At 40.0% G+C, this 68,758-nt stretch overlaps 7 protein-coding genes and 1 non-coding gene across 14 annotated transcripts in view; 6 read left to right on the top strand and 2 right to left on the bottom strand.

The window, feature by feature from the left end:
- The window catches only part of LOC146388989 (interferon-induced very large GTPase 1-like), a 15,656-nt gene extending 9,861 nt beyond the window's left edge, over positions 1 to 5,795 (top strand). For both annotated transcript variants that reach the window (XM_084926595.1, XM_084926596.1), the window contains one exon: positions 1 to 5,795. This exon is cut by the window's left edge and continues 165 nt beyond it. In XM_084926595.1, the coding sequence (XP_084782721.1) occupies positions 1 to 4,614 (4,614 nt within the window). In that variant the 3' untranslated portion in view covers positions 4,615 to 5,795.
- A 1,509-nt stretch (positions 5,796 to 7,304) lies between these two features.
- Positions 7,305 to 10,285, bottom strand: LOC146388988 (galectin-2-like). 2 transcript variants are annotated; one of them, XM_084926599.1, is made up of 5 exons: positions 10,021 to 10,285; positions 8,876 to 8,936; positions 8,657 to 8,736; positions 8,262 to 8,433; positions 7,308 to 8,036 (listed from the first exon to the last, which is right to left on the bottom strand). In XM_084926599.1, exons 2-5 carry the CDS (start codon positions 8,882 to 8,884, stop codon positions 7,890 to 7,892), a joined length of 408 nt encoding a protein of 135 aa, XP_084782725.1. In that variant the 5' UTR covers positions 8,885 to 8,936; positions 10,021 to 10,285; the 3' UTR covers positions 7,308 to 7,889. The 2 variants fall into 2 exon arrangements, with proteins under 2 accessions (XP_084782726.1, XP_084782725.1); XM_084926600.1 differs by lacking the exon at positions 10,021 to 10,285 and having other exon boundaries at positions 7,305 to 8,036; positions 8,876 to 8,902.
- On the top strand, positions 9,594 to 16,004 carry pick1 (protein interacting with prkca 1). 2 transcript variants are annotated; one of them, XM_084926598.1, is made up of 13 exons: positions 9,594 to 9,686; positions 10,274 to 10,347; positions 10,550 to 10,661; positions 10,880 to 11,008; positions 12,074 to 12,140; positions 12,273 to 12,362; positions 12,433 to 12,486; positions 12,609 to 12,671; positions 12,973 to 13,106; positions 13,331 to 13,423; positions 13,513 to 13,563; positions 14,211 to 14,355; positions 14,480 to 16,004. In XM_084926598.1, exons 2-13 carry the CDS (start codon positions 10,307 to 10,309, stop codon positions 14,734 to 14,736), a joined length of 1,236 nt encoding a protein of 411 aa, XP_084782724.1. In that variant the 5' UTR covers positions 9,594 to 9,686; positions 10,274 to 10,306; the 3' UTR covers positions 14,737 to 16,004. The 2 variants fall into 2 exon arrangements, with proteins under 2 accessions (XP_084782724.1, XP_084782723.1); XM_084926597.1 differs by having other exon boundaries at positions 9,619 to 9,784.
- Positions 16,005 to 16,280: 276 nt separating this feature from the next.
- On the top strand, positions 16,281 to 16,353 carry trnar-ccu (transfer RNA arginine (anticodon CCU)). Its single transcript has one exon. It is a non-coding gene; the product is annotated as a tRNA-Arg (tRNA).
- Positions 16,354 to 16,617: 264 nt separating this feature from the next.
- Positions 16,618 to 25,711, top strand: LOC146388985 (lysosomal leucine aminopeptidase-like). Its single transcript, XM_084926594.1, has 11 exons — positions 16,618 to 16,705; positions 17,278 to 17,500; positions 17,599 to 17,682; positions 18,854 to 18,989; positions 19,466 to 19,600; positions 21,456 to 21,600; positions 23,470 to 23,670; positions 23,815 to 23,955; positions 24,049 to 24,234; positions 24,729 to 24,835; positions 24,955 to 25,711. The coding sequence occupies exons 1-11, from the start codon at positions 16,636 to 16,638 to the stop codon at positions 25,129 to 25,131; spliced, it is 1,605 nt and encodes a 534-aa protein (XP_084782720.1). The 5' UTR covers positions 16,618 to 16,635; the 3' UTR covers positions 25,132 to 25,711.
- Positions 25,712 to 31,172: 5,461 nt separating this feature from the next.
- LOC146388984 (lysosomal leucine aminopeptidase-like) lies at positions 31,173 to 37,503 on the top strand. Its single transcript, XM_084926589.1, has 11 exons — positions 31,173 to 31,530; positions 31,884 to 32,106; positions 32,211 to 32,294; positions 32,614 to 32,755; positions 33,210 to 33,350; positions 34,352 to 34,496; positions 35,038 to 35,238; positions 35,383 to 35,523; positions 35,617 to 35,802; positions 36,531 to 36,637; positions 36,757 to 37,503. The coding sequence occupies exons 1-11, from the start codon at positions 31,461 to 31,463 to the stop codon at positions 36,931 to 36,933; spliced, it is 1,617 nt and encodes a 538-aa protein (XP_084782715.1). The 5' UTR covers positions 31,173 to 31,460; the 3' UTR covers positions 36,934 to 37,503.
- A 102-nt stretch (positions 37,504 to 37,605) lies between these two features.
- Positions 37,606 to 44,586, top strand: LOC146388983 (uncharacterized). Of its 3 annotated transcripts, XM_084926593.1 has the most exons (4): positions 37,606 to 38,858; positions 39,670 to 39,780; positions 40,088 to 40,270; positions 43,743 to 44,585. In XM_084926593.1, exons 2-4 carry the CDS (start codon positions 39,678 to 39,680, stop codon positions 44,063 to 44,065), a joined length of 609 nt encoding a protein of 202 aa, XP_084782719.1. In that variant the 5' UTR covers positions 37,606 to 38,858; positions 39,670 to 39,677; the 3' UTR covers positions 44,066 to 44,585. The 3 variants fall into 3 exon arrangements, with proteins under 3 accessions (XP_084782719.1, XP_084782717.1, XP_084782716.1); XM_084926591.1 differs by having other exon boundaries at positions 37,606 to 39,780; positions 43,743 to 44,584; XM_084926590.1 differs by lacking the exons at positions 37,606 to 38,858; positions 39,670 to 39,780 and having other exon boundaries at positions 39,798 to 40,270; positions 43,743 to 44,586.
- Positions 44,573 to 62,725, bottom strand: gucy2ca (guanylate cyclase 2Ca). 2 transcript variants are annotated; one of them, XM_084926587.1, is made up of 27 exons: positions 62,503 to 62,725; positions 61,333 to 61,445; positions 59,802 to 59,869; positions 59,497 to 59,718; positions 59,282 to 59,400; positions 58,958 to 59,057; positions 58,742 to 58,847; positions 58,519 to 58,663; positions 56,567 to 56,652; positions 56,356 to 56,473; positions 56,167 to 56,248; positions 55,823 to 55,916; positions 55,223 to 55,285; positions 55,064 to 55,135; positions 54,870 to 54,974; positions 53,776 to 53,862; positions 53,384 to 53,516; positions 51,166 to 51,303; positions 50,883 to 50,971; positions 50,611 to 50,702; positions 50,239 to 50,397; positions 48,164 to 48,356; positions 47,819 to 47,993; positions 46,569 to 46,667; positions 46,346 to 46,440; positions 46,153 to 46,229; positions 44,573 to 45,271 (listed from the first exon to the last, which is right to left on the bottom strand). In XM_084926587.1, exons 1-27 carry the CDS (start codon positions 62,723 to 62,725, stop codon positions 45,070 to 45,072), a joined length of 3,255 nt encoding a protein of 1,084 aa, XP_084782713.1. In that variant the 3' UTR covers positions 44,573 to 45,069. The 2 variants fall into 2 exon arrangements, with proteins under 2 accessions (XP_084782713.1, XP_084782714.1); XM_084926588.1 differs by having other exon boundaries at positions 53,776 to 53,874; positions 62,503 to 62,704.
- Between the last annotated feature and the right edge of the window lie 6,033 nt (positions 62,726 to 68,758).

Genomic DNA, 68,758 nt, shown 5'->3' with positions numbered 1-68,758 from the left:
CTAGCTCATACATTTATTCAGAGGTTGATGATGTTAGACTACAGAGCCAGACATATTCAGGTAAAACAAGACAATCCTGATTTGAGTTGTTCACAGTCTGTTCCAGTGTCTGACAGTGAAGACTTTGATGATCTATTTAGTGACAGTGTAGACTCCGATGAGTCAAAACAGTCTCATGTGCATCCAATGGATGTTCAGATGGCAGTATTTCACTGTTCAGATAACTTTCTGAAGCAGAACCTGGTTACAAAGCTATCACAGTGTCAGTACGCCTTACCGTTGCTTGTCCCTGACCCAGTCACAAAGGATATTGAATGTCCTCTGTGGACATTCAGGCAAATAACAAAAACATGGAAGATAGCTAAAATCAAAGATAATTCAAATGTTGTCAACATGAAGAGTATGCCAATCTGCAAAGCTGAGACACCCATGGTGTTTTTCTTCCGCCTGGGTTCACTGCCAGTGTCAAAATCTCAGCTCATGAACACTTTGATCAATGACCGTCACAGCACCTTCTTCCACAGGAACTGTCCAGGTAGCACCAAATGTCGCCTGCTGATGGATGGTGTGGCAGAGATTACCTGGTACTATCCAGCCGGAAAACCCAATGACTCCTTCACTGACTGCATTGCCTTTTGTAATCTTCATGGTGATGCTCTGTCATTTGAAAAACAGCGTGAGATACTGATTGAAAAATCATCAGTCAATGTTGTTCTTGTGCCAACTCTGGAAAAAGGCCAGAAAGGTACTACAGTCATCCAAGACCTTTACAAGTTACCAAACCCTCTCATTATTCTCATTGCTGATAAGGACCGTGGTGCAGTTCAAGTCAAAGATGGAAAATACAAAATGGGTCTGAAAGACAGAAGTCAGTCAGATGTTTCTGAAGGACTGAGAGGAATTATCAGAAAGATTTTATCTGGACCTCCTAGATCCTTCCAGCTTGAATCCATGGCCAAAGTCCCTGGAGTCACAGTGGATGAAGATGATGAAGTCTGTCAAAGAGGGAAAGCTGCTGCATTGAAAACAGTTAATATGCTTCAAGGGATGGAAATTTCAAAGATCAAAGTTACATTTCTCCCTTGTCAAAGCGATCTGTGGCATGAGTGGTGCAGAATAAATAAAGAGCTGTATCACCTTAAAGGAAACACCGAGCAGGAAAAAAGTGAGAAACAACAGCAGCTGATGCAAATAAGACAAAATCAATGCAAAGCTTCATGTAGTGAACTGATGAAGTCATTCACAGAAAGCCTCTTGTCTTTGCCATCAAAACAGAAGGAGTACTTCCTGAAATGGACTCAGATCTTAATAGATGCCCTATCCACAGATGATCTCTCTTCAATTCTCCAAAGCTATGATGAAAAGTGGACTGAGGTCTTGACTCTGAAGAAGAAACACGACAAATCTGATCTGTTAACAAGCAAACAAACAGAGCTTGAAGAAATCTCCAAAACACTGCAGTCTGCAACCTTTGGCCTGGAGCACATCTTCAGAGAAATGGGACAGATCTATGAAGCCCACAGAGCAGTACAAGCAGGGAACAGAGCAGTAAAACCAAAACGCACAAACACTGACTGGTCTAAATACCCTGAACTGGCTGCAGATCTGATGATTTCAGGACACCCAGTGGAGCTGATGGATGGTGATGCAGGTCATGTGCCTCTAACATGGATCTCCAGTCTTATAAAGGAACTAATTAAAAAACTAGGTGACCAGAGAGTTTTTGTGTTGTCAGTTTTGGGCCTACAAAGCAGTGGAAAGTCAACAATGCTGAATGCCATGTTTGGACTGAAGTTTGCAGTGAGTGCAGGCAGGTGCACCAAAGGTGCCTTCATGCAGCTGCTCAAAGTGTCAGAGGAAATCAAGAAAGACTTCCAGTTTGACTATTTTCTAGTGGTGGACACTGAAGGACTGCGGGCTCTTGAGCTGGCAGGAAATGCTACTCTTCATCACGACAATGCACTAGCAACATTTGTTGTTGGCCTAGGAAGTTTGACACTGATCAACATCTTTGGTGAGAATCCAGCTGAGATGCAGGATGTCCTCCAGATTGTTGTTCAGGCTTTCATGAGGATGAAGAAAGTTAAACTTTCTCCGAGTTGTGTATTTGTTCATCAGAATGTGACAGATATCGCAGCTGCTGAGAAAAACATGGATGGGAAAAGACGCCTGCAAGAAAAACTGGACCAGATGGCTCAACTAGCTGCTAAAGAGGAATCATGTGATGCTGAGTGTTTTGGTGATGTCATTTCCTTTGATGTGCAAACAGATGTGAAATACTTTGCTCAGTTATGGGAGGGAAGTCCACCGATGGCTCCTCCAAATCGAGGCTACAGTGAGAGTGTCCAAGAGCTGAAAAACATCATCCTGTCTAAGGCTAAACAGTCCAATGGCGTAAAACTGTCCCATTTCAAAAGCAAAATTCATGACTTGTGGAAAGCCCTGATGAATGAGCACTTTGTTTTCAGCTTCAAAAACACATTGGAAATCGCAGTTTACAGAAAACTTGAGGTTGAATATGGAAACTGGACCTGGGCCCTGAGGAGCAACATGCTGACTATTGAAAACCAGCTTCACAACAAAATTGAAAATGGAGAACTTCACGAAATTAAGCGTAGTGATTTTTTTAAAGAAATGAGCAAAACATCTGAAAAAATCAAAAAAGATATGTCAAAGTACTTTGAGGATGACAAAGACAAAGAAATGTTGGTTCAGTGGAGAGGCCGATTTGAAAATAAAATAAAGGAGTTCCAAGAGGAGCTGGTGAGAGGAGTGGAACGAAAACTGGATGAAGTTATTCAGCAGAAGACAGCTTGTAAAAAGCTGGATGATAAGAAAAAAGACTTTGAGAACAAGCTGCTACAAAAGAGCAAAGAGCTCGCTCATCAGTTAAAAGACAAACCAAAAGATGACAGGGAACTTCAAAAACAGTTCGATGGTGTTTGGAGCGACTTGGTGAGAGAATTAACTAGAGATACACAACCCATTAAGGACATCAATCTTGAAGATGACCAGGCAAATATCCTTCATATCCTTGGTTTCGAATGGGGTCTTATAATTGATTCTAAAAAGAGCAGCAAATACAAAACAATATCCCAGGTCGGTGATTACACTGAATACGTAGTCCTTCGCAAGCACCAAAAAACAAGAGAACAGGGGTTTGCCAGCCAAATGTATGAAAAACTAAAATGTCAGTTTAAAGGACTTCTTGAGCATGGGGACCAGGAACTGATCATATCACTAATAACCAATGTTGAAAACCAGTCTCTTCATGGAATTATGAAGAAACCTGTAGCAACAAGAGGCTACAGTCCAACTTACTTACAAGAAGTGGCCAAAAATGTTCTGGAGAAAGTGACAGAGTTTGAACAAAACAAGAAGTATGCTTTCAAGAAGGAGTTCACAGTTGATCTCCTACTGTATGTATTTGACAGGGCAGCGACTTGGCTTTCAGAGTCTCACAAAACATTCACAGTGAAAAATGATGCACACACTTACTTGGAGAGTAAAAAACCACAATACTACAACATTTTTAGAAGCTTCTGCAAAGGAAACTCATCTGCTGTTGTGTTTGGAGAAATGATCTGTGAAAAACTGAAGGTTTCCATTGTTGAGGCTGTTTGTAACATGACTGCCATTGATCTCGCTGGAAAGATGAAGTGCAGCTACCCAGCATTTAGTGAGAACAGACTGAACTTAGAGAAACATTTGTTAAAGTCACTTGCAGAGAACGAGGACTTTGATGCTTTCATCACCTACATCAGAAATCCAAGGAAGCAAGTCAAGGCTTTTATCAAAGAGAGAGTAAACACGTACATGTCCGGAGAATCAAAAGATGCAGCATTGGATATACTCAGGAAAAATGTGGATGACATCAACAAACTTGTCAGTCAAGCTTTATTTGATGCAACAAATAAAGTCACAACACAGAACGGAGACATTTACATGTGGGTTAAGGAGTTTTCCAGGTTCCTTAAAGTTAAACTGACTCTTGAATCTATCTCTTGTCAAAACTTCAGGGACATAAACAATTTCGAATTTCTTAAAGAAGAGATTGAGAAAGGTCTTGTATCCATCACAGAGGAGATGAATCAGCTTTCCCTGGATAAGATAAAGGAATTCAGAGTGAGACCTGATCAAATCCTCATTGATCAGCTGTGTGACTGCTGCTGGGAAACCTGCCCGTTCTGTAGAGCTGTTTGTACCAACACTATGGAAGATCATGTGATTAAGGACAAAATTGATCACAGCTGCCCCTTTCATCGATCTCAAGCAGTCAATGGTGTTCATTACAGAAACACTAAGGAAATGTGTGTTAAGTTCTGCACAACAGAAGTTGCAAGTGATGGAAAATTTTACCCAGATCAAGTTTCAGAGGAGCTTTTTCTTTATAAAGAGTACAGAAAAGCTGGGCCGAGGTTTGCTAACTGGAGCATTACTCCTGATGAGTATACATCGAAGTACTGGATATGGTTTGTTTGCAAATTTAAGAAGAGGCTAGAAGAGCACTATGGTTTAAGTTTCACAGGACATGGTGCGATTCCCCCTAAATGGACAGAATTCACTAAAGAAGAGGCTGTTCAAAGTCTGGATGAAATGTACCGTACACGCTGAATGAGTCAGAACATTTTCAACTCTGCTGAAAATCACAACAGCTGTTCTCAGTTGATTATTCACAAAATAGATAATGATTACATATAATACTGATTTAAACATTTAATGTGAAGAATCAATAAGTGATTAAACTGGTAAAAAGAAAACTGCTTCATAGACATAAACACACAGGCAAGAATATAGGAACAATAATCATTTTGAGAATGCAGTGAGAAATATGTCAGTGTTAATATTAAATCACTGTGTCATCAACAAAGTTTGTGATTAGGAAATTTTTCTCATGTAGGAAAAGCAGAAGAATTTTTTTATTTATTTTTGAAGAAAAACACAAAGAGCACCAATGAAATTATTGTATGTAAGGATGGTTTAAAATTGTATTTAATCATATCTGAAAAATGTTAACTTTAGCTCTTGCAGAATGCATGAATAGTTTTCTTCACACCCTATTTTTTTGATATTGTATGGAAGTTATATTAGTTTGCTAACCGGCTTATGTAATTTGAAATCACACCAATATTATCTTGAGTGTTTCAGTACTGAAAATCCTATATTGTCTATATGCTTGAATGTTTTATTATTTGCATTTTAAATGGGTATGATTTTAAAAAAAATTAACACGAACAGGGAGATATTATATGCTTCTGATACATTAAAGCTATTTTTCTGCTGCTCCTGTGTCACAAGGGTTCACTGCACCAAATAGCTCCTCATGCTTGATTTTGGTTGAGGTTTAAGCCAGATGCCTTTCCTTGTGCAACCCCGAAAGGGTCTGTAGCTGGAAATGAACCAACAATACTTTTGCTTGTCAAACAAATGTGTAGATCAATACACAATGGAAATATTTTCTCTCAATTTAACATAGCTGAACATTACACTGAAATTGAGATTATTTACCTGGTGGTACATCCGTAATAAATGTGCACTGAGAAAAACTGAAGTGCCTCAGCATCTGCCAGACCCCACAGCCAGTGATCTATCTGTGCAGCATCTATCCATTTTCTTAACTGCTGGTCTGATTCAAGGTCATGTGTTGCACCATACATACAGAATATTAGAATATTTGTTGGAAAGCATACCTTTAATGACATGTTTTGGCAAAACGTTTGGAGATTTTTCTTTGGCTATAACTGCAATGTAATTATCAGACTGATAATAAACAGAGATTATGTTCTATTCCTCAAGTCACTGATCGTCTGTGTCTTTTATCTATTATGTACAAAGCTATCACAGTTTACCTACAACTATAAATACATGATCTTAGTCACAGATGATAACTGTGGTGGAAGATTTATTTTCTGATGTCTTGATCACATATTTTAACCATATCACTTTAGTAATTGTAGAATCACTATGCCACCAGTTGTATGCATGTGCACTACAAATGGGCCTTATGCTCTATCCAACATACACAATGGGCTCGCTCGGGCCCCTTCGGGGGTGGGGTGCCCTCGGCCTCTCGGCCTGGGGCTCGGTCACTCTGGCACAGCTGGCTGCCGGCGGAGCTCACGGGCTCGTCACTGCAACCCCCCCTGGCTTCTGCTCCGCAGCTGCTGAGTGACCCCTCATCTGGGGCTCTCCTCAGCTCTTTCTGGGATAGTGGCGCGGCTGCCCCTCCGTTGGTCTTCCTTGGTCTCTTGTGTTCTGAGGGCCTCTGGATGTCTGGAGTCTTGATCTCCTCCATACCTGCTTCATGCCCTGGTGGATGGGGCTGTGGCTCCCCACACCCTCTAGCAGATCATTACATGAAGGAACCTTTTAAATACAAGCGCGTCCATGCTCACAGGTGTACACACGGGTGATCACACACACAAACTACACCCTTTTTGGCTCCTACCTCAAAGTACACTGTGCGCTGTCGATCTTACGTGCTGCACAATAATATTTAGTATTTACTGTTACATTCCCATAGATCATCGTGATGTTGTTTATTGTATTGCTCTCGTTTTCTTCTGCTTGTTCTCTCTTTTTTCTTTCTCAACAGGTGATCCAGGTGATTGATATATGTATTTTTGTCTGCTTATTTTGTTGGTTTTTGTTTTTTGCCCTTAAACCGCTCTTCCCCGCTGTTTTTCTTTCCCTTTCTTTTCCCCAGTCAAGTCTGTCCCGTATTTAGCAAGTGAAAGTAAAATAAAATAAACAATAAAAGGTGAATCAAATAAACCATTACGGCAAGGCTGGGATGGTCCATTTGGTGAAGTAAATCCGTTGGGCATCTTTCTTCACCTTTAGACAATAATTCTGATGGCAGAAGAACCAAACGGGACAGGCAAAAAAGAAAAAAAAAACATACACAATGGGGCCATTGTAAGTTCATGGGAGACGTTAAGCAGATAGTGGGGCTCCTTCTGCTTATCAGGGATGTAGATCTCTAGGTGACGGCTAAGCAGAAAACAAGGTTGTAATTCTCTCTCTCTGAAGAAAAGGGTTTCAAGGATCAGCTGAGCTGAAGGTATAGACTCACCTGATGTGTTGAGGAATTTTCTTTGTCTCTGAGTTTGGTCAATCACCTAAGCAGTCTCTGAAAATGGGCGCGGTTGCTCATGTCTTATGTGCTTTGACCAGAGTCTCTCCATATTGCAAAATGTTATTAAACTCACTTCAAATCATGCTCACTGAGGTGTTTGCAGGTTTTATTTAAAATTTCCACAACATAATTCAGCAGGATTCCAATGCTAGATGGCTTTATTGATTTGACTGATATATGATATATTTCAGGGGTGGCCAACTCCAGGACTACTTTTTTGTTTGGAACTTAAAAGGCCCACCAGTTAACCTAACATGCATTTCAAAAGAAGTTGGAAACCTATGGAGGCACAAGGACTACATACAAACTCCACATAGAAAAGTGTTAACTAGGAACCCTCGTGCCCCACATGCATTTTGTGTCATTTGGAGCCATTTTTCTCTGCATGTTTTATCTGCATGTTTACATGACTATAAATAATCAGTTACTGGATTTAGCAAAGAACTAATATATTTGCATTTTCTTCTATTGTTCCGTGTCATCATACTTTTACTCTTTCATGCTTTGACTTATACTGTGTTTGTGAGAGGCAAAACCTTAAAGATGACAAAACAGGATTATTTGACTGTAAACATTTTATATCATTTTGCACAACAGGACATTTTAATCCACTTAAATGTATTAATTTCTCTTTATCTCTTAATGATTCTTCAGTCAATAACTGACTGTTATTGTAAGAATAACATTCAGACAGTCAAACCTCATCTATAACTAAAGTGTTAAACACAGCATCTGTTTACAGTTGTATCTCTTAGCAGATCTTGAAGGATTTCAGTTTAAAGTCTCCTGTGACTCTGATGTAGCTGATGGTACCCATACCAGCACGATTTGGAAACTGGACTTCCTGTCCATCAGGAAGTTCCACTTCAAACGTGTCTTCAGCCAGTTTCAACACAATCTGAAACAGAAGAAAAGTTCATAAGCAAACATTTTTTCCAAAACACAATCAATTCCAACCCAACTTGCATCCCCCAGCTTAATATCTGCAAGAGTATTAGCGTGTTTTTTGTGTTTTATGTGGGTAAACCAAACATCCATTTGATCTAATCAAAAACCTTCTTGTGATATTTATAATACTCAGACACTCAGTACATCATCAATTACTTCGATCACATTCCCTCACCTTGACATCAGCACCCCTCTGTAGGGGGTTGTGAATTTCCCGTTTTTCATCGCCCCAGCAACCAGCAATCTTTGAGTTGCACACCAGCACAGCACCATCAGTGTCATCATGGAACCGAGGATTGAAGTGCAGTGCCAGGTCATCTGCATCACAGCCGAGATCGATCTGGAATCTGTTGATCAGAGGTTGTACAAACTAGGTTTTAATATCAATGGCTTGCAGAGCTTTGAACACATGATCACACAGTGGAGTAAAAGATATAATATAATTTGTAAAAGTCCACTTTGTGCTAGATTAGATTTTCCTACTGCAGGATTAACAGCATATGTAGCTTTCATTCAATTTATATGGTTACCGTACTGAAAAAATAAATGTTATGAGTTTTGTTAGCTTACCTCTCTGCATCATGCAGAATTACCCCTTTTATTTTCAGCTCATCTCCGGCTCTCAAATCCACATTCTTCAGTTCAAGTTCCTGAACACATGATTAGAATATAATCTGAAGAAGTCTTGAGAATGAAATAACTTTGCATTTTCAGTTTTGCAAATAATTTATTAAAGGGTAAAATGTAGTTAATTTGTTGACATGTTGGCATACACAAACCTAAGCTTACCATACTCATACTGGTTGCTGGTGAACAGTCCTGGATGATGGAGTTTCAACAGAGGTACAGTCTACCGTGCCGGGAGAAAAAAAGGTAAATTGGGTAACTGTGAATTCTAGTTTATTTATGATGCAAGACATGAGTTTTAGTAAGATTCTCTTTTTACACTGACTCATTCAACATCATACTATATTCAGTACAAGCACCACTCTGTTTAATCACCTGCAACAGCAAATTAGTATAAGAACAAATTAGTGTGATTTTTGTATTTTTCATTGGAATTCATTTTGCATATTAATGAGTGCCTTCAATATACTGCAGATGACTCTAGAACAAAATAATCTATACTAGTGCACCATACACATGCAATAAGTCTATTTCGCAACAATTGTTTTTGTATGCTTGACATTTAAAATGATCTACAAACAAGATCATTAGTGAAATGTTCACTTTTTCCATCAAAACAAATCTGTAATAATATTATATTTGACAAATTTCATGCAGGTGCAGGTTGACACTCTAACCACTGGATGGCAGTAAAACGCGTAGTCTAAATTAGAAACAAGCGACTCATGGAAGGACTTTGATTAAATCTGCTAAAATACAATTACAGTGTTTTCATATGAGCTGATGAGAAGTTTAAAAGAAATAATCTGTATCATTTACACTGAGGAATATGGAATTATAGACTGTAAGAAAAAACTAGAAAATGATCATCCAGTCCTTCCTTTTGTAATACGTTTTAACAACAACTTCCGTCATCCTGCCGGAAGTGACAAAATAAAGTAAATAGAAGCTGTCTTTAGATCGAGAAGTTGAGGTAATTGCGAATAAAAAGGGGGATTCAACAAAAGATATTTTGATTTCATGCACACTGAATAATATCTTTATGACGACTCTGTGCGACGTCTAAGAAAGGTAAATTGTTAATGGCCTGCTGACATTTCAGGGGACAACATTAGCTAAATGCACCTGCTATTAGCCTACAGGCTAGCAGCTAATAATCCAACTTCCTTACTGACCTCGGTCGCTGTAATGAAATCTGACAGTGACTGGTTTGGGTGTGCATGCAGATATATTAAGTGCAACAGTTACATTAATTAAAACGTATTTAAATGGTTGTTGTTAGGATGTTAGCATGCACTGCGGGTTACCAGCTGTTTGCTCTGCTCCAGCGTTTCCTCACTGACTCCACAGCGATTAAATTTGCCGCATCAGGAAAGCAAAGCTGCCAATTTTGGTGATTTTCCGATAGTCCATCTGACTATAAACTACTTTTAAATTCACCGGTAGCTCAAACTCTTAAACGTGTTCTGATTGTCACTCTTTTAATGAGCGTTTCTTTGGTTTCTGATCACTAGATCCAGTTAAAACCTTTGATTTCTGTTTTATTGTACTCTCTCGCAGGTTTCACAGGGACAGGAGTGACGCTGTCCTACAATGTTCACAGATATGGACTATGAATTGGAAGAGGACAAACTGTGAGTGATTAATGAGCTTTCTCTACCCATTCCGAATCACATATGATTGCCATACATTATTAAACATCTACAACGGTAACTGATGGGGTGAATGCCTTGATATAAACTGTGATATAGTTCCCTCATCACAGAATGTCCCAGAATAAGCTGAACAAAATGCTTCAAAGCTCAATTAGTGTGTTTTTTTTCTCTGTCTTAACAGGGGGATACCAACAGTGCCTGGGACTGTGACTCTAAAGAAAGATGCTAATAATCTTATAGGCATCAGCATTGGTGGTGGGGCTCAGTACTGTCCTTGCCTCTACATTGTTCAGGTGCACACAGAATAATTTATTATGACTTTATTTATTAACATGTCATCGATCACCAGAAGTTTCCATCATGCTTTAAATGTTATAAGACTGTAAACTGTCTCAGTTTGCTGCTGTTTAGCATACGGGTCATTAAATGCAGCTTATCGCCTCTTTTTCAGGAAAAATAACTGTACTTTGTCACGGTACATTTTTAAAATGCGGTTGCTGTTGCTTTGCAGGTCTTTGATAACACACCAGCAGCTTTGGATGGGACGCTGGCAGCAGGTGATGAAATCACAGGTGTGAACGGGAAAGCAGTCAAGGGCAAAACTAAGGTGGAGGTGGCCAAGATGATTCAAGCTGTGCAGGTACACCGACTCTGAAAGTGGTTATTAAACACTCAGCATTACTCTACTGACCATAACTGCTATTTAACATTGAATATTACCAGTGTGACAAAAATGCACACAGTTTAGAATAATAATACAGTCATTTGTGCTTCTGTAGCTACAAAAACTCTCACCATCTCCATACACACTGAAGAAAAAGATGCATTTGACTGATAGCTTTATTAGCCTTTTCAGATTTTTGGTAGTTGTTGTGATGTGATGATTATTTCCATGGATTATTTTGAATAAAGTAATAGTGTCATTGCAGTGAAAATCTTACGACAGCCTTGTTGAAATAATGATGTTAACATGAGCCCTATTATTAAACTCTTGTTTTTAACTTTTTAAACCTAAAGACAGCGACTCTTCATACTCACCCTCACCTCTGATGACCAGTGCCCCATAATGAAGAAAAAAAAAGAACCAAACCACAGCTTTACTTGCATGTTGAAACACTGTGTGTCATTTAAAAGAAATTTTGAAAAGAATTCAAAGATGACTCACTTTTTTATGTCCAGCACAGTCCAACAGTTAGTGAGATATGAGTGTAAGCCCACCTTCCCACTGTAGACAGGACACTGTAGGAGTGACTTCACTGGTTTGCTAAGCTGTGCTGAAGAGGTCGGGACAATAGCCCGTAGCATGTGGCGTACCATCACCGGTGAATAGTGGCGCTGTTGTTTTTGGCATCTTTTGTTCACAACCCAAAAAATTCCATGACTTCCTGCGTGGTGGGATAAAGATGGGGTTCAGTGTGGGATTAAAAGGATTAGGTGGTGTTGCTGCTGCCCGTCACTGAAAATACATTTCACACTTAGCACTATAAATGTTGCACATTATTAATTTTAACTTATCTACTAAGGTGAAATGTTACTTTCTTTGAAGCATGCATAGCAGTGCTTTGTACTGCATTCTTGCATAATCTCAACAAAAGCTAAAACAGTTCTATTTCTTATATTTAGTACTGCTGCAATAGATGCTCTTCCTTTCACCATCCTATATTTATTTATTTGGTTCATTTAACTGTTGATCCTATTTTCACAGGGAGAGGCAGTGATCCACTACAATAAGCTGCAGGCTGACCCAAAACAGGGGAAGTCTCTGGACATAGGTATTTATGTTTATGTTACTTCCTTTGAAGCGTGCACTGCAGTGCTGTGTACTGCATTCTTGCAGAATCTCAACAAATCTTTTTCACTGCTGCATTAGTTTGTATTAAACATTGATATTTTATATGTTTCAGTGCTGAAAAAAGTCAAACATCGACTCGTAGAGAATTTGAGCTCAGGAACAGCGGATGCTCTTGGACTCAGTCGAGCTATTCTATGCAATGGTAAGCCTGCTAGGATGGTAACTGCAGGTTTGTTCATATCTACTTAGATTTAACTCATTCTTCTTTACAGATGGACTTGTCAAAAGACTGGAAGAGCTGGAGAAAACGGCAGAGCTGTACAAAGGTAAAGAGTGATAAGATTCTTTTCCTAAACAAGTTAATCATGTAGTGTGAAAACTCCATAATCACAGATATGAGAGAGCTTTTAATCCACAGAGACGCTGTTGTTCTCTGTTTGCGTTGCAGGGCTGATGGAGCACACGAAAAGACTACTGAGGGCGTTTTTTGAGCTTTCTCAAACCCACAGAGGTCAGTCACTATATCCAAAATCACAAACGATAAAAACAGTATTACACCAGTGGAATAATCCACTCTCACCCCCAAGCGAAAGTTTGCTGTTGTTTTTTTTGTTTTGTTTTTTTCCCCAATAAAGGCTAAAACCTGGTGGAGCTTTTAGTTGAAACGTGACCATAAAATGAAGAAAAATGTCATGTTTTCATACAATGTCTGCTTGCTGGTGGAGTTGTATTTAATACTTTTTGTTTTCTAACTTTAGCAGATCTTTGCTCGTAGCTATATCTGAGCGGTTTCTGGTTTTGTCCCTTTGCAGCATTTGGAGATGTGTTTTCTGTCATCGGGGTACGAGAGCCCCAGGCTGCTGCCAGCGAGGCTTTTGTGAAGTTTGCTGATGCTCACCGCAACATTGAGAAATACGGCATTCAGCTACTAAAGACCATCAAACCTGTAAGCACAGATTTAATTTATGCTTTGAGTCATTCATTGTACTAAAAGTGCACACATCAGTTAAAAACATTCATTTTAAAGAAAGCTTTGGAAAAAAAAGTCAGGCTTATACTGTCTGTGTATACTTTATATTGTGTTCTTTAAATCTGTCAGAGTGAAATTTATTATGTAAGATGTCAGTTTTCCAGTGGATGTTAGATTTTAAAGTCTCTCTCGTTTTGCAGATGCTCCATGATCTGAACACGTACCTTAATAAGGCCATACCAGACACCAAGCTCACCATCCGCAAGTACCTGGATGTGAAGTTTGAATATCTGGTGAGACCTGCGGTGCTGTCACTCCTTTTACTGAAGTTCACTGTCAGCCTGTAGGTTGAATAACAGGACGGGTTTTTTGTGTCTTTCAGTCATACTGCTTGAAGGTGAAGGAAATGGATGATGAAGAATACAGCAGCATTGTGAGTCACAATTTTTACTGATTTAATTATATCAGTATGATATTGACAGTTGATGTAAAACTGACATTTTGATTGCAACATTTTCTTCCTGTTCAGTGTGTCGGATTATTCTTCTATGAGGAAAAATTTGACCCCAGGAAAAATGTAACCAAAACCTGCTACTTTTTGAACGTTCTAAAGCAGAAAGATGAAAACATTAGAAAAACTGACTGTAAGAAGATGGAACATCACATTTGTATCTGCAGACTCTAATATAGATGCCCATCTTTAATTATCATGATGTTCATTATGTTTCTCTCTCTAGTTATAGGGATGGTACCTTGAAATATGAAGCTGCTTGAGATGACTGCGTTTAATCATGTTCTGTTTTGTACACAGTTGTTAGATTAGAGTCAGACTCGGTGATAACAGGTGTTCTTTTTAAAAGGTGTAGATATTTACCATCTCAGCATGACTGCCTCTATATCCTTCATACTCACAGTCAAACTTTAGTTCACCACACTGATGCAGACTTAGCAAGTGCAAGTTTTTTTCTCTCATTTTCCCATAAGCACTCTGGGGAAGAACTGGCTATAAGCTTTCCTTGGATTTCCGCAGCTGAAAACATGTTTAATATGAACCAGTAAATCCTATTTTCCTTCTCACAGGCCATGGGGGAGCCTCTGTACCGCGTCAGCACTGGTAACTATGAGTACCGTTTGGTGCTTCGGTGTCGGCAGGAAGCCCGTGCCCGCTTTGCCAAAATGAGGAAAGACGTCCTGGAGAAGATAGAGCTGCTGGATCAGAAACACGGTCTGTTCTTGCTGTTTTTCACCTTTAGCTATTCCCTCCTCTGTCCTCCGTGGCCTGTAAACAGATGCTGAGGATTTAGTAGCTTCAACATGTTGCTTTTGTTTTCTTTCTTTCTCGTCTCCAGTTCAGGACATCGTGTTCCAGCTGCAGCGCTTCGTGTCGGGAATGTCACATTACTACAATGACTGCTACGCCATCCTGAAGGAGGCAGATGTGTTCCCCATCGAGGTGGACCTCTCCCGCACAATGATCAACTACAGCAGCCAGCCGTTCTCCTACACAGACGAAGACGAGGAGGAAGAGGGAGGCGGAGAGGGAGGAGGAAGCAGTGCTGGCAGACAAGCAGAAAACGGAGCGGAGAAGCTGATTGATGACGAATGAGAATGCCTGCATGCGTTTGTGTTTACCATCAGTTACATTTAATGTCTACACACTCAGCAGGCAGTGATCCTTGCAGCAGAAAGCAGCTGCAGGAACGGTTAACACTGTTCACACAGAGAGGAATACTGATTAGAAATGCTGCTATGATACTGTATGTGGGCGTTTTTACAGTTGTTTCTGTGGATTGTTAAAAATTCTATAGCTTTACGGTTACTTTATGATATTATTTACATTTGCAAATTTTCACTTAAAAAAAATCATTTATGGTGTCTCATAAGGTCATCACTGAAGGAGTGTGAGGGACACAATCAATTGAATGAAGCTTTATTTTGTTGTGAGTGTTGTGTTTGGGCTTTAATGTTTCAGACTGGGATCTGTAAGCATATGAGGTGTGCCTTCTTTGCTCTCTGTACAGTGAAGTGTACTGGGTCTGAGCTGTTTCAGTGTGGATAATATTTATTTTCTTTGCTGCAGAACCTGCTGCATCTTTGACGTTTATTTGTTTACCTGCTTGAAATGATATCACACTCTAAATGTTTGTCACTGCAGAGAGAAATTCTCAGTGCAACAAACCACTGGATAATTTTACAACATGTCAGGGTGTTTGTTACATTCAGCCTTTTTCCTCCATCTTTGCACATTTTAAGTTGTCCGACCGAGGTTCTTTTTTTTCTTTGTCTAAGGTGTCTGTTTTATCTTCTCGGGCAGCATGCTTCAGGTGGAGTGTTCACATTCCCCTCACTACATTTGCATTCCAGCTGTGCCCTCACAGTATGATGAAGAAACTAAATGGATGCACAGCTTCACCGTGTTGTAAAAAGGAGTTTTAAAAAAACACTAGAAGTGTGTAGAAAAAGAAAAGAGGTGTAAAAGCTCTTGTACTTACTGTTTTATTTATTGTGTTTATCAAATTATATCTGAAAATTTATTAAGGAAAAGTTAATCTGATAGTTTATTAAACTGTTCCAAAACCTATCACTAGGGGGCAGTGTCGCATCAGCTCTTAAATGTTTCTTTTTGTTTCTCTGAATGCAAAAAAAGGGACCCATTGTTTGTGTTTCTTGATTTTCTTGGTTGGTTGCTTCGTACTACGTCATAATGACTTTTCGGAACTTGACTAAATATATGATCATTTTAATGAATATGCTGTCAGTTTATTTTCTATTTTAACTTTCTTTTACCTCGATAGGGTCTGTTGCCACATGAATTGCGCAGATGCACTGTCCGTGACATTGTAATATATCAAATAAAGTAAATCCAAATATAAAGGAGGGTTGTGTGTTAAATATAAGAATGTAATCTCGAAGCCTCCAATGGACATGAATATGGGGCTTTTGCTTTCAGTTGTAAAACGGAACGGAAACATGCCAGCTGCGCAGAAAGAATTCTCTTCGCTGTAGACGCGTCATGTTACTCTGAACTAAACCTTCGAAAAGCCCAAACACGACTCCGGACTCAGGCTCCGGTACCTGCGATATGAAATCGTCGCAGGGTGATTGTTATGATCTCTAAACAGTTTCCTGTGAGAGTCACAAAGCCATACAGCCCCAGTGGCCTAATGGATAAGGCACTGGCCTCCTAAGCCAGGGATTGTGGGTTCGAGTCCCATCTGGGGTGAAAAGTTATTTTCTTTCTTTCCTTGTCTCAAAACTAAAAACCATGTGCTCTTGTTTACCAACTATCTTAGTTGTTCCAGCAGCTTGTCTCGAAGTGTTTTCACGTGTGCGTACTGTTCCCTTTTTCCGCTCTTGGCCGCAGCCAATCAGGAAACTGAGCTCGCGTCACCTTTGGACTTTCTTTGCATAGAAAAGACAGATTTCCTCTTTACCCGTGCCACTTCTGTTCGAACCATTTCTATGTCCCGCAGCAGTTTTAGTTTTTAGCTCCATTCTCGCAGACATGTCTCCACTAAATTGGTTACATGTCTGTCTTTTATTCATCGTGGCTGCGACCTTCGCCTCTGCTGACAGTAAGTAGGACATGTACATGAGAAGTCACTGGTGATTGTTTAAGGATCTGAAGAATCAGAATCAGAATGTCTTTATTGTCATTGTCGCAGGTACATCCAAAATAAAAGTGGTATCCGATCAGTGCATCATCCATAGAAATATAAAAATCTAAATTAAAACAATAACATTTAATTAAATCACTAAATAAAATAAATAAAGTGCTAATAAGAATAGTATGAGCAAACATTCCCACACACATGCTTCAGTCAGTGCATAGATCATTTCAAGATTGGCGTGATGGACATTTTTTAGTAGCAGCATTCAGACATGTTATTGCGGTTGGGTAAAAGCTGTGTTTGACTCTATTTGTCCTTAAACTAATTGCTCTGAACTGTTGCCCTCGGGCACACAGTACAAACAGGGAGTGTCCAGGGTGTGAGGTGATACAGTGATCCTTTGGTCGGTATTAAACTTTCATTTTTGTTTGCACCCATTAATTCATCAGAACAATATAGAGGAAAAGATTTCATAAGTAAAGGAGCTGGGATCTGTGCTTTTTGTTTATATTTTCATTGTGTTGATGTCTTCTCAGAGCTGACAGCAGCCACTGTGTACTGGGACCCCGATCACAAGCTTGTCAAGTTAAAGGAGGGGGTGATGGAGGTCGAGGGGGATGCTTACGGGTTCCTGAATGACACCCTATCCAGTACAGGCTGGAGTGTCCTTGAGATCCGAGCAGGGTATGGAGAGACTCCTGAAACGGATGAGATCACTTTCTTCCTGGCTGGCTACCTCGAAGGCTTCCTGACCGCCCAGTAAGTGCTGCCAGTTCTTATTCTTTCACTCAAATTCTGAGTCTGGGCATTTTGTATTCATTCTTATACTTGTACTCATTCTTCCTTTTCTTCCCGAGGCAGATGATGGACCACTACACCAACATGTACCCGCAGCTGATCACCGAACCAAAGATGCTCGACCCAGTTAAGAAATTTATGGAGTGAGTCTGTTCCCTTTTCCTTTTAGAGTTACAACCCGAGCAGCAGAAATGTCACATCTACTTCACAATCTGTCATCTTTCATATCCTCTTCTGAAAAAAGTTCAACCAAACATTTAAGCACTCTCAGCGTTGGCATTCAGCCACTCTTGACCACAACAGAGGTGTGGTCAAGAGGCAGGGGAGAAATATAGGAGGGGTGGAGAACGAACTTAACCTGTGTGTCTATTGTCTTGCGTAGTTTGGGAGATGATGATGGGTCGGGTGGGCTGCTCCGGGTTCTGTGGGCCCTGGTCCGGATGGGCCTGGGCCCCCTGGCCTTTGTGGATTCCAGAGAGCGGGGATGCCTCCTTGGGCTCGGTCCACTCTGGCGCAGCTGGCTGCTGGCAGAGCCCACGGACATGCTCCTGGATGTCCTTCATGCCCTGGGGGACGGGGGTATGGCTCCCCACACCCTCTAGCAGATCGTTTAATGGAGAAACCTTTTGAATACAAGTGTGCTCATCCACACAGGTCGCGGACAGGTGTACACACGGGGGTTCACAAACACAAACTACACCTTTCTTGGCAAAAGCACATTGTGCGCTGTCAGTCTTGCGTGCTCCACAATAACATTCAACATATACGGTTACTTACACTTAGCCAGATTATTGCGACGGTGTCGTATTTATTATATTTGCTCTCTTTTTTACTTGTTTTCTTTTTTTCTCTTTTTTTCCTTCTCTCAACAGGTGATCCAGATGATTTTTTTTAAGTGCCCTTTCTCACTTTCCCGCTTCACCTCTGTTTTTCGTTCCCTCCCTCGCTCACTCCCTCTCTTTCTTTCTTTTTTCCTTTCCTATCCCCCAGTCATGTCTGTCCCATCTGTAAAACTGAAAATAAAATAAAATAATGAATAATAATAATGAAGGTCATTAAAATGGACCAATACAGCAAGCCTGTGATGACCCACTTGGCAAAGTAAATCTGTTGGGCATCTTTCTTGGCCTTCAGACAGTAATTCTGACAGCTAAAGAACCAAACGGGATGGGCGGAAAAAAAGACCATGTTGCAGAGTTAAGAACATTTTTGATCAGGTTTTTCTACTGATGCAGTATTACGGTGGGGTTTTTGTAAAGTAGCATTTATCTGTTTAGTTAAATGTCAGTCTAAATATGATTCTTGTACGTTTAGGGAGCAGGACTCATGGGTCAGACAGAAGGTGAACAAGAGCGCCGATCCTCTGTGGAAACACGCCGGCTTCATCATGGCTCAGCTGGACGGATTGCAGGCAGGAGTGGCAGCGTGGGCCAAGAAGCAAGGTAAGAAGGTAGGATAGCCGTTTGGCTGGATTTTTGTCCCACAAAAACGCAACAAAACACAAGAATGTTAAAAAAAAAATGCTAACAAATAAATCTGCACTCTGAAATGCAGAAGCATCAACCAATAATTTCATATCAGGTTTTACAGGCTTAAGTCATGTTAAATATAAAAAGTAGAAGTAATAGTACTTAAGAAGATTTTCATAAATATGCTATAGAGCCAATAGTGATATTAATGGCAGTAAAAGTAATACTACATACCAGCAGTTACTACTTCAAATAATTTATTTGTTTAAAGAATCCACTTTGATTTGCTGTAAGATGTGAATTATTTTTAATATTTTATTTTCTCATAATTAATTATTTTGTAGCTTTTATTCTGTGTTTTGTTTTGTTTTTGATAAATGGCCGTCTCACATCAGGGGCAGCAGCAGTGTTTGTTTGCATTTGCTGACCAGCTGTTTATCTGTTGTCCTTCCCAAAGCCGCTGACGCTGTTTGACGTCCAGTTCCTGAACGCGGTGGGAGACCTGCTGGATCCAGCCCTGGTCCCCAGCTCCTACCCTTCACTCAGAGACTTCAAACTTCCAGGGATGGGTCACTGCTCTGCACTCATCAAGGTCAGAGGTCAAAACACAAGTTAATCACAGACTGTATATAAAAGATGGATATAGAGACCAAAAGTGAAGCTAGCGATTCCTAAAATCAACTCTCTCTTTCTTCTGGTTGCAAAAGGAAGTCTGACTTCCTATGAACAGTGTTGGGGAGTAACGGAATACATGTACCGGCGTTACGTATTTAAAATACAAAATATGAGTAACTGTATTCCATTACAGTTACCGTTTAAAAAGGTGGTATTCAGAATACAGTTACTTTGTTGAAATAAAGGGATTACACGGCGGTCTTTTCCCGTTTCATATGTTAGGCTATGCCCTTTCTATTTTTGGTAATTCCACGCTGGTGGAAATAAATAAAACACACATTAAGAGGCTCTAATACCTGTGTCTCCATCTCGCGGCCCATGTCACCTCTATTTGCGGCCCACATAATGACGTGATGAAATATTTTTAAAATTATTGTTCAACAAATTATTTAATATGAAGGCAAAAGGTAGAGTGTTACAGGTATAGCCCTAAAGAATGCCTTTCTCTGTCTCTCGTTAGCAAAGTTGACCCAGACAACAAAGTAAAGCTAGTTTTTGGCTACAAGCCCGACACGGAGCCCAACGCATTAGCCAGACGTCCCTTTACTACGGTTCGGAGCCGCGGACCTGTTTTATATATGTGCGGAATAATTTTATATACGAGATCGCTGCAGAGAGTGCAGCCTTACCTAATGTCCACCCTACTGTTACTCATTTTATATTAAGATTTAAAAATCTAGTTAGTATTTGTATGGCGAGTAGCCTTCAGTAATAGTAATAAATCACACAGCAATCGTACATTCATGTAGTTGTAAAAAGCTTGATAATATATTGAGTAATCCAAAGTATTCAGAATACGTTACTCTCATTGAGTAACGTAACGGAATACATTACGAAATACATTTTGGGGCATGTATTCTGTAATCTGTAGTGGAGTACATTATAAGAGTAACCTTCCCAACACTGTCTATGAACTCCGTAAACATCTTACTTTTCAGTTCCTTCTCTCAGTCGCTGGTTTCAAGTCTTGGTGAATACATCAAAATGTTCCGTTTCTGCAACATAAAACGAGCAGTTGATAAGTTCACTTTATGAAGATGTGGTGTCTCCTCTTGCTCATCAAGTTTGAGGGGGAAAAAATATGGCAACCGATAAAATGCCAAACCCGAGGATCTAAAACACAAGTCTGCGCACTGCTTACAGTGGCCATCTTTTATTTACAGTCTACGATCCTGATCAGGCTCTTATTCTTATTAGATATTATAAAAAATGCATACAACACGAAAAGCAGCTGATGTATATGAGTAGTTCTTCAAATTTTCTTCACAGCAAATTAGTAATGCTTCACTGACATCATAGGTGTGCAAAATAAGAAGAACAAGAAACTACCAGTGAAGAGCAAATTTCCTGTGTAATCGAATGTGCTGGTGCATTAGTGCAGTAACGCATTATTCATCTTTATTTCATATTTAAAGAAACTAAGTTTAACTTTCAGTGTCATAATTAAATCAGGGGACAGTTTTGTACACAGAGGTGCATATTCTAAAATCTGTAACTTCAAAGTGTTTTTTGCACGGCAGCTTTAACAAATGTATGTTTGTGCTAAATAACAGCCCAAATTTAAAAGTCCTATAACGTCACCTGTCCTGACTTTTGTTCTGTCTGTTTTGTTGCTTTTGTTGAATGGACATTCTTGAATTTAAGTTTATTATCTAACTAAACCAATGTTATTATGTTGGTTAAGCTACATAACTGTTGGACATGACGCAGCTACATAACTGTTGGACATGACGCAGGATTGTCTCATTACTGATTTCTGTCATCATCTTTAGATGCTGCCGGGGTACGAGAACCTCCTGTTCGCTCATTCCAGCTGGTACACGTACGCTGCTTCGATGCGGATTTACAAACACTGGGACTTTCACATCAGCGAGCCCCATACAGCCACTGGAAAACTATCCTTTAGCAGCTACCCTGGTATATAAGAAAGCAAGAGCATCAGTGAAATTTTTTTACAATCTTTTAAAACGATGTCCTATCCAAGACAGGCAGCATTACAATCAGTAACTGCACAGACTAGTACAACACAGATGAAAATACACAGCAAAAAAAAACTAAAACTATAGTCAAAGGAGCTTGCAAAGAAAAGCGTCTGGACTTCTTTAAGTTACTTGAAGACGTTTCACCTCTCATCCGAGAAGCTTCTTCAGTTCTAAGGTCACTGCGCACATTAACGCTGTGGATAAAAACATCAAGTTCACCAGGGAAGACACAAAGGACAACTGTTTGCCTTTCCTGGACTGCGCTGTGCACATTGAAGAGAACGGCAAACTCAACATCGAAGTTTACCGGAAGCCCACACACACGGACCAGTACCTCCTCTTTGACTCCCATCACCCTTTGGAACACAAACTTGGAGTAATTAGGACCCTACACCACCGGGCAGAACATGTTCCCTCTAAGCCTGAAGGAAAAAAGAAGGAACACACACATGTAAAGGAAGCACTCAAAACATGCGGCTATCCTAAATGGGCGTTCTTAAAGTCAGCAAAGAGGCACAGAAAAGAAGACCAGACACCAGCGAGGGAGGATAAGAAGGACAGACGCAACAACATTGTCATCCCCTATGTAGCCGGTGTATCAGAAAAACTTAGGAGAGTTTTCTCCAAGCATGACATCCCGGTGCATTTCAGACCCAGCAACACGCTCAGACAAAAACTGGTTCACCCGAAAGACAAAACGCCAAAACACAGACTTAACAATGTGGTGTATGCTGTACAGTGCAGCGAGGAATGCCCAGACCTCTACATTGGAGAGACCAAACAGCCACTTCACAAGCGCATGGCACAACACAGAAGAGCCACCTCCACAGGACAAGACTCAGCAGTCCATCTGCATCTTAAGGATAAAGGACACTCTTTCGAGGATGCCAATGTTTACATTTTGGACAGAGAGGACAGATGGTTCGAAAGAGGAGTGAAAGAAGCCATCTATGTCCACTGTGAGTGACCATCTTTGAACAGAGGCGGGGGTTTACGACACCAACTCTCTGCCATCTATAATCCAGTTTTGAGATCCCTTCCCAGACGCCTTAACGCCCACTCACATCCTGGGCCATCTGACCTCAGGAATTCGCATGATAAGGTGGGGCCAGGTTTCACAATGAACACACCCGAAACTCTGGCTGATTGGGACCCACACCCAGTTTCACACCTTGGCTCAGGCGATTAGAGGATCATCAGGGGGTCCTTTTGTCCCTCTGTGGGGGGATACTCCCACTAGGTTTATATCTGGGACTCTCCACCATTTGACCTTAGAACTGAAGAAGCTTCTCGGATGAGAGGTGAAACGTCTTCAAGTAACTTAAAGAAGTCCAGACGCTTTTCTTTGCAAGCTCCTTTGACTACGATGACCTGGATGACTGAGAACCTTCACAGACACACTAAAACTATAAGAATGTAAAAGCGATGGAGTAAAATACAAACAAAACCAACATTTATGAACTGCTGAAACAAACATAAATAAAAGTAAAAGTCACTGAGTTTATTGAATAGTACTGTGCTGTTAATATTCATGCAGTACATTTGTAGTAGCTGCCTCCAGGTCAGTTAAAGACGCCTTAAATGAAGTGCGCTTAAGTTTTAGATTTTTGCTGATGATTCCACTTCGTAATTCAGTCAGTGTCAGCCATCTCCAGAAGGCCAACCATTCATTCTGCTGTCTCTGTATAACAATTTTGGTTATCTCGCCCTCTTCACACATGGCACACATGCAAAAAGAACATCATTATGGAAGAAGATCATCCATAAAGCTCATGTTTGTAATGTGGCTTGTTTGTGGCTTCAGGGTTCCTGGTGTCGCTGGATGACTTCTACCTCTTGGGAAGTGGTCTGATGATGACGCAGACGACCAATGTTGTCTTCAACTCATCCCTTTTTGACACAATCACCCCAAATAGCCTACTGGCCTGGCAGAGGGTCAGGCTGGCTCACAGTTTGGCAAAAACCGGAGAAGAATGGGCCAAAACCTTTTCCATGTATAACTCTGGTGAGCATGTCTGCCTTATGTACATGGATCTTTATACACGAAGCACAGAAACTGTGCTGTGTTTTGATAGAAAATGCTAAATCATGCTCAGGCCTCTTTATTAAACTTTTTTCTCTTCCATAAATCCACCTGCAACTTTTACAGGAACCTACAACAATCAGTACATGGTGTTGGACAGAAGCAAAGTGAAGCTGGGCCACAGTCTCGACGATGGTGCGCTGACTGTGGTGGAGCAGATCCCCAGCTTGGTGGAGTACTCGGACCAGACACAGACTCTGCGCAGAGGCAGCTAATCATTTTCTACATTCAATTGTATTTTGTATTTTATTTCATTTTTAGACTTTTCTGTGATTTTGTCACCACATCCATTTCTTACAGGTTATTGGCCGTCCTACAACATTCCTTTCCATCGGAAGATCTACACAATGAGTGGTTACGTAGAAATGTGGGAGCAGTACGGAGAGGACTTCTCCTATGACCTCTGTCCCAGAGCCAAGATCTTTCGCCGTGACCAGTGTGGCGTTAAGGACCTGGAATCCTTGAAGCACATCATGAGATTCAATGGTGTGTGGCTCCATCTCAGCTTCTTAGTTTTAGCTCATTCTGCTGACTCTTTGTATGTTGCTGTTTCATAAGCTAGATTTTTGGCTGCAGTACACTTCATTAGTTACATCTTGTTAGAGGCACACATTCAACAAGCTGCTGGATTCAAATCACATCTAGTGGATAAAGTGACACTGGAGGCCACTTCAGTACTTTTTTGCTTGTTTGTGTAAATTGTCACTTTCAAAAAGGCAGTTTGAGATAATCTGAGCTTTGCGACATGGTGCGTTATCCTGCTGGAAGAAGCCATTACAAGATTGGTAGACCATGGTCAGTTTGAACTTTATTAGGTTGTCAAGTTACTGGTATTTTATTGTCTGATTAGATATTTTCATTAACAAGTAGTTGAACAAGTGTACCTAATTACGTGGCCTTTTTTTATTTAGCTATTCTGAAGCTCAATTCTCAAGCTTTAGCTTGAGCAAGCATGATATTTTTGGTTTGCTTGTTTTCAGACTACAAGAAAGATCCGTACTCCCAGGGTGACCCTTGCAAGTCCATCTGTTGCCGTAAAGACCTGCGAGGAGAGGATCCTTTACCAGGAGGCTGCTATGACACTAAGGTATTCCCAGAGCGCCACAATAGCCTTTTCATCAGTAGCAGTCATGCAGGTTTCATGAATTCAGATGCTTTTAAGCTCTACCCAGCTTTCTACTTGTTGGCGTCTTTTTCCCTGTGCAGGTGACGGATTTCCACTTGGCTGGGGATTTCCGTGCGGAGGCGGTGAACGGGCCGACAACGCAGGACGGACTCCCGCCGTTCTCTTGGGACAAATTCAGCAGCATCAGCCACCAGGGCCTGCCACAGTATTACAACTTCACTTTTGTCAAGATGCAGCCCATTCTTTTCAAACCATGAGCATCAGTGTGTGACTGTGTGCGCGCGATAGGGATTCTTTCAGGGTAATGAAGGTCCACAACCATCGGTTTTATCTGTCCTTTCCATTACCATCCTGCAGATGATTTTTTTTTCTACATGTTTACTATTGCATCCATGAGCAGACCTGCTTTTTTCTCCGCTGTCACTTTTTTTATAGGATTTCATTCAACGCTGGTAAACACAGATTTCCGATCTATTTCTAAACACATTTTTTTTTCCCAGGGTGTCCTGTGTGCAGCCATTGGTGCCTTTGACGCTCACAGTAGCTTTATGATATGATAAAATACCAAATCACAAAATCAGCAGATGTGCCACCTTAAAGTAAAATCTTTAGTTTTGATGCTTGAATGTCTTCATATATACAAACACTGTTACTGCAGGAGTAGAGGAAACAATCAGTGCAATGCCGTACTCAGGTGCTGATCATCTCTCATGATCTGATTTTTGTTTGCTGCTTTTTATTTGCTGCCTTTTGATTGTGCTGTGTGAAATTAAAAACCTCTTCTTGTATTTTTGTGTTTCTTTGCATGTCTACGTTATGCCTTTATTCCATTTTTGTTTTATACTTAAACTCTCACAGTCTAGACTTTCAGCTACTCTGGTTTAGTGGATTGTTCATGTGAGTTTGAAGTTTTCATAAATATTTAATGGAAAAGTAAGAAAGCAAGACAATTTGAAAACATGTCTTCATCTGTAGTTGTCATCCGAAAAAAGCGATTTTTGGTATTTGCCTGTAAACGCCTGGCTCTAATCGCCAAACAAGTGAAAATAACGCCATACCGCTTCATAACACTTCTCCCACGTTTTACTTCAAATGGACCAAAATAGTCCACTCCAACAAAGCTTAACAGGGATTTCTCAGGGGTCACTCTGCTTTCATGCAAGTCAGCCATCTGCAGCTGGCCTGCAGCTCCATGAAACCTTCTACAGGCCACACACCTCGACATAATGTTTTTAATTAAAAAAAAACAGCACCAGGAACCCAGTATTTTTGATGCAGCTTTGAGAGTATGTGGTTCTTTTCACCATGAACCACCTCTTTATGAATATGCTTCAGAATTAGATTAGAAATGTGAAGATCTTTGACCTTAAAATCTTATAAATAAAATTTTTTTTAAAGAAATATGAAGATCTTTAGCGATTATGACAGGATGCTTGGAATCTTCTGACATGACAGCTCTACTCAGACGTCCGACAGCCCGCAGCACATCATCCTCCAGAACAGGATTCACCTTATGTATGTGGCTGCTTCGTTTCAAAGTCTCTCCCCTTTGGAGGCAGGAATATCCTTTCGGGATATCTTTTCCTCTGACAGAACTTGATTATTTGCATCTCAGCATCCTCAACCTCTCCCAATGAAAGAAAGCCGTGGCAGAACTCAACCCTATGATGAGCACCTTCAGACTGAGTTGTATCAGATGGAGACTGGAAGTGTGTCTTGTTCTTCCTGCAGTGCAATAGCAAGGTCTTGAACCTCAAAATCCAACCCATCACCCTGATGAGACAAGTCCAGAATGAGGCACAATGGATTAAAAGGGTCAGAGGATGATCATCATCATGTGCTTGTGAGACGTCCATGGCAGCAGACACCTTAACTTCAGGATCTTCATGTTAAAGTTATTGCAAGTTCTAGGTTCACAGGCCAATTGTTCTCTGGCTGTGTAACAAAATGCAGGACCAGATATCCATTCAGTGTCACATAGAAAGGTCTCTGCCTTCTCTGTGTGTCTCGGTGTGTGAAGATGGCGAGTCTGCAGGGTTATGCGTTGTGTTTACATTCCTCCACTGGGAGGCACTAGAAGCCTTGAGGATCTCTGACACTTGGTCCACCACAAAAACACGGAACCTGGAAGTCTCATTATTGATATATTTCAACACTGCAGTGCTGTCTGTCCAAAATACTGACTTTAGAAGAGGTAGTCTCAACTCCCTCCTCCACATTTTATCCTCGCGAACTGCTACCACTGCTGGCATTTCCATGCGTAGGATTGTGACTGGTTTTAAAGGCACACTGGACTTTCCCATTATGAAGGAACTGTGTATCTGTGAGCGACTGGTGTGCAGCAGCAGGTAAGTAACAGCGCCACACCCCTTTCCACTCGCATCTGCAAAGTGATGCAACTGAGCAGTGGCCGTCTCTCCAAAATCAGGTTTTACATTTACAATGCATCTTAAATGCAACTTAAATGCATCTGACTGTAGGCACCACCACAGTCCCAATGCTCCCTCAACAGGTCACGATCCAGGTCTATGACCTTAACTTTCTTTGCTCTTTCCTCCTCAGGTATAACTGCCAGAATGCTGCAGCTATTACTCACTTTGTTAAGTGGAAGCCACCCCTGGCACAGATGTCTCTGAGATCTGAGTAAAGACTGATGGCTTCGTCTTCAGAGCCTATTGAAGCAAGGCAGTCGTCCACATAAAAACTATACAGAATGGTGTCAATCACCTGCTGGCTGAAGTATGCTTTGTTGTCCTCTGCGCATTTCCACAGGGCATAGTTGGCACAGCTTGGAGAGGATGTTGCCCCAAACAAATGAACACCCATCCTGTACTCTTGCATGCTCTAAAGTCATCACCAGGCCACCAGAGAAATATCAATAGGTCAGAATCTTCCTCTGGCACATGCACCTGGTGAAACATAACCTGGATGTCAGACATCAAAACAATAGGCTCTTTTCTGAACCTCGTCAGTACTTCAACCAAAGCATTTGTTAAGTCAGGCCCACTCAGGAGCTGCGCATTAAGAGAGACACCCTGGAATGATGCTGCACAGCCGAAGGCGACCCGCATCTTCTCCTTGGTAGGATGGTAAACCCCATGGTGAGGGATATACCAAAGCTTCCCATCACCAACTCCAGGAGTTTTGAGTCTTCCTTTGACAGACCATCTGCTCATCATGGCTGCTCTCAGGGAAGTCCATCTTGAACTGCTGTTTCCATAGCTTATCCAGTGTGACAGCAGAAACTCTGTTGGCAGTAACTGTTGCCAAACATCCTGTCCTTCCACAGCATTCTCAATTAAGTGGCCCATTCACTGTCCAACCAAGCACAGTCTTAACGGTGAAAGGTCCATCACCGACACTCCGGATGACCTCCAAAGGTTCCAGAGCTCTGGGCATATTCATGCCAATCAAAAGCTCCACACTGGCCTTCATTTCTGGCAAATGAACATGCTTCAAATGTGCAAGTCATCCAGGACCTGTTGATGTGGGACGTTACCAATATCTACAGGCATTTTGTGCTGAGTGAAGAGGTAAGGCATATCACAGTATATGTCACTGTCCGATCCAGCAACTTCAAGTTCAGGTACAATAAAACTGTCCACCACTTTCTCCTGTCCCATAGTGCGCAGGATAAATCTTTGTCTTCCTCCCAGCAATATTCAGCTTGTCCATAAGACCCACTGTACAAAAGGATGCTGAACTCCCTTGGTTCAGAAAGGCAGATGTTTCAACTATTCTTTGACCTCTCTTTGATTTTACTTGAACTGGCATGATGGCAAGCTTACAGTCTTGTTCACTGGTCCCAGTATGACCACTAATCTGGATTGTTATCTGCCTCATTATCAGGTTTGGCTTCATTCTTCTCCTTGTGGTGGATATGGAGTATACTGGCATGTCTGAAACCACACATTTTACATAAAAGACGTTTTCTGCGTTCTTTGCTGATGTGCCCAGTATACAAACAGCCAAAACAGATGCCATTCCTTTTAAGAAACAAAATCTTCTCATTATGAGGTATCTTATCAAGCAGAGCACATGACTGCAGTGTCTGTCCGCCTTTGCAGAACAAACAAGCCTTCACGGTACTGTGGCGATCTTGAGCTCCTGTTTGATTCTGTCTCTTAGCATCAGAGTTGTACCAAAGCTACTCCTTTTAGCTCTTGGATGTGGAGAACGTTTCCCTCCATTGCTGCCCTTGGCTGTTAGATGTGTTGCTGGAACATCACATAGATTTCCAAAGACGGGATCTGTAGCAATTTTAACTTGACACTCAAGGAAGGAAACAATGTCAACGAATCCAGCTCTGCGATGTTGCCTCTCCTGGATGTCACATGCTACTGTTCACCATTTGTCTTTTAACTTATATGTCAGTCTTCTAATCAAAGCAAGCATATTGGCAGGTGTATTTAACTCAGAGAGATCATTAATCTCTTCTATTGCATTGCAGCATCCACGTAGGAACAAACAGTATGCCTGAAGAGCCTTTCCATCTTCTGATCTAATCAGTGCCCATGAGTGAACTTTGATCAAATAAGCAGATGCAATCACATGTCCATTCCCAAAGTGCTCATAAAGCAGAGTCTTTGCCTTTACATATCCAGCACTATCAGACATATGTTGACAGTTTTTAACAAGTTCATTGAGCTGCTCCCGCTCATCAGCGCAAGATGATGCAGGCAGTTGCCAGCATCGCCAGTCGTTTCTTCAATGATCTGTTCAAACGAGCGCATAAAAGCCTGAAAATGTAAAGGATCGCCATCAAAGGTTTGAACCCCCCTTTTGGGCAGTGAAAAGAGACTTTGCTGATTGACCAACATACATTTTAATTTATTTTGTTTTTCCATAATGGACAACAGATTTTCATTGGATACTGGATGAGCAGCTTGTTGATTAGACAAAGATGGAATTGGTCTAAAAGTGTCAGAAGGCCCCATAAGAGCGGGTGCAGGCCTTTTCCTTTTCATATTCTGCTGCACTGTTTTTACTTGAAGCTCTGCATTCCCAGTGATCGCATTACCTTTTGTAAGCGTCTGTGGAACAAAAGTCTCTGCATCCACAATAAGGATTTCAAGCCTGTTTCCTTTCGTTTTAAAATATGATTCTATTCCATTAGATTTCCACAAAGCAACGATCCACATTGTGGAACCAGTTCTCAGCACATTCACTTTTGCAACAGTTGCAGCTATATCTGCTTCAAGCTGAAGTTGTTCTTTCTTTCTCCACACCTGCTCCTCCTGTTCTTAAAGAGAGTGTTTTTCTTTAAGTATATGTTGCTGTGCGAGCAAAGCAGCCATTTCAGCTTCTGCCCTGAGATGTGCAGATGAAGTAGATGATACTCTTGAGCTCGACCTACTGCCTTGATTTGACACAATACGTCATCCTGAACATCATTCTGGGGATTAAGACATAATTGAGGTTCTTTTCCCAATGTGCTCTTGCACCTCCACTTCTCCTCCCAGTGAAGTTTCCAGGCCATCATCTGACTATGCTTTGTCAGATGATGGCCTGCCTGAATGTTTTTCAGTTTCAGCAATCCATATCTTGACATCCTCCATAAACTCTTTATTGTATTTAGCAATGCTTGAGAACCATATATTTTGTGTATCTTTCTCGTTAAATGAGATTAAAGAAAACAGAGACTCATGCAATGCACTGGCATCCTTAAACAAGTGTGTTAACTAATCAAACTGTGATTTAACTTGTGAATAACTTTTATCATCTTTCATTAGCTCTTTAAGAGACATAATCACACTTTTCATTTTGTTTACATGCTTTTTCCGATCTGCTTGGGTGGTTTCAATTTTATTTGCAAAAGCTTTCTCAGTGAGAACAATTAATCTTTTATCCTTTTCAGGTTTTCCAACAACAGATGCAGCTTGCGTACCACTCATTTTAAGCATTCAACATACCACTGTCGCCTTCTCTTTCTCTGTCAGACAAGTCGTTTTTGTGGGTGTAGTGGCGGCGGTGGATGGGCTCGCGACGGCGTTAGAGTCGCCGAGCAGCTGAATAGGGGAATGATGTTGACGCGCCCGCTGTTAAAACGTAAGTCAAAATTCCAATTTAAAACTCATTTATTTGTTATCAAAAATCATTAAAATCCATGGAAAAACGGTGATCAGACATTCCAGACTTGAGCGGTCAGCAAAAGTCGTCTTCCCCCATCACCCGCTCATTCAGAAAGATTCCCTCGGGTGGAGAACAGGTGACATAGTAATCACTACTACTATTACCGACACCACGTGACCCAAAGTTACGCCTATCCAAAACACCAGGGATTGTGGGTTCAAGTCCCATCTGGGGTGGAAAGTTATTTTCTTTCTTTTCTTGTCCCCAAACTAAAAATCTCTTGTTTACCAATTATCTTAGTTGTTCCTGCAGCTTGTCTCGAAGTGTTTTCACGTGTACGTATTGTTCCCTTTTTTTCGGCTCCTGGCCGCAGCCAATCAGGAAACTCTGAGCTCGCGTGACTTGGACTTTCCCTGCGTAGAAAACGCAGATTTCCTCTTTACTTCTGCCACTTCTGCTCGAACCATTTCTATGTCCCACAGCAGTTTTAGTTTTTAGCTCCATTCTCGCAGACATGTCTTCGCTAAATTGGTTACATGTCTGTCTTTTGTTCAGCGTTGCTGCGACCTTCGGCTCTGCTGACAGTAAGTAGGACGAGTCCATGAGAAGTCACGGGTGATTGTTTAAGGATCTGTTGGTTTCATTCCTTCATGAATGAAGTGGTGGTTTATTTCCAGCGTCCGTGCTGCTTGTATGAATGTGCTGTACAGATGATTTTTGTCAGCGTTGAGTTTTAAGTTGTTTTGGAGACTGAGTGAAGTGTTTCATGCAGTGTGATCCCTAACCTGACATTTAACTTTCCTGGCATTTAACTTTCATTTTTGTTTGCATCCATTAATTCATCACAGCAAATATAGAAAAAAAATCCCTAAGTAAAGGAGCTGGGATCTGTGCCTTCCTTTTTGTTTATATTTTCATTATGTTGATGTGTTCTCAGAGCTGACAGCAGCCACTGTGTACTGGGACCCCGATCACAAGCTTGTCAAGCTAAAGGAAGGGGTGATGGAGGTCGAGGGGGATGCTTACGGGTTCCTGAATAACACCCTATCCAGTACAGGCTGGAGCGTCCTGGAGATCCGAGCAGGGTATGGAAAAACTCCTGAAACGGATGAGATCACTTTCTTCCTGGCTGGCTACCTCGAAGGTTTCCTGACCGCCCAGTAAGTGCTGTCAAGTCTCATTATAACCTTATGTATTTTACTCTATAGGCTATGGGCATTTTGTATTCATTCTTATACTTGTACTCATTCTTCCTCCTCCCGAGGCAGATGATGGACCACTACACCAACATGTACCCGCAGCTGATCACCGAACCAAAGATGCTCGACCCAGTTAAGAAATTTATGGAGTGAGTCTGTTCCCTTTTCCTTTTAGAGTTACAACCCGAGCAGCAGAAATGTCACATCTACTTCACAATCTGTCATCTTTCATATCCTCTTCTGAAAAAAAGTTCAACCAAACATTTAAGCACTCTCAGCGTTGGCATTCAGCCACTCTTGACCACAACAGAGCTTACAGAAGTTCACCCCTGACACTCATAATGTTGCAGAATAAAGAACAGTTTTGATCATGTTTTTCTGCTGATGCAGTATTACGGTGGGGGTTTTGTACAGTAGCAGTTATCTGTTTAGTTAAATGTCAGTCTAATATGATTCTTGTATATTCAGGAAGCAGGACTCATGGGTCAGACAGCAGGTGAAAGGGAACAAGAGCTCCGATCCTCTGTGGAAACACGCCAGCTTCATCATGGCTCAGCTGGACGGACTGCAGGCAGGAGTGGCAGCGTGGGCCAAGAAGCAAGGGAAGAAGGTAGGATAACCATGTGACCAAAAACAAGAACAGTGAAAAATTACTAACAAATAAATCTGCACTCTGAAATGCAGAAGCATCAACCAACAGTTTCATATCAGGTTTCACAGCCTTAAGTCATGTTAAATATAAAAAGTAGAAGTAATAGTACTTAAGAATATTTTTATAAATATGCTATAGAGCCAATAGTGTTACATTAATGGCAGTAAAAGTAATACTACATACCAGCAGTTACTAATTCAAATAATTATTTTATTTGCTTAATGGATCGACTTTTGTTTGCTGTAAGATGTGAGAGGACTTTTTATGTTTTCTTTTCTCATAATTAATTATTTTGTAGCTTTTATTCTGTATGTTTTTGGGGTTTTTGATAAATGGCCGTCTCACATCAGGGGCAGCAGCAGTGTTTGTTTGCATTTGCTGACCAGCTGTTTATCTGTTGTCCTTCCCAAAGCCGCTGACGCTGTTTGACGTCCAGTTCCTGAACTCTGTGGGAGACCTGCTGGATCTGATCCCAGCCCTGGTCCCCAGCTCCTACCCTTCACTCAGAGACTTCAAACTTCCAGGGATGGGCCACTGCTCTGCACTCATCAAGGTCAGAGGTCAAAACACAAGTTAATCACAGACTGTATATAAAAGATGGATATAGAGACCAAAAGTGACGCTAGCGATGCCTAAAATCAACTCACTCTTTCTTCTGGTTGCAAAAGGTAGTCTGACTTTGAAGAAGCATCTGATCTATGAACTCAGTAAACATCTTACTGTTCAATTCCTCCTCTCAGCTGCTGGTTTCAAGTCTTGGTGAATACATCAAAATGTTCAGTTTCTGCAACATAAAACGAGCAGTTGATAAGTTCACTTTATGACGATGTGGTGTCTCCTCTTGCTCATCAAGTTTGAGGGGGGGAAAAATATGGCACCAAATAAAATGCCAAACCCGAGGATCTAAAACACAAGTCTGTGTACTGCTTACAGTGGCCATCTTTTATATACAGTCTGCGATCCTGATCAGGCTCTTATTCTTATTAGATATTATAAAAAATACACATAACACAAAAAGCAGCTGATGTATATGAGTAGTTCCTCAAATTTTCTTCACAGCAAATTAGTAATGCTTCACTGACATCAGCTGTAACCTGATTTTCATAGGTGTGCAAAATAAGAAGAACAAGAAACTACCAGTGAAGAGCGAATTTCCTGTGTAATCGAATGTGCTGGTGCATTAGTGCAGTAACGCATTATCCATCTTTATTTAATATTTAAAGAAACTAAGTTTAATTTTCAGTGTCATAATTAAATCAGGGGACAGTTTTGTACACAGAGGTGCATATTCTAAAATCTGTAACTTCAAAGTGTTTTTTGCACGGCAGCTTTAACAAATGTATGTTTGTGCTAAATAACAGCCCAAATTTAAAAGTCCTATAACGTCACCTGTCCTGACTTTTGTTCTGTCTGTTTTGTGGCTTTTGTTGAAGGGACATTCTTGAATTTAAGTTAATTATCTAACTAAACCAATGCTATTATGCTGATTAAGCTACATAACTGTTGGACATGACGCAGGATTGTCTCATTACTGATTTCTGTCATCATCTTTAGATGCTGCCGGGGTACGAGAACCTCCTGTTCGCTCATTCCAGCTGGTACACGTACGCTGCTACGATGCGGATTTACAAACACTGGGACTTTTACATCAGCGAGCCCCATACAGCCACTGGAAAACTATCCTTTAGCAGCTACCCTGGTATATAAGAAAGCAAGAGCATCAGTGAAATTTTTTTACAATCTTTTAAAACGATGTCCTATCCAAGACAGGCAGCATTACAATCAGTAACTGCACAGACTAGTACAACACAGATGAAAATACACAGCAAAAACACACTAAAACTATAAGAATGTAAAAGCGATGGAGTAAAATACAAACAAAACCAACATTTATGAACTGCTGAAACAAACATAAATAAAAGTAAAAGTCACTGAGTTTATTGAATAGTACTGTGCTGTTAATATTCATGCAGTACATTTGTAGTAGCTGCCTCCAGGTCAGTTAAAGACGCCTTAAATGAAGTGCGCTTAAGTTTTAGATTTTTGCTGATGATTCCACTTCGTAATTCAGTCAGTGTCAGCCATCTCCAGAAGGCCAACCATTCATTCTGCTGTCTCTGTATAACAATTTTGGTTATCTCGCCCTCTTCACACATGGCACACATGCAAAAAGAACATCATTATGGAAGAAGATCATCCATAAAGCTCATGTTTGTAATGTGGCTTGTTTGTGGCTTCAGGGTTCCTGGTGTCGCTGGATGACTTCTACCTCTTGGGAAGTGGTCTGATGATGACGCAGACGACCAACAATGTCTTCAACTCCTCCCTTTTTGACACAATCACCCCAAATAGCCTACTGGCCTGGCAGAGGGTCAGGCTGGCTCACAGTTTGGCAAAAACCGGAGAAGAATGGGCCAAAACCTTTTCCATGTATAACTCTGGTGAGCATGTCTGCCTTATGTACATGGATCTTTATACACGAAGCACAGAAACTGTGCTGTGTTTTGATAGAAAAAGCTAACTCATGCTCAGGTCTCTTTATTAAACTTTTTTCTCTTCCATAAATCCACCTGTAACTCTTGCAGGAACCTACAACAATCAGTACATGGTGTTGGACAGAAGCAAAGTGAAGCTGGGCCACAGTCTCGACGACGGTGCGCTGACTGTGGTGGAGCAGATCCCCAGCTTGGTGGAGTACTCGGACCAGACACAGACTCTGCGCAGAGGCAGCTAATCATTTTCTACATTCAATTGTATTTTGTATTTTATTTCATTTTTAGACTTTTCTGTGATTTTGTCACCACATCCATTTCTTACAGGTTATTGGCCGTCCTACAACATTCCTTTCCATCGGAAGATCTACACAATGAGTGGTTACGTAGACATGTGGGAGCAGTACGGAGAGGACTTCTCCTATGACCTCTGTCCCAGAGCCAAGATCTTTCGCCGTGACCAGTGTGGCGTTAAGGACCTGGAATCCTTGAAGCACATCATGAGATTCAATGGTGTGTGGCTCCATCTCAGCTTCTTAGTTTTAGCTCATTCTGCTGACTCTTTGTATGTTGCTGTTTCATAAGCTAGATTTTTGGCTGCAGTACACTTCATTAGTTACATCTTGTTAGAGGCACACATTCAACAAGCTGCTGGATTCAAATCACATCTAGCAGTTTGAGATGATCTGAGCTTTGCGATGTGGTCCGTTGTCCTGCTGGAAGCAGCCATTAGAAGATTGGTAGAACATGGTCATAACAGTCATAACAATGCTGAAGTGGATTTGGGATTTAAATGATGCTCAGTTTGAACTTTAGCAGGTTGTCTTCACCATGTCTATGTGCATAAATCCACTGTGTTACTGCTGTTTTACTGTCTGATTAGATATTTGCATTAACAAGTAGTTGAACAACTGTACCTAATTAAGTGGCCTTTTCCTAGCTATTCTGATAGCTGTAGCTTGAGCTGATATAGTTTTATACATTTCTTTTAGGTACCTCTTCTGTTCAGACTTGTTGCACATCTGTTTAAACCAAAGATGCACAGGTAGAGCATTTCTTCCCAACCAGGACCACGAGTGTCCCAGGGTTTCTTCTGCAGTAGCCAGTGTGATAGCTGAACTGTGACACAGAATTAGGCTTAGTTGGATCTCTGTTTAATTTTTGAAATCGTTTCATTTCTTTTTCCAGTAGCCACCCATTTACATTCACAAGCATGATATTTTTGGTTTGCTTGTTTTCAGACTACAAGAAGGATCCATACTCAAAGGGTGACCCCTGCAAGTCCATCTGTTGCCGTAATGACCTGCAAAGAAAGAGGCCTTCACCAGGAGGCTGCTATGACACTAAGGTATTCCCAGAGCACCACAATAGCCTTTTCATCAGTAGCAGTCATGCAGGTTTCATGAATTCAGATGCTTTTAAGCTCTACCCAGCTTTCTTCTTGTTGGCGTCTTTTTCCTTGTGCAGGTGACAGATTTCCACTTGGCTGGGGATTTCCGTGCGGAGGCGGTGAACGGGCCGACAACACAGGATGGACTCCTGCCGTTCTTTTGGGACAAATTCGGCAGCATTAGCCACCAGGGCCTGCCACAGTATTACAACTTCACCTTTATCAAGATGCAGCCCATTCTTTTTGATCCATGAGCATCAGTGTGTGACTGTGTGCGCGTGACAGAGATTCTTTCAGGGTAATGGAGGTCCACGCCCATCAGTACAACCCAGTGAGTTTCTGGGAGGCGGGTTTTATCTGTCCTTTCAATGTCCATCCAGCAGATTATTTTTTTTCTGCATGTTTGCTATTGCATCCATGAGTAGATCTCCTTTCTTCTCAGCTGTCACTTTTTTTTTTTTTTTTTTTTTTTTTATATATATAGGATTTCATTCAGCACTGGTAAACACAGATTTCCGATCTATTTCTAAACACATTTTTTTTCCCAGGGTGTCCTGTGTGCAGCCATTGGTGCCTTTGACGCTCACAGTAGCTTTATGATATGATAAAATACCAAATCACAAAATCAGCAGATGTGCCACCTTAAAGTAAAATCTTTATTTTTGATGCTTGAATGTCTTCATATATACAAACACTATTACTGCAGGAGTAGAGGAAACAATCAGTGCAATGCCGTACTCAGGAGCTGATCATCTCTTGTGATCTGATTTTGTGTTTGCTGCTTTTTTTATTGTGCTGTGCAAAATTAAAAACCTCTTTTTGTATTTTTGTGTTTCTTTCTTTGCATGTCTACGATATGCCTTTTATTCCATTTTTGTTTTACACTTAAATTCTCACAGTCTGGACTTTCAGCTACTCGGGTTTAGATTTTTTTCTGGTGCGGGTCATTTGATGTGTGAGATTTTAAAACATATGTTTGAGTGATTAAGTTTAAACTTTACTCAGATTTCAGTTAGTTTTCCTCACAATCTAAACTCAGTTCTATTAAATCTACATCAAATTAAGTGAGCTCAAGTTTAGGCTTTAAATCAGATACCCACAAAAAGAAATCAAACCAGGACATTAGGATTGGAATCTCATCGAGCTCTGCGGTGGACTTCTCTAAATGAATGTGGCTCTAAGCCTCCATCAGTCACTTATCACCAGATTTAGCATTAGAGTTCTTAAGCCTTTGATCTTTTGTCACCAAAGTCAAATCTAGTGATCAAGTGGATTGTTCATGTGAGTTTGACGCTTTCATAAATATTTAATGGAAAAGTAACAAAGCACGACAATTTGAAAACGTCTTCATCTGTAGCTGTCGTCCGAAAAAAGTGATTTTTGGTATTTGCCCGTAAACCTATGTGAATTTAATTAAGCAGAAAAATGTTTATAATTTTATACGTACTTGTAATTGGCTGTAAAGTCTTATTTTACATCATACATATGACAGCTGGGATAGGCTTCAGGCGACCCTGAAAAGGATAAGCGGAAGCGAATGGATGGATGGTCTTATTTTACATTATTGCAATTGCAGCTACTAGTACACAGATTGGAAAACTGATCAGTTACATTTTTTGGTCACCAAGACCGACTAGCAATCAAAATGCATTTCACTTTGATCTGCCGACAAAATAAAGAGATTTCCACGTCCTTTATTGGCTGTGGGACAGAAACATTTAATGTTTAAATGTATCCAGATTACAGTTTCAGAGCTCTGATGCGCACTCTTCAAATTAGAAATAAACATAAACAAAATCCCAGATTTTCTGCAGCATTAATCTCTTGCCTTGTGTGCAAAGATATTGCATTTAACTGTTATGTTTAGTTTTATATTCTTTATACATTTAATCGTCATCATTTGTGAGTAAGTTGCACTCATAGGAGCCGCCTTTTTTTCTGCGGAAGAAGAGTCATATGACCCGAGAAATGCTCCTTTTTTTTTGTTTGTTTGTTTGTTTATGCGAACACAGATCCGGGGTGTACCGGAAGCAGAAAACCCGACTTATCAGAGAAAGTTGATAACCATCGTCGCGACAATCGTTATCTCCAGCTGAGGTTTCGGGGTTTTGTCGAACCAGCTAACGCAAAGAAAGCCTGGTTGTACTGAACTCCCATCGTAGTTTTCCCCTCAGAGAGGGTGAGCTGCTGTTTTCATCATTGCTATCGTAGCGAGCGCAATTTGAATTTGAAAGTTGTGGGTCCACTTTTAGATGGTGCCTGTTTTTATGTGTTTTTGTTTTTTCCTGATCACAGTGGGGTCACAGAAAGCATCTTTACCTGAGCTCACTGTGGTTTCTTTGCTTTAACTGTCTGTCCAGTGTGCTGAACCGCATCACTGGGTGCTGAAATTTACCCGGTGATGCGCTTTGAGCATTTTAGCGGTTTGTTTTGTTCTTTTTTTTTCTTATAGTACATTATTTCTTACATGTCACTACATCTCAGTATAAAACAGAGTTCTTATTCAGTGATATGTGTCTTTGCTCAAGGCTTGAGGACCAGCAGCATATAAGGTCAAATATCTGCATAATTCTTGGCCCCTCTGTGCAAAGGCTTCTGAAATCTGACCCCATGCACTGTGCATTCATTGCAAACAATATTTCCAGTGGTTGGGCGGAAAAAGACTGATAAAGCCGTCATGTTGAGATGTCTGCAGTGAAGAGTCTGTTTAATATAAACCTGCAAGCTTGAAAGTCAGGAATTCTTTGTTTTTGAAATAGAAACATGCTCTCTCTCTCTGTCACGCTGTCCCCAGGAGACACATGTAGTGATTCACTCTTTCCTATTAAACGGAGGAACTGAAACGTCTGTTGGGCCTTCTGCATTCATTTCACAAATCCTCCCGTCATAGCCCTCCTCTGTGGCTCACCGCTCTGTGTTTTTGTGTGTGTGCAACAAACACAGCATTAGACAAAGGCAACAGTCCACTTTACTTCTCATTACTCACGTAGCACCAGGAATGGATAAGAAGTCTTGTCCTGAGGGAGAAAAGTTTGACAACTTAGTCCACATGTGTGTGCCCAGCAAGTCACTAATGAGATCTAACCCTGATCCACCAAAAGGTGAGTTTCACTGAATTCTAATCATTTCTGCCTCTTGGACACAAGTTTGTTCTCTCAGTGTCCTGCCTCTGACTTGGAGTATGTCTCAGTTGTGGATTCAGCTTTATCATGTAGACTTGAATTTTACCTGACTACCTAATACATCAACATTATCGTCTTCTTTTTTCTTGTACAGCCGCTTATAAAATGAGTGAGCGAGTCAGACTTGAGTTCATCCTTTTTCTTTCTGAAACTTTTCTTACATGTCAGAATGCAAACTGTTTAACTGTTGAGGTAGTCAGCGTGTGGCTGTCCTCCCCCCTCACAGAGCCGCCCCTGACTGTCGTGAACCAGCTCAAAGCCATAAACACCACTGTCAAGCCCACCTCGATGGTGGTGCTGAGTCCGACTCTGTGGATTTCTGTGGTCGTGGTCGTGGTGGGGTCCATCTTGGCTTTGACTCTTTGGTTTATCATATACAAGCGACAGACCAGACGCAGCAGCACCTCGGGTAAGGACAACAAGCTTTTGATGGTTTGTGTCACTTAGAGTGTTACGGTTTATAAGTTTGCCTAACAAGTGAAAGATCCCTGGTTCGATCACAGAAGGAGACACAAATCCCTTTGGGGTAGTGTCAGGAAGGGCATTCGCTCTAAAAATCTACCAAAATCAAACACGCAGACCTCCCCACTGTGACGACCGCTTGTGAAAAAGGAGGAAGCTGAAAGCAGCTTTTATAGTTGTTTAAATTAGACTAAATAGCAAAATATACATCAGATGCTTTAATACATCTAGTGATCTAGTGAAGTTATAAGAGGTCTTTTCCTAAGATACATATTTTACGAGACAACATGGTTTTTGAAGCTGTGGAGAGAAGTCGGTTTACTTGAAAAGAGGAGATCTGACACGCAGAGCTGACAGTCGGGTGGAGGAAACAGGGCTGCAGAAGGGCAGGTGATGAACTGTGACGTTCAGCACAGTAGAAACTCCACAGTTTCTGTTCTCTTCTTCTCACTTGTCCCAAGGGTCAGTCCCGCTCCCTTACCATCTATTCTGGTTTCAGCACACATCCGCTGGTTGGGCAAGAAAACGTAGGCACCCCCCGCAAAACATTGAAAACACATAAACAGACTCTTCCATGCCAGAGTTTGTACAGGGCTGTGAAAAAGTATTTGGCCCCTTCCTTATTTTTTGTGTGTTTTTGCTTGGTTATATTTATATGTTTCAGGTCAACTAACAAATTTTAACATTATTAAATACAAAATGATGTTTTGAAATGATTATTTCCCTTCTTAAGGGGAAAAAGTTATCCAAACCATATGTGAAAAAAGTAATTGTTTGCTCAAAAAATTAAATAGAACCGGTATGACAAAGTGAAGTAGGCTGAAAGATCTCATACCAGCACAGCATGCCACCATCTAAAAAAAACTCTGAGAGACAAAGTCATTGATATCTATTTGTCTCAAAAATGGTTACAGATTCTGTTCAATTTTATTTATCCAGCGCCAAATCACAACAAAAGTTGCCTCAAGGCACTTTTTATTGTAAAGTAGACCCTACAATAATAGACGTAGAGAAAACCCCAACAATCATATGACCCCCTATGAGCAAGCACTTTGGTGACAGTGGGAAGGAAAAACTCCTGTTTAACAGGAAGAAACCTCCAGCAGAACCAGACTCAGGGAGGGGCGACAATCTGCCATGACCAATTGGGGAGAGAGAAGGAAGACAGAATAAAAGACATGCTGTGGAAGAGAGCCACAGATTAATAACAAGTATGATTCAATGCAGAGAGGTCTATCAACACAACAAAGCAATTTTGAAAACTTTGGAACTCCACTGAACCACGGTGAGAGCCATTACCCACAAATAGAGAAAACGTGGAGCAGTGGTGAACCTTCCCAGAATTGGCTGGCCCACCAAAATTACTCCAAGAGTGCATCCATCACTCATCCCGGAGGTCACAAAATAACCCAGAACAGCATCTAAAGAACTGCAGGCCTCACTTTCCTTAGTTAGGGGAAGTTCATGGTTCAACAATAAGAAAGATACTGGGCAAAAAATGGCATCCATGGAAGAGTTCCAAGATGAAAACCACTGCTGACCAAAAAGAACAAAAGGACTCGTCTCATATTTGCCAAAAACCATCTTGATGATCCCCAAGACTTGTGGGAAAATATTCTGTGGACTGATGAGACAAAAAATTATTATTTTTTTAAGATTTGAGTCCCGTTATGCCTGGCACTAACGAACGCAGAAGTTCATAAAGACAACATCATAACAACAGTCAATTATGGTGTTCGTAGTGTGACAGTCTGGGGCTGTTGCTGCTTCAGGACATGGATAACTTGCTGTAATCAATGGAACCATGGAATCTGCTGTCTAGCAGTAAATCCTGAAGGACAATGTCCGACCATCAGTTCATGGCCTGAAGCTCAAGTGCACTTGGGTTATGCAGCAGGACAATGATCCGAAACACACCAGCAAGTCCCCTCTGAATGACTCCAGAAATCGAAAATAAATGTTTTGGAGTGGCCTAGTCAAAGTCTGAGCTTAAATCCAATTGAGATCTTTTGGCATTCATGCCTGAAAACCCTCCAGTGTGTCTGAATTAAAACAAGTCTGCAAAGAAGAGTGGGCCAAAATTCCTCCACAGTGATGGGAAAGACTCATTGGCAGTTATCACAAACGCTTCATTGCAGTTGTAGCTGCCAAAGGTGGCACAGCCTGTTATTAGGTTTCGGGGAAATGACTTGTTCATACAGGGCCATGCATGTTTGGATAGATTTTTTCCCTTGATAAATGAATCCATTATAATAACAGCATTTTGTATTTACTCAGGTTTTCTCCGTCAAATACTAAAATGTGTTTGATAATCCGAAATACGCAGCTGTGACAAACATGCAAAAAAACTAAGAAATCAGAAAGGGGTGCAATTACTTTCTCACAGCACTGTATAGCCCGAGGCTGAACATTTGAATGCTACAGATTTACTTTGTGAAAACACAAAACCTGTGAAACTAAAACTGACAGTCTGACAGCCAACAGCAGCTGCTTTTAAAGGCCTCTGTGTCTGATGATGGCCTGAATCAGACACACGAGTTTTTGTGTTTCGTAAATACACCAACATGATTGTGGACATTTTTTTTCAATCTCCTGGAATGCAGCTCTTATTCAGCCTTAACTTAATTTTAAAAAAGAGGAAAAACAAAGAAAGGGCTGAGGAGAAGCTCAAGTCACTTGGGCATCCTTTGCGTCAGTAAATAATCTGTCGACTCACACCTCTTACCACAGGAAATATGGAATGTAAAAACATTACTAGCATTACTGCTTAGCTGCTTTTTGTTCTGCACACAATGCAGTGCAGTAGTTCAAACATTTTTGTTGCACGCCTACATTTTTCCCAATCTTTACTTTGATAACAGCTCGTACTGAGCTGTTTTTTTTTTTTAAAGTCACAGTAAAGTTTTCTCTAAGGGATGAAAAATGAGGATTTTAGCAAATAGGATGTAAATTAAAAATCATATATGCAAATTAATATTTAATTTAAATTGTCAGGAAGTTCACTGAACAATCAACTAAAAAAAACAATTTTGTGGCAATTTTTTTTAATGGTACAGCCTTTAAAGGGGCAATATATTCATCCCAGGCCCGCAGTTCTGCCTGTGAGAAGTCCCGCCCACTTTCTGTGCAAACCTTCTGTTTTTGAGGGGCAACCAGTCAGAAGAAGTCCTCTTTTTCATACAGAGGATTTATATACTCATCAATCTCATGACCTCGTTAACTGTTTTGATAGACATTTGTGTAATTATTTTAAAGCATGTTATGAACCTTTAATTTAAAGAAAAACATGATTACCTTTAATATATAAAAAGGACCTTATTGATCAATTGAGGAAATAAGGGGGGTATAATGTTGCGAATGGCTGAGGAGTCTTTCAGCGTGAACGTTCAGTGACAGTTTTTCTGTTGTTTGTGTCACAGAGCATGGCATGCCAAGACAGGAACTTCTTCAGAAAGCGCAGCCACCTGCCAAACTGCACCCTCTGCCCTCAGAAAGAAACGGTCAAGCGGAGATATTTCAGAGAGCGGCAGAGGCCCCATCACCCTGCTCTCACGTGCACTCTGGGAGCCAAACAGGCTCAGAGTGGGAGAATGGCTTCACAGCTTGCAGGGACCTCATGATGCGTGGTGGAGCAGAGGTGGGCGGAGACTCGCCTGCATGCAGCACAATGGCGGAGCACAGGATCCCACTTCCTGCCACAGAGCTGGGTGGCACTGCTTTAGTTACAACTAAAACCATGTAAGGCTGCGGGTGTGTGGTTGTACTGTTTAAGCAAGCTGTGGGGAAACACATTTGTTTGCTCACTAACATTGTGGCCACACCTCTCCCTTTTGTGGGCAAAAAGCAAGTTCATTAAACCTTAGAGTGAAGACTTGGCTTCAGGTTGGGGTACAGCTTTCATGAGTACTGAGAGGGGTCTCCATGAAATGTGAGGTCGAACTAAAGAGATGAAAACACAACTGTGTTCTTAAAAACGTATATTCACTGCATTTATACTGCACGTTGTACTCGGTATACTGAGATTTCTGTGTTTCTACCATGTTTTTATGGGTTTTTTAAAAAGTAAGATTACGATTTTCTACAGCTGTTTTTATTCCTCTGCACTGCTTGTGTGAAAAAAATAGTGTACCAGGTGACTGTATAGTTTGTTTTTGCCGTTGTACAGGAAAAGTACAGGAACTTCTTTAAATCTTGTGTCGTATTTCAAACATGTTTTAATAAAACAAACTAAAAATCAACACAAATATTTCTGATGCTGTGAAAACGGAAAGGTAGCATCATTACAGTGCAAAATAGTCTTGATGAGTACTGTTTGGATAGAGTTCCACTGTCTTTGAAGCAGAAAAAGATATTTACACGATAAATATATATTTTCTTTATCACGTGTTGCTCAATCAGTGAGCTTCCTGCAGGCAACATTGAAACATAAACAGAAGGATGGCTCAAAGTAAAGAAGAGTGCACTGGGTATCCTCGTCCACGTTATCTGGATCGCTTATGGAGAAACATTTGTATATAAATATGCCACTCTTTGTGCCACAACAGTAACTACTTAACATCTTTAAAAGATCAGTAAGGCGAGTTGATCTCAAGGCGTTAGGCTGTTGGGGATGAAGAGACGTGCTGCTGCGGCGTCGTCTCTCCAACCGATGAATGAACAAAGCTGTCCAAAGAAACCCAGCAGTCCTGAATCTAACTTGACAAACTTGTACAAAGTCTACGTCTTGTGCTGAAAGCTCTTCTATGATCACAGGTAGGTACTCGGGTTCTCAGTGACAGCTAGGTGGAAGTACTCTGGCAGGCTGTCGCTCTGCGTGCTGCTGTAGGTCTCCCTCCGGCGGATTTTGGTGGACAGGGTCTTCCTCTTTTTGAAGCTGTCCCCTCCACGCTTCTCCAGACTTAACACGATCATCTCTGCCAGATCCTTCTGAAGCGACTGGAAGTTCTCCCTGAGACAGTAACATTGTTTTAGATTATTGTGTAATGATGTAAAACTAAAATTAGGTATCACACTGATTCTGAAAAAAAAATGTGGAATGGTAAAATATAAATTGAAAACCAAATGCTAGCCTACAATATATTTTATCTAATATTCAATCTGTCTAAAAGAAAACTACATTAAAAGGGGGAAACTTAAAATATTGCTCTTTATGAACTCAGTGTGCATAACATTGGACAAGCTTTGAACCATCCCTTAGATCCATAGGTTTTTTGGATTGTGCCACAATTATGTAATTTTGTCAGATCAAATATTTTAAATGTGACTGAAGTGTAAACTTGCAGCTTTAATACAAGGGGTTTAACAAAAATTATTGCATTACTAAGGCTCAAAAGTCATTGGACAGCTGACTGACAAGCTAGTTATTTCACTACCTACGAAGCAGACGAATGATGAAAAATGTTTTCAACAATTTGGAGCCTTCTTTGTGATATTTTTTCTGTCATAATATGAAAAATACTTTCAGTGAGTGCCAGGTCTGAACTTCAGGCTGACCAGTTTGACTCTTTTACTGTAACATGTCCACAGGGTAGTCTGGAGTCTTGCTAAAACAAGCAAGGCTGGAAAAGCAGTTATCTGAGAGGCAGCATGTATTACGCCAACATCCGCGTAATTCATCCTCATGTAGTAACTTTTTAAAAAATTTACAGTTAATTAGTCTATTAATTAACAAATGAAGCACTTTAAAGTAAGTGGTAATCTAATAATATAACGAACATACATTATTTATTAAATCATAATACTGTTTATGTATTGTGTTCAGGGTATACCACAGTCCAGAGCTCTTCAACAGTTTGTGTAAAAATTCTTTATTGATAGGACTTTACTCACGCGCTCGGTGGCGTCGGCAGGTTGTAACTTCCCCCGGTCACGCCTGTTAACCAGTATGTCATCATTTTTCCTTTACCCTGTGGGTGAGGTGCAGACGCAGACAAACACTCACACACACTCGTGATCTCAGTTTGTGTGGTATGGCATTTAAAGTAAATAATTAAGTTAAAAAGCCCAACACCACCCAGCTTACCTTCAGATACGTCTCTCCTCGTTTTTCATACTCAAACTTGCAGTCCGTCCTCTGCAGGATGTTGATGGTAGACTGGCTGACATGAATTCTCAGAGCTGGAAAGATGATGTGAAAAGCAGCCATCGGACTCTGTGCTTGCATCTGCCCTCCCTTTGTGCCAACTCAAGCTAAGTGCCTAAGCTGCCAGTGTTGTGAGTGTGTAAAATGTGTGTGGTTGTCTTACGCAGGCCTGTGGACTCCATCCGTGAAGCCGTGTTAACCGTATCTCCAAAGAGACAGTAGCGAGGCATCTTGTTCCCCACCACTCCTGCTGCACATGGTCCTGGACACAATTACATAACAAGATTCAATTTATGCTTCCTTTAAAAAAATGTATTTAGTTTTTTATTAGCTTATAATTAACATTAACCTATACATATATTATTTGGCCACTAGATGTCAGCAGCTCCATGACAGACAAAGGAAAACCGAGTTTGAGGGCTACACACAGAGAGGTCTAAACTTAATGGTTTATAGAATGTTTAGGAGAACATAAACAAACATGAAATTATGCTGGACTTCTGGGATGTGCAAACTGATATTTCCACTAATGCACCCCCATACATCAGAGATAGACAATTATGAACTGAGTGCTTGCTGCTGAACAGCTGGACGATACCTACCCTCTTTAATCTGGAGGATGTGGCACATCCATGTTTGCAAAAAAAAAAAAAAAAAAGAAAGAATTTTTGGATTCATCTGACTACAAAAGACTTTTTCACTTTGTCTCAGTCCATGTTAAATGAGTTTTGGCTTAGCATAGACAGAAGTGTTCCTGCATCATGTTGACATTTGGCTTCCTTTTTACATGATAGAGTTTGTATTTGTAGATGGCACGGTCGGCTGTGCTCACAGACAATGATTTTTGGAAGTGTTGCTGAGCCCATGCAGTGACAGAATCATGTCTGTGTTTAGTGCAGCGCTGCCTGAGAGTCCAAAGATCAAAAGTATCTTTGTATTGATTTTCAGTCTTGGCCCTTGCACAGAGAGATTACTCCAGATATCTCAATCTGTGATCATATTATCTAGTGTAGACATGATCAGTTTGTCGAAGTCTTCACAATTTCACTTTGAGGACCATTATTATAAAATTGTTCCATAATTTTGAGACATAAAATCTTTGCAGATCTGTGAACCTCTGCCAATCTTTACTGGTAAGAAATTCTATATTTTCTCCTCTTTTTTCCAGCTTTTTGTTGTCCCATCACCTATGTTGCTGCTGTTCACGAGCAGTTGCCAGGAGTTTTCATAAAATGTTACATTTATTCAATTTAAACATTTGATGTATTTTTTATTCTCTGTTGTGAACATCATTTGTGGCTTTATGGAGTTTGTAGATCATTGAACTCTGTCTTTATTTAGATTTTACACAGCATCCCAACTTTTACAAAATTCAGATGATAACATAGTAAAATCATTGTGAATCTCTGGTACCTGAATGTACACCAATACGGATCCATAGAGGAATCCCAGGCAGGTGCTCCAGCTCAAACGTCCCCACAAATGATAGGATGTCCAGGGCCATGTGGGCAATGTCCAATGCATGCCTGTTGCCGTTACGTTTGGGCAAACCAGATGCAACCATGTAAGCATCTCCTATTGTTTCAACCTACGACACAATGGAAATGTAACTTATCTATAAAATCTTTGTCTTTATTCAAAAAGAAAATATTTATGTCTAACCCTAAGCACTTTCTTAGAAATTGTAGATTAATGCTTAAAGAAATTGTGACCTCCTTGATAGTAGAGGCCTGGGTTTCTGTTATCCTGCTAAGCTACCTTGTAGACATCATGGTGATCAAGAATGCTGTCAAAGTTCTTGTAGATTTCGTTGAGCATATCGACCACCTCCATGGGGGTGCTGTAGTAGCAGAGGGTGGTGAATCCCACAATATCACTGAAATAGATGGTGACCTCCTCAAACAGCTCTGGCTCCACACTTCCCGTTTCCTTCAGGGAACGCACCACTGGGCTATGGAGACGCAGAGAGAGTGGAAAATGTGATTACTGTCAGATATATTAATGTTACATGACTACAACATGTAAACATGCAAATACAGCATGATGGGGGTTTTCAGCCTCTACACAGAGTAAATGCTGGAGTGTAAATTCTGCGCTCAGTCATGACCAGAGATGGGTAATCTGATTACTTTTTGCAAGTAACGAGTAAAGTAAGGGATTACTATTGCAAAAACGGTAATTAGATTACCGTTACTTTCCCGTAGGAACGCTGCGTTACTGTGTTACTAAAACCGTGATTTTTTTGCAAGAATGTCTCATGACAATGACGTAAGCGAGTGCGACGTTCGTGGCAACAGCTGTGTGCAGATCAACAGTGGATCATATATCGAGTAAGGGAGAGAGTATGAGCGTGCAGCGTTTAAAGCGTGGAAGTACTGACCTTACTTTGAGTTTGATTCCATAAAAAGTGACAAAAACATTAGTGTCTGTTGTGCGTGGGAAAAAAACTTCTTTTTACAGCGAAAAAAAAAACCCCTAAACAAGCACCGAGTGCGCTACGACGTAATGGGAAATTCACAGAGAAACTCGCGGATTCTTCAACTGACCGCTGCGGCACACCTGCACCAGGGCAAACCACCCCACTCCTGCTTTACAGGTGAAAATAGAGCAACAGGACCGCTAGTCTTTGATTTTATTTATTTTCTGCTGTGTTTTACTTGCATCTATTTGAAAGACTGAGTGTAAACACAAAAAATATTTTATTTTATGTGCAGGAATGTGCAGAAAATAGGTTTAAATGTTAAACTAATTTCTTCCAGTCAGGGAATGGTGCATATAATTAAATTTTTGCTTGATGCATAAAGTTAAAAGATTAAAACTGTTAAAACAAGTTTAAAAAAAAAGAGACTTTTCCGTTTGATTACACTTTGTATGATGGATTATGCAGAAAAGTAGAATTGGGCTGAAAGATCTATCGCTTTATCACCTATTCAGGTTGTAAATCGTGTTTTTAAAAAGTAACTAAGTAACTAAGTAATTGATTACTTTTGAAAATAAGTAATCAGTAAAGTAACGGGATTACCTTTTTGGGGAAGTAATCAGTAATTAGTTACTGATTACTTTTTTTCAAGTAACTTGACCAACACTGGTCATGACTATGCAGTTATAAGGCTGCATAGTCAGATAGAATGCCCAGAAGAGACGCCGGTCATTACTTCAACAGTAAATGCACAGATGTACAATCAAATTCATGATTAGATTTGTGATGGCAAAGTCACTTTGAGGATGATAATCCATCTTGTTACAGAGCAACGAATGCTAAATCTTTTCTTGCTGAAAGGCAATCAAAGGAAAAGGTCTGTATCTCTATCCAAATAAAAATTAATGAACAACAAAAAATGGACAACAACAAGCCTGCTCCCTACAAAGCTGACCTAGCAACTTATTTCTGACCTCAAAAAGTTGGAAGCAGTTTGATGGAAAATATGATTTTTCAATAGTAAACCCCAGGCCTGATATAATTCTGACCATTATAAAAGCTGGATGCTGTGCAACAAAGTATTAAGTGTTTTTAATACTTCTTAATTTTTTATCCTCTGCAAAAACAAATAAAAGAATGAAGTGTGGTGATTCTATAGATTTTGCCAGGTATTGTATTACAAAATGCTCCAATTATCAATCACTGTCCCTAAACAGGTGGATATTTAGAGGGGTTTGCTTTTTTTAAACAAAACCACTGCCTGCTGCTGCTAAACCTGCTTATTTTTACATGTGTGGTATGCAACACTATAATCAGCACAACATATACAGAAACACTGTAATGAGGAGGAGAATGCAGACTTGAAAGTTCCTGGTGTCAGATGCCTCTGAGTCAGCTGAGTGTAAAAACCTACCCAGGAAGAAGCATAAAGTTGAGGCGATCCGCTCTGTCCCTCTCAGCTTTGTACAAAGCCGTTCTCTCCTCCACGAGCTTCTCCAAAGTCCTGGAGTACATCTGCAGACGACGGATCAGGTTGTCCATGTACGTCTCTGTGGCTTGGTTATGGAGGTTACTGCATCAGATCAAAAATGTTTTATATTACCATATCAGCTGTTACTGCTACTTACTGCTCTTCATTTAAGAGAATATGACAGAAAGATGTATTTTTGAGGATATCCTCCTCACTTGGGTCTTTGAGGTGAGGTGTTTGGCAGTTAGTTCGGAATGTGTCAAGTTATAAAAAATAATCGAAGCCACACTGAAGAAACACACAATGGGAATCTACCTGAAAATATTTCCAAGCGTTAACTCGATTCTTTTAAAATCTGGCCTCCGTTCTGGGTCTTCCTCCCAGCAATTCTTTATCAGTGTGTACAGCTGTATAGACACAGAGATACACACAAAACACGCATAAAAAACACAAGAAAAAAAGAAGAGGAAAGTGTTTTTTACCTACTTAATTTACTTGAATGGATCCAAATAACTTTATAAACTCTATAAGAATCAGGGTGTGTTGCTGTAACAGCTCCTTTGCGTTTGAAAGGCTTTTTTTTTTACCTCAATCTCTCTGTCTGACACACCCTCAAAGTTCAGGTCAGGTCTGAAGACATTGTGCCCGATAGGATGCTGCAATCTGTAGATCTTCTCTGTGGGTTTGCACAGCGGTCAGTTAAACAAGATAAGCATGGAACACACGTTACTCTGTGACCTCTGTGTTTCACAGTGTGCTGAATTTTGCATCTTGTATGTGTAAAATGGTCTTTAAATCAACAAAAACCGACTGACAAAGAAAGACACATTTTTCAGTTCTGCTGTTTCTGGCTGTATAATGGTGGCCTACCTCTAACATCAGTGCAGTACTCTGTGTAGAAAGGGGCTTGTCTCATAACAATCTCATGGGCAATGATGGCGTAGCTGTAGACATCGCCTTTTGGAGACACCCCAAATTTACGAAGATGCTCCGGGGCGGTCCACAAATCTGATTGGACAGAAAACCAGCAACATCAGTTTATCATCAGTTACTTTCACCAATCAGAATCACACCTTTCAATGTCAGACACATTTTTCAAATATATTCATTCTATTTTTAAATCTGCAGCTACCCTAACCCTGAACATAAGTTCAGCATTTACAAAGTCAGCCCCCTTCATCTGACTTCCCCTTGTAGCCAGTGCTCATCTTAGCCTGGCTTATTAGAATGTTCGTCAGACATATCTTCCTCCGCTGTCTTGCAATACTTTGAACAAAAAATAAGAAGACTTATCTGAAATTACACGTAACCCAGTGAGCTGCTGCTGGAGCAAAGAAAAAGGTTAGCTAGTCTTTGACAGCCAGACGGTGCAATATTTCCTCAGCCTGACAGAAACAGATAGTGACTCTCTATTGGAGATCCTTACTGTGTGTCTCTATGGGAGCTTTGTACAGGGACCTCCAGCTGCCCCTGAAGCCTATTACAGGTACAGTAGACAAAGCAACACCTCTGACTATTCATAGTTGATGTGTTTGAAAAGATAATAATAGTGATCCTTCAGCAATGATGGAAAGTCAGGCAAAGAGATTAACTGTTTACCTGCAGAATGAGTCCTGATTACATCTAACAGGACAAACAATCCTGACTTTATCCAGCAGCCTCTACAGAAGTTACTGAGACCTCACCCCAGTTTCCTGAGCCAGCCTGACTGCATTTTCTGCTTCCCTGCAGACCTCAGACCCACCACTGCTGTTACAAGGTACCCTTGAACACTAACAGAGCCGAGCATCCTGGGTTGTGGAGTAGAAGCTCTTCGGCAGTGTTACTGTTACAACCCTTACAAATGAGAGCAATCTCTTTTGTCTTTTAAAACAATTGTCCAAGTGTGGAGAATCCACTGGTGAAAAAAAGTCTATGTCTGGCTGGTCAAGGAGAACTTTAAAATAGCATCTATGCTACTCTGTGAAGTAACATGGACGCCATTTAAAACCAAGGTGTTTGCTGTTTATGATCGAGATGCTGCTGCTATGTGTCGCAGCCAAATAGCAAAATTCTACTATGTGGCTACGAAAGTCGATCAGACCCCGCCCCCTCCAAAACAGGAAGGAGTCTTACCCAAAGAAATTTTGCATTTTTTTTCTATTTCCTTCATTTGTGTCTCGGGAGGTTCTACAGCAATACAATAGTGTCGCATTGTTCTTCAGTTAAAAATTCTGTATTCTGATTTCATAAGCAGCCTATTTAACTCCTGAGAGTACTTTAAAATAACTCTCTGAATTAAAAGCAGTTTTTTTTTTCAGTTATACCTTTTATAATAACTGTTGTGTGTTTTATGTGTTGCTGCCAGAAAACTAATTTGTTTTTCCTTCCCAGTCACGAGCTATGTCATCAAAATCGGTTTTTTTTTTCCTCACACTGACTTCAGAAGTCAGAGAAAAACTAACAAGAAAAGCATGATTTAGTCATGCATTGCAGTCACCGTAAGGTAATGTCGGAGGCCAAACCAGTCATATCGTTGCTTAACTTAAGCTAATGTTTATGTTTGATTAACATAAATCCTGGACAGTTTATGAGGGGAGGATTATTATTCAAGGAAGTCAGAATACCAGGAGCAAACCCATGCAATCAGAGGGAGAAGAGGCAAACCCTGCACAGAATGGCCACAGCCAACAGGGAGGTTCAGACCCTGATGCTGTGATGTGACGGTGCTAACCACCACATCACTGTGCTCACCTGACCACAGACATGTCATCCCAAGCTCAACCAACAGGTAAAGCAAGAGCAAGGCAACAATGACCATTAGAGAGCCATCAGTCTAACCCATGCTGGCAACCCTCATTAGAGAAGGATGATACAACCCAAGCATATAAAACACAATTAACCTGGTTAAACTCTCTAAGTCAAGAAATTATATGATTAAATTAAAATCAAGAAATACACTCCAAAAGCTTCAAACACTCAAAACTCTCACACAAACACTCAGAACAGAGCAGGATTCTAACTCAGCGGGAGCTTTTAGAAGAAAACGATGATCTCAGAGCTTAGATCAATACTCAGCCACACTGATAACATTTTTTTTAAAGCTTACCTTTTCCTGTATTTAGCATGGTGTTGCAGCCAAAGTCAGTGATCTTGACCACCATGCGGTTGTCGACAACACAGTTGGAGGACTTGAGGCGGCCGTGGACTGCAATATTGCTTGAGTGGAGATATGACATGCCCTATCGAATATATACAGCAGAGCAGTGGTTATTATTTGCTATTTCAACAATTTTTTTATCATGTGTTCTGGTTGTTTTTTCTCTTAAGAAAATCCTGAAATTATATGTTGCTGAAACAAAATATGTGCTGGAGGTGCTTTAAATGTGGTATTTAAAAACAAACCAGTTACCCAAAAGAAAACAGGCAAAATAAAACTAAAAATAAAAGAAAGCATTTAATAAATCACATATTCAGAAAGGCAACTTAAAGAAACAATACCTTTGCTATGTCATACATGACTGATATTTTAAACTCCATATCCATGAATGTTTCATCTGGGTAAGAGATCCTGTCACTGAGAATGTACTGGGGGGAAAAAAACATGAGCAAATTCAGGTTTTAGCATTTTTGGAAACTGAAGCAAGTCTGTGTGTGAGAGAGTCTGAATCATATGCATTCATACACACTGTAAGTGTTCTTTAAACACTGTGTGTCCATAACTTATCAACAAGTGAACATCAAAGTCACTGTGATCTATGCGTGCCGCTGAGCACTGAAAAGTCAAATCAGCATAGGGTCAAAAATTGTGTTTTTCTGCATGCAGTGTGCAAATGTGGTCTTTAAACTGTTGCCATTGGAAACAGTAACTTTTCATTGCAGTCAGCGAAAGTGCTAAAAGAAGTTTTTGAATGATAACACAATATCTATTAAGTTATTGCTAAGTTTGACCATTATATTATATTAAGTGTTATTGAAATGTGATCATCTGCACCACAATGACAACATACACTCACTGGCCACTTCACCAGGTACACCAGTTTGACTGCTTGTTAATGCAAATACTGAATCAGCTAATCACATGGCAGTTACTCAGCGTGCAGATTTGGTGAAGAAGACCTGCTGAAGTTAAAACTGAGAATCGGAATAGGAAAGAAAAGTTGTTGATGTTGATGCCTGAGGAGAATGACCAGACTGCTTCAAGCTAACAGGAATGCAGCAATAACTCAAACAACCACTCATTACAACCAAGATATCTCTGAATGCACAACATTTTAAATCGGGATGTAGATGGCCTACAGCAAACACAAAGCTCAAATCATCTCAAACTGGTTCTTTGAACATTGTAATCAAACGGCCTCCACATCACCAAATCTCAATCCAGTCGAGCACCGTTGGGAGTGGGGGAACAGCAGGTGTGACTAATGAAGTGGCTGGTGAGTGTATTTCTGTGCTCATGGGTGTTTGTTTTTTTATTGTTATACAGATTAGAAAACAATCTAAACGATAAGATAAACTGATTTACGAACAGAAATGCCAGCAGCAGGACCTGATATGAAGGTAGAAACAGTGTGTGATTATTGGTCTGCTCTTACCCTGAGGGAGCCCCTCTGACACAGCTCAAACACACCGTACACACCATATTCAAACTTCACTGTGCCATAAAATTTGGTCAGATTGTAGTAGTCAATGCGCAGCAGCTGGAACATGAAGACAGTGGCAGGGAGAGTTAATTTTTTTTTTTATGTACTTTTATTAACCTCTAAGATAAAACGCAGAGATATCTTACAGTGTTGAGCTCAATCCTCTGGTCCTCGGTGAAGTCTCCCTCTGTGGTTTTCAGCTCTTTCATGATTACAGGCTGGAGAACACAGAGAAAAGGACCGACATGATCATTTCCCTTTTAATCTTTTTAAAATCAGATATCAATTTTTTGGATTGCTGATACCTTCTTGTCGTAGCGGCCTCGCTGCCTGAAGTATGTACTGTCCTTCCTCTTATCTTCATCAATCTGTTTCATAAACACACACATACACATTCTTATCTTGAACTGCCATAGATCTGAAAGCTTTTTGATCGTCAATGATAAAAACCTTGAGCTTTACATACATTTTAGGACATTTTAGTCATAAATCTGGTACGTGTAAAAAACAGGTTTCATTTTCAATAAGATAGCTGCAGATGTATGGTCCTGTTCTGACACAAGAATCACTGAGCAAACAGGTCCAAAACAGAGCAGGCATCCAGGACTTAACATTCACCTTCCTTCTAGGTGTATCATGTTCAACATGGGCTGCAAAGCAGCTTGCAGAGGCATTAAGATCATCTGTTATCAGCTGGGATTGCGTGACTCTTGGACATCAGTTTCACTTTTTATTGAACTTTAACAATTTAGCACATACTCCGACATTTTCATGTAGTCATACAGTCTTATTTAATGCGTATCAAAAAAAATATAGCCTTATTGTGTCTTGTGTCATAGAGCTGCATTTTTTCAGCAGTCAGGGAATAAAATCTGGAGTTAAAGTTTGCTGCTGAGAGCATTTACCTTGAGAGACACTTCCTTCTCATCCAGAGGGCCAATCAGGTGAGGTTCGATGTGAGACCATTTCTTCTGTAGAGAGCGTTCTTTCCTGTTCTGCCTGTCAGTAAAAAAATATTTTTAAAAAGCATGCAGTAAATGATCGTATATGTTTACTGCATAATAATATGTTGTTGCTCCAGGTTGAAAAACACAAGGCAGTATTTGCCACAGAGCTGTTACCCTGTCCTCCTTTACCTAAATAAGGCAAATACTGCCTCATTTTTTCAGCTCAGCTCTAGTGATGCACTTGTGCTAAAATGTGACATGCAGCTCTTCTACCACAACTGGGAAATGAATCTGCAGTTTACCTGTAGAAGATAAGAGCAACTCCCGTCACCACCACAACGCTGAGACTCAGAACAATCACAATGATTTCCTGCATGTCAAACTCTGAAAGCAGACATGCATGAATAGAGTAGAAGATTCAGAGCTTTGCCTTGAATAAAGCATTAAATCATTCTATAAATTATTCTGCAAAAAGTTCATGTGTGTTTTACCATCCGGCATCTTTGGCTTGTCAGGAGGCAGCTTGTTTCCTGCCCACGGCAGAGTGGGGTTTTGGGTGTAATTGATGGTTTTATTTAGTGATGTATCAAACAATAGCAGAGTTTTATACTATAGAGGAAGAGAGAGGAAAAATGTAAGAAAAAAAACAGCTATTCACTTTTAATGCAGCAGTGTTAACTGATTAATAAACAAAGGTTTCACCTTGGCAGTGTTAGCTGATGTGTAAATGATTGAGAAGTTAACATCTCTGTCCCCATATTCATCAAGCGCATAGTGTCCTCCCATACCTGCTTGCACACACAATCATATAAACAAGACAATAAAACATTTTTGCATTATGCTTTTCCAAAAAGTTTAATTTAAAAAAAATGCTTTGACTCAATGTTACCTAAAAATTTGACATGAAAAACTGCAAATAATTATTTCATTATCAATAAATTCTGTTTATATCCTTTATTAACTGTTAGTTAATTGCAGCTATACAACATGAGAAATCTGCATTTCTGAAAGTCAAAGTTGATCTTTTGAAGCTTTGTTTTTTCTTTTTTACACAATAACTACAAAACATAGAGATTCTTTATATACTCCAATCAAAATTATTGCCAGCTGAACGGATTAACAGATAAATCGCACACAAATTACAAAAGCACTACTCGAAAAATTAAAGTAATGATTAAGTGGCAAAAACTGCTGCTCCTGGAGTGGCCACTGGAGGTTGTCTCCTAAAGTGACTCAATCCTTATAGACTCCCATGTTTAAAAGCCCAAAAACTACTCATCCATTTGTATTTTGTTAAAACGTAAAGTTCAGGATGTGGCTGCTTTGACTGCTGACGACGGTAACACTTTCATAAGTGGAAACTTGATTTATTGTATACATAATACACTATACACAATATACAATAATACACCTGAAACTTAAATTGTTCTATGAATGTTCAAAAAGGGATTCTTCCTGGCCCTACCTTTCACAATAAAACATGTGACTGCTGTAAATAAAATTGATTGGTAGAGGCAGGGTACACATAACTCATAACGCATAGAGACAGACAACCATTCACACCTATGGGCAGTTTAGAGTTACCAATTAACCTAACTCCTCACATAACTACATATCTTCGGACTGTGGGAGTAAGCCAGAGTGCCCGTAGAGAACCCACGCAAACAGAAAGACCCCGCCCTGATGGTTGAACTGAACTCAGGACCTTCTTGCTGTGAGGGAACAGTGCTCACCACCGTGCCACTGTCCTGCCCTGTTAGATTCCTAATGTTATATATAACAAACAACAGTTATGTGAATTAAACAATTGAAAAGCTGTTTATTTGTGACTGTAGTAATGACAGAAAGCATGTGTATTTTCACACAAGCGTAGAACAAATCAAACCTCCATATAGAAATCAAGAGGTGACAATCACTTCTGGCTACAAAAAAAGAAGCCATTTTCCAAAACCCCTGACATGTAGGCTTCATAAAACTGAGCCCAGAAGCAGGTGACCTTATGGTGACTCATCCATCTTTTATATACAGTCTGTGGCATCCCATTATTGCTGTAGTCGGTACAGAAAAATAAATCATAATGGAATCGTTTTCATACCTGTACCTTTTAACCATAAAGAAAAATCCAGAAGACCGACTGACCCTTTTACTTGGGTACAAGAGGGCAGGGTAAGAGTTAGCCAGAAAACAATAAAAGTTACCATAAAACAAAAGATCAAGGGCTGTAAATACTCACTTTGATCTCATACTCTGTATCTTGGAGGACAATCTCCACATTACAGTGAGCTGAACTGCAGTAAATATTAACTTGAAGAAAAAACAAGCAATGAAAATCTCTTTATCCTTTCAAAGTCATCTGAAGTCATCTTCAGGTATGATTGGTTTTGTTGTATGATAGCATCCAAAACCTCAACACAGAGCAGCAGAATTTAAAAAAGAGACGGCGGTTGTGTTTTAATGTGAAAGCCATCTTTGTTCCTCAGCTGCAGTCAAACTTTGATCTAAGCAACATCAATCTTGTGGGCATAAAATAAAAGAATGTTTAACTCATCCTTCTTATTTCAGCTACTTGAATAGGCATGGTGTCCTCCCGGATACTGCTTATCACAGTCGTCCGGCATTCTGCCTCCAGCTGTGTTATCTCTGGTCATACGCACCATAAAATGAGATGTTTCCAAATGGGTTGTCACCCAGAGAGCCATTGTAGGTCCCGTTGTATTTTTGTATGCCGAGCATCCTCTCTCTGAGTGCTTTACCAAACAGCAGAGTCCCATCATGATATCCAGCCACATAATCATTTATCTGCACGAAAGAATGGACAATAAAAGACCGAGCAGTTACTTCATGTGGTCTTCTTTCTGAGCTTGAGGTGCGACTCACCGTTTCATTGAATGAAGAGCCAGAGGTGTAGTTTCTCTGCGGCAGAGTGACCACTAAGACACTTTCCATACCCGCAGAAGATGTGGTGTTTAAATAATAATCAGGGCTGAATGAAGGAAAATAGTTTCTTAGTATTAAGATTTCTTGATTCCCACTTAATAAAAACATTGTGGTAGCAGTGCATGTGTGAAACAATAAATTCATGTCCAGGCTTACTTGTACACATCTATGAGAATAAACAGGAAGTCTTTGGGAATCTGGCCCACCAGCTCCTTTACTGAAACCATCTCATCAGTGTTCCCACATAAGATTAAAACTGAAAGAAATAAATCAGTTTTACAGCAAGCAAGAAGAAAAATTCTTCAGCTGTGTTAGTGCACTTCTTCAGTCAGACTACTGGTTATTCAGCTCTTTCAGTCTGGACGACTGCTACGGCTTAAATAATCAACTTACAATGAAATCCCCAGAGGACCAAGGCATTTTCTGCTTTATTAAAAAAACTATAAATTCTCAAAAACAGACAAAAATATATATATTCACTGTTGCTGTGTCTTTTCGGAGACTGGAAAATTTTTTTCAGGCCCTCCTCTCCATGAATTGTCTCTGTGTTTGTGCCCAGCATAAACTTGTTAGTAGCTGCCGTCAGTGCGTTGATATACCTGTGGCAAAGCAATGAAACAAATCAAAAAGCCGGTTTACGCTGGAGTACAAACGAAACAACAGATCTTATCCATAATCGCTTGAGTTTGGCTCACCAGAAGCAGTCCTCAGATGCATTGTTGGTTTTCTTATAGACGTAGAATCGGCTCCACGGCTCCTCCTTGAATGGCAGAGTTTCATTCATAAAGTTAAGGAAAAAGTCACAGATCTTTCGTGCTGGAGGCAGAATTCGGGTTAGCTTAGGTTTGTAGTCACAAGAGAGGCCAAAACTTCCAGCAGAGATGATGGGAATGGTTAAACGCAGACCAATGTTTTCACTGGAGAAAAACAAACGGGCAAAAATTAAAAACTCATGAATTAAAAAATCTCATGAAAGTAAAAGAAAAAGATTCATACTTACTCTACTAACTGATAGGTAGCATATGTGCAGGAAGGCCCCAGCATGACACATCCAACTTCACCATTAGCCTGAAGAAAGTTACAACTGCATTAAGGAAAATGAACTTCAGAGCAGTTACTTCACAGTCTAGTACTTGCATTTAGTCTTTTTGCTTCAATTCCTCCTAGCTCTGTAATTTTGCAATATTTCCCCAAATCCATTTCATTAGTCCCCAGTAAAATTGGACAAATCTGTTGCTCTTGACTGTGCTGGAGGAAGCAGTGTCAGCTGTTTGGCCTAATGTCAGCTGCACTGACTGAGTTCACTATGCGGCATGCTTTGTCTACATTGCACTGTGCTTCTATTTAGCCTGGTGTTTGTGGTGATACTTGTATCTTGACATTCCACTAATTTATAAGTATCATAACTTCTATATCACCAAACCCTCTGGTAAACTTCCTCTTTAGCTCAGTAACACAGTTACCTTCCAGTTTAAACCAAACAAAGCTCATAGTTTAATCTCTTGCAAGTGATGGCAGTATCATCTTCACATAATTAATGAGTCTGTGGCATCAAGCACAAGTCATCAAGTCATCCTGCCCCGAACACCACTCAGAAAAATATTTCAGTATTTCTCTGATCTCTTTCACTTCTGCCCCCTTCCTCTCAAATCTCTGCTCGTCTGACACTGGACACTTGTCAGATAATATCTCCAAGCTGCAGACCTTATATACTGACTATTGTTTACCTGAGGTCTATACTGTATGACTTTTTGGTACACAAAATGGGCAAAAGTATTGGGTCATGCTGTCTGCCTTTACAATCACTGATGAAAGAGTGGGTTGTTCTAAAGAGCTCGCTGAATTCAGACGTGTCACTGTAATAGGATGCCATCATTGCAAGAAGTCAGTTCATGAATTTCTTCCCTCCTAGATCCTCTATGATCAGATGTAAGTGTTTTTATTGCAAAGTCGAAGCATTTAGGGAGCAAAAGAGTTCCCAATCCCTTCTGGCATTAACATCAGCATAAAAACTGTCCACCGGGAGCATCATGGCACCTTCTCTAGATGTAATATGTAGATGTCCCATTACTTTTGTTCATATAGTGGATGAGGAAAGGTTCTTTTATAAATCAAATATAAATATTAGTATTATTATTATTTGAATTATGACGAATAACAGTGGTGACATTTATGGAAAAAGTCTACAGAGAGCTGAGGTCATCACTGATTTCTTTGTTTTCTACTGATGATGTTTTAGAAATAATATTTTCATGCATCCCCAAGAAATGAAAATGTCCATTCATGATGTTAAGTTCATGTTTACAACTAGAACTGTCCTGCTGTGTGTAATGATGCCAGTTACAAGCCAATTTAAGCATAACAACCTCAAACCATCAGTAGTCGCAGAACTGCAAAAACCCCTCAGACCTATTTACAAGATCTAAAACAAAGGCTTTAAAAAACTCAGGGGATTTAGGAACAAGAAAATCACATCAGAAAGTGTTATGTCTGATTGTGCCCACTATGTTTAAGCAAGTAACCACACTTACGTTTAGTTTCTTGAGTATTGTCAACCCCTCGCACGTGCTGCTCCCGCAGCCCTGCCGCTTGTACAAGTTGGTGTTGAACCCATTGAAGTTAGCAGTCAAAGTGAAGTCTAAACCTTGAGTCATGGAAAAAAAATTGATAAGAGTTATGAATGTCGGAAAACAATGAGATTAGATTAGTCTGACCTTATGCACTTGCAAAAAATAGGTCTAATGGTTGAATTTGCATCAGAAGCAGGAAGAACAATAACATTTTTTTTTAAAAAGGGTCCCTTAATAACAGATACAGCAGATATGTTTAAATAACATATCTAAACATAACATATTTAAATCTCTAAATTAGTTCATTTGTATCATATCTGTCAATATGTTTTTCCCCTACAGAATAAAATGCTAAAAATTACTTAAAATAGCATCATAACAAATGCTTTTGTCCACCAGAGCAGCTCTGGCTCTGCTGTTAACAGCACAGCCAAGGTTGTGTGTGAACTGAGAACTGTGAGTCATCTTTTGTCCTTCTGTTGGCATTGACTGCAGAAATCTTGCATCAGTCCTTTTAGTAATAAAACGAGCAACCTTGAACTATTTAACAACAGCGAAAGTGACATATGATTTGGTACATAAACCACAAGTTAATGATGTATTTAACTTTTTCGTGGTAAACACACACGAGCAGTAAAAAACACTGGTCAAACATCAGTGAGACAGATTCCTGGAAGAATGATTCAAATACACAGAACACTTTTAAAAGCTACTTCAATGGTTTCCTAGCAGGACACAACTATTTTAGCCTCGCCTTGTACACACAGTAAAATGACCTAGAAAGAGGTATCTTTTATATCTATCTGCAGGCAGCTTGAGAAAAATGTATTTATATGTTATATCTTTTTAACCTATGATAAATACAATTTCATGTGAAAATAAGATAATAGTCATACATAAATGTCATACTTTTAGACTAGGCAAACAAAAACCAAGCAGTCCAGTTTTTTAATTTTTAATTTTTAAGCTAAGTGTGAAAGTTGACAGTAAAGTATGTTTTGTGTAGGTTAATGCATTCGCAGAGAGACTTTTAAGATACTGCTATATATATTGATACCCTTCTTGTTGTTCTTCAAGCCTGATGTGTTTTGTTTTGTGTGTTTTTTCTGTAGGGTATCTATCTGTCCATACCATACTTATCGTTCTCCTGCTTGTCAGCTAGAATAGCTTGTTCCACGGCCGCCTTCACAAGTGGCATGCTCCATTCATAAGTGTTGTCCTCCAGCAGTACAATATTCATGTAGTAAGAACGGTTTGAATTCAAACAGTCATCAATCATGTCACTGGCGACCATGGCGAGCGCAAGTACTCCCAGGTAAAGTAAACTGGACATCCTGATCACTGAGACTTTCATTTTTGCCTCTGAATTTTTGGCTCTAGTATAGATGTCAAAAATAGAGACCTCTGCTCAGGTAAACAGGGTGCTGGAAGCACGACATATCTTCCCCGCTGATGACAAAAGTTCAAAAACAGAAGTCAGCACATCTCTGCAGTAACCAAAAAGAAGTCGCTCTCTTGATCCAATGCCAAGAATCCAGGTAAGAGAGATTTTGTGTAAGATCCGGCCCCCAAAACTTTCAGTAAATTCAAAATATCTAGATTGAAGATCAAAAAAAAAAGAAATAACAGCCGTTATGTTCCTCTTGGTAAAGACCGAGTTCAGTAATCGTCCACCTTAGTACAGGCTGGTCTCCTTTTGTTAATGAACAACTGCCGGGAGACAGAGGGAGGGCAGGGCAGGAAAAACTCACACACTCTACCTGGAATGACACCTTACTTTAAAAAGTGACCAGGATTATAATTTACCCTGTTTATAAACACCAAGTTTAGACCTGCCTCCCTATTACCACCTAAAAAAAAGTTTATTTCCTTGTTTTCAGTGATGATCCCGTCAAGTGTGAGAACAAATTACAATGTCAGATTTTTAACAACAGCACATTAAATCTGGCTCCTGGAAACAGAACACAACAGTACACAGTGGCACCACTTAAACGCCTGTTTTGCCTTTTTTCTAACCGCTTTGTTTCCTGCACTGCAGACTTCTTTACGCAGAGGCGGGGGAGAAGCTTTCATGCTGAGGGGGTCAAAGCTCACAGGAGGCCATAAAAGCGAAGGCTTGTGTGGAGCTGATAAATATTGCCGACCATAAAAGCCAGGTCAATTAAGCCTGTAAAATTCTTTGCAAAATGCTCATAAAACCTGTGCCACTGCATTTTCCAAAGAAAAAAACATTTAAATCCTCAGAGGTGCTGTTCAATGTTTCAAGTAATTTCTGAAATCCTCAGCTAAGTACCTTCTAACTAAGATAATCTGTATTTAAAACACTATTAGTGTATAGCTTATAAATAGTGTAATTACGACCCAATTAAGACTGTATTTTAATTATTATCACAAGCATCACATAAAAACCTATTTATCACATCAGGATAAAGGTCAAGAGCAAAGTCATAATAACCTGATAAATGCACTGATTTGGTATTTTCTGCTTCCAACTAACTAAAACTTTCTCCACAGAGTTCAAAAACCATTAAATATGAATTCACTTTAGCCAGTTATCCGACTTTTTGATTAAACGCCGAAATCTTTGACTTTCAGTGAAATGTATTATTGAATAGAATATGTATTGTCATGATTATCTTTTCATCACAGCTTTGCCATTTTGAGCAAACTGACACATAAAGTTAAGATAAAGTTATGACTATAGACTCTTAATGGTGCCTGTTTCACATGGATTTGTCCAATTTGACTGGATTGATTAAAATTACTTAAGTACAGATTCATGATTCGCATCATCTGTCTTATGTGAATTTTTGAGAAACTGCTTATCTGCTGGGATTTTTGGATACAACCTTCTCTGAGGTTTATAAAGAATGGCCTAAAAAAGAGGAACTATTCATTGATCATGGGCAGTGAGTTACTAACATGGACCAAAATCTGTGAGGAATGTTTCCAGTATGTCATTGAACTTGTGCCATGAAAAATTAAGGCAGTTCTGAAGGCAAAAGTGGGTTCAACCCAGTACTTCAAAAGAGTACCTATCATGCGAGTGCATAAATTCATAAAGGAAAAGTAAATGTCCATTGTGAGAGCATTTCTTAAAAGCAGAAATGAAACCATTTCTAAAAGAAAACCAAAAGAGCCAAGTTAAATCAAAGTTTAAACAAGAAAGTTACCATTTCCTATAAAAAAAATTACTAATTTTCAGTTACTGGGTTTATTGAATAATACACTAATTACTGCGGCTCCAGAAGCTGGGTGGAAAAAGGAGAGAAAATGTAAAAGTTACATTTCAGCTTAAGTAGAAATCACTACAGCAAACATTTGTTTCAAAAGGAAAGTTGAGACATCAGCTCAACGTTCCTTTCGTGTGGTTGCAGTCCAGAGTAATGTAAAACAGCCAGCATCTTTCCTCTACAGAAAAAAACTGATTAGATCTCACTGTTTTAAGTAATTATAGGCCAATTTCCAAAGAGAGAAAGTTGCTGCTCATCAGCTCTGTCACATTATTGAAGGAATTTTTAAATCTTTGATAAATTCCAATCCGAGTTTTATTGAAGACTTCTAATGATGTTCTAATGCGTTCAGATAAAGGCGAACATTACATTTTAGTCCTGCTCGACTTATCGGCATCCATTGATACCGTTAATCATGCTCTCTTATTAACAGACTACAAAACTGGGTTGGCATCACTGTACTGCTTTCAGGTGGGGGGTTTTCATACTTATCAAACAGACACTTCAGAACTCATATTAATCAATGTATGCCCTCATCTGCACTGCTCGTATGTGGAGTCCCCCAGGGCTCAATCCTTGGACATCTTCTATTTTCTTTATATATATATATATATATATATATATATATATATGTTACCCCTGGGAAATCTAATTAATGGTTTTAACTGAATCTTCTACCACTGCTATGCAGATGGCACACAGTTATACTTTTCTGTCAAGCCCAACAACCTCAACAGCTTATCCTGCCTAATGAATGTTTCTCTACCATTACTATTTGGATGTATTCTAATTTCCTCTTTCTCCATTCAGGTAAGACTGAGGCTCTAGTGCTCAGCCCAGACAGTTTCGCTAGGAAGGGCAGTCACTACATCAGTCACCTCACCAATAACATCGAATCATCTGCTAAAACCCTGGGTATCATTTTTGACTAGCACCTAACTTTGAAACTCATATCTCAAAGGTTTGCCACTCTTGTTTCCTTCATCTCAGAATTATTGCAAAAGTTAAACCTTTACTGTCAGTCACTCATATTCAACACTTCAGTTTTTTCCCACTTGAATTATTGCAGTTCACTTTACACATGTGTCTCTCAGTCCTCTATAGCTCATCTTCAATCAATTCAGAATGAGCTAGCAGGGGTTTACATATTACACCTTCACTGACTTCCAGTGAAATTCAGGATTCACTTTAAAATTCTGTTATTGACATATAAGGCTCTCTATGGACAGGCCCCCGCTTATTTTGCAAAGCTTCTAACACCTTATCAGAGCAGCCACCCTCTCTGATCATCTACTCGGGGTCTTTTAACTGACGCTTGCTCTGATTTTAAAACCAGAGTTGACGTCAGCTGACTCTTTTATTTGTTTTTGCAACGGCTGAAAACTCATTTTTATATGTTAGCATTTCATATTATGAAAAATGCTGCAAACTGAGGCAGCCCAACTGTGTTATTTAAAGGTTACATGAAAATACTCTGCAGGTTAGTGCAGGATAAACAGGTTAGTTTGCTGTACTGTGATAGATTTAAAGTAAGGAACAGTGTGTGACTGGTGCACAGTGGCTGTGGTGTCATGGTCAGAGTTAGGTTATATCAAGTGTAGCAGAGATTCATATGAATTTTAGCTGATGATGCAGAGATTCATTCACTGAATTCCACCTTCATACCATACATCTAGAAAAAAAGACAGCATAAACAGTGTACTGTCAGTGTAGAGGATGGAAATCAGCCAGGATAATACATGAAACATCTGCTGACATCTTGTTGAATTAAGTTGTGTACATCCACAAAGAGCTGATCATAGCCAGCACACTAAAAAAAATCTACCAGAGCTCCCAATAGGAATTATTGTGAGTTATGATTTTTTTCCTCAGAACGAGCAACTACAAGGTCCAATTAGCTTTGCACAAAAATAGAAACATCCCCCAAAGAGCTACTTTTCACTTTCTTGCTTTGAGTACATTTCAGAGTCTGAACTTTTTAACTTTTACTTGAGTAAAGAAGTTGAATCAGGACCTCAACTTTTACTGGAGTATTCTCATAAGCACAGAACATCCATACTTTTCCCAACTCTGATGTTTTGCAACCATGCGTACATGAATGTGTGTATGTTGGAATGAATGTCTGTCAGTATGGCTGATTATGTTTCGGTACATTTTAACATGTGCACTTATCTTCATTGTGTGGTTTTTATTTGAACTGTAAAGCATTTAATTTTTTTCTCTGTGTTTTAAAAAGTCCTATATAAATAAAGTTCTTATTATTATTATTATTACTTATTGAACATCCCCTCGATGTCCTTGTTAGACTTTCTAGCAAGAAAGAAACTTGCAGTGTTGACTGGAACTCATAACCTTGCACTCTGAGACCCATTCAAAGTGCAACAAATGAGACAGAATTTAGATGTACATAAAGAGAAAAAGTGTTGTTTAGGGTTTTTTTGGGGGTTTTTTGGGTTTTGTTTTTTTTTAAAAAAAAGCTGTTTTCAGTACAACTAGTGTGTATATGACAAGATGTTTTTTGACTGTCTGTTCACAGGTTAGAGGTCATTGTTTAAAAAGAACAAAACAAAGAGAGATGCATTAAAATATTGCATTAAAAGAGGCAGATGCAGTGTTGCAGTGAGTTTACCTGATGACTTTCAGCTGGAAGACTGGTTTGGATCTTTATGTATCCAAAAGTGAGCACTGACCTTTCTTTACTGTATAAAACTCATCTGGTGTGTGGGGATTATACCTTAAATTTAATATTGCAAAGTCTTTTGATTTATTGACATTAACCAGATGTGAATCTGAACATTTCATCATGCAAATCTCACATTTTTGATGGATGCATTTGTTTTTTCATAGTTGGTTTCATAGTATTCCAAAGTATTTCGTGTGTCGCTTCATTATCTTTCCATCCTCTGTACGCATTTACCAAATAAGCAACCCCCAAAGACGCCCACTGCTGCAGTCCCAAATCTATTCCTAAATCTTCCTTGAGGCAGACTCCTCTTTGCTTCAAGACAGATTTACTTGTTTCTGTGCACGTGAATATAAATGGCATCCTGTAAAAATAAAGTCTTTCACACAGCTGTGTGCTGTGTTTACATACCATTAACATTAGGCATTAATAATGCCTAACCCTGTTTACACAAAACCAACAAACATATCATTTCTTCCTGTACATCACGCAGCCTCCTGTCCGGCTGCCACCTTGCAGGGTTGTAAACATCTTAAGCAAACACACACATATGACGGCGTAATTGCACAGTTGGCACAGGGCCACACAGTCATTAGTCCCATTGCAGTTCCATTTGAAGAGGCTTTCTATATGTTTTTACTCAGAGTTTTATCAGCCACAGGAAATTATAACATGTTAGAAGGAACACGCCTCTTTGTTTTATTATCTCACCTTGGCTGTTTAATGGCTGTCAGAAAGCATTAAAAGTGTATATTATTGTTAGTCAGAGAAAGATTTAAATCTTCAGTATGGGCTTAGTGCAACAAGACAACTCTGGATTTAGGTTTGGGTTTCCTCTTTTCATGGTATCTGATGGCAACAATTAATCTTAGTTTATAAAAGTACCAACCTCGTGCTTTAAACAAAGGTAAAGGCTATAAAACGCCTGTCAGCTCGGGCTGGAGATAACAGAAATTTGTGTCAGAGTAAGATAAACAGGTATCTTAAAATTTCAGTAGCTAATTATTAGTCTGCTTCTGATTAGTCAATAATTGCCCAATGCCCCCCTTCTCATACACCATATTAACCATATCGACTGGCAGCATACTAATAAATCTGGAGCCTATAACTAGCGAGTTCAATTTGGTGGCACAGTGTTTTTTTCCATAGCCCTTTCCACAGAATTTTATCGCTCATATTGAAATTCAGGTTCATGTGCAGTGGGGATTTATGGTTATTGTGAAAGATAAAACAGGCAAGTAATTTATGGTTCCACTATTAAACCTGGGACTTGTTGCAAAACTGGACATTTCATCACATGCTATTAAGAAAAACTAGGTTAGTTCAGTTCAGTTTAGGCACTGCAAAAGCATTACAATATTGATAATTGATGACAACAAATCTCACACAGCTTCATTTTGGTCTGTGTTATATATTAAAAGAAATAAACCAATACACCGATACGGGAGATAGTGGTGAGTGGGGTTAAATG

The sequence above is a fragment of the Perissodus microlepis genome, chromosome 4 (genome assembly GCF_051167445.1).
Source record: "Perissodus microlepis isolate ML-2025 ecotype Zambia chromosome 4, ASM5116744v1, whole genome shotgun sequence".
Taxonomy (NCBI): Eukaryota; Metazoa; Chordata; class Actinopteri; order Cichliformes; family Cichlidae; genus Perissodus; species Perissodus microlepis.
Note: the sequence above shows the minus strand (reverse complement) of the source record. Positions and strands in the feature narration are given on the sequence as shown.

Bases quoted from the DNA above. Each gene is read 5' to 3' on its own strand.
- LOC146388988 (XM_084926599.1), bottom strand. The intron at 8,434-8,656 runs GTAAGCTAACAA...TCTGATCAACAG, and splicing joins ATTCTGCATGATGCAGAGAG to ATTCCAGATCGATCTCGGCT. The intron at 8,037-8,261 runs GTGAGGGAATGT...CTTCTGTTTCAG, and splicing joins AGAGGGGTGCTGATGTCAAG to ATTGTGTTGAAACTGGCTGA.
- pick1 (XM_084926598.1), top strand. From the start codon at position 10,307: ATGTTCACAGATATGGACTATGAATTGGAAGAGGACAAACT. The intron at 12,672-12,972 runs GTCAGTCACTAT...GTCCCTTTGCAG, and splicing joins GCTTTCTCAAACCCACAGAG to CATTTGGAGATGTGTTTTCT. The intron at 14,356-14,479 runs GTCTGTTCTTGC...TCTCGTCTCCAG, and splicing joins GCTGCTGGATCAGAAACACG to TTCAGGACATCGTGTTCCAG.
- LOC146388985 (XM_084926594.1), top strand. From the start codon at position 16,636: ATGTCTCCACTAAATTGGTTACATGTCTGTCTTTTATTCATCGTGGCT. The intron at 21,601-23,469 runs GTATATAAGAAA...TTGTGGCTTCAG, and splicing joins ATCCTTTAGCAGCTACCCTG to GGTTCCTGGTGTCGCTGGAT. The intron at 24,235-24,728 runs GTGTGTGGCTCC...GCTTGTTTTCAG, and splicing joins GCACATCATGAGATTCAATG to ACTACAAGAAAGATCCGTAC.
- LOC146388984 (XM_084926589.1), top strand. From the start codon at position 31,461: ATGTCTTCGCTAAATTGGTTACATGTCTGTCTTTTGTTCAGCGTTGCT. The intron at 32,295-32,613 runs GTGAGTCTGTTC...TTGTATATTCAG, and splicing joins CCAGTTAAGAAATTTATGGA to GAAGCAGGACTCATGGGTCA. The intron at 36,638-36,756 runs GTATTCCCAGAG...TTCCTTGTGCAG, and splicing joins GAGGCTGCTATGACACTAAG to GTGACAGATTTCCACTTGGC.
- LOC146388983 (XM_084926590.1), top strand. From the start codon at position 39,967: ATGAGTGAGCGAGTCAGACTTGAGTTCATCCTTTTTCTTTCTGAAACT. The intron at 40,271-43,742 runs GTAAGGACAACA...TTTGTGTCACAG, and splicing joins CAGACGCAGCAGCACCTCGG to AGCATGGCATGCCAAGACAG.
- gucy2ca (XM_084926587.1), bottom strand. From the start codon at position 62,725: ATGAAAGTCTCAGTGATCAGGATGTCCAGTTTACTTTACCTGGGAGTA. The intron at 55,917-56,166 runs GTAAACTGCAGA...TTTTACTGACAG, and splicing joins GTTGCTCTTATCTTCTACAG to GCAGAACAGGAAAGAACGCT. The intron at 50,398-50,610 runs GTAGATTCCCAT...GATCTGATGCAG, and splicing joins ACGCTTGGAAATATTTTCAG to TAACCTCCATAACCAAGCCA.